The sequence below is a fragment of the Triticum aestivum genome, chromosome 6A, assembly GCF_018294505.1.
Source record: "Triticum aestivum cultivar Chinese Spring chromosome 6A, IWGSC CS RefSeq v2.1, whole genome shotgun sequence".
NCBI classification, from domain to species: Eukaryota; Viridiplantae; Streptophyta; class Magnoliopsida; order Poales; family Poaceae; genus Triticum; species Triticum aestivum.
In genome coordinates, this window is record NC_057809.1 from 162586399 (window position 1) to 162658487 (window position 72089).

At 43.9% G+C, this 72089-nt stretch overlaps 3 long non-coding RNA genes across 9 annotated transcripts; 1 reads left to right on the top strand and 2 right to left on the bottom strand.

Moving 5' to 3' along the window:
• Positions 1-13494: 13494 nt before the first annotated feature.
• LOC123130507 (uncharacterized) lies at positions 13495-16533 on the bottom strand. Of its 3 annotated transcripts, none has more exons than XR_006463851.1 (8): positions 16383-16533; positions 16223-16290; positions 16093-16144; positions 14824-15006; positions 14703-14739; positions 14544-14617; positions 14028-14089; positions 13495-13803 (listed from the first exon to the last, which is right to left on the bottom strand). It is a non-coding gene; the product is annotated as an uncharacterized lncRNA (long non-coding RNA). The 3 variants fall into 3 exon arrangements; XR_006463850.1 differs by having other exon boundaries at positions 14824-15009; XR_006463852.1 differs by having other exon boundaries at positions 13929-14089; positions 14824-15009.
• Positions 16534-19667: 3134 nt separating this feature from the next.
• On the bottom strand, positions 19668-22759 carry LOC123130508 (uncharacterized). Of its 2 annotated transcripts, XR_006463854.1 has the most exons (4): positions 21918-22759; positions 21560-21802; positions 20006-20255; positions 19668-19902 (listed from the first exon to the last, which is right to left on the bottom strand). It is a non-coding gene; the product is annotated as an uncharacterized lncRNA (long non-coding RNA). The 2 variants fall into 2 exon arrangements; XR_006463853.1 differs by having other exon boundaries at positions 21560-22683.
• Positions 22760-23778: 1019 nt separating this feature from the next.
• On the top strand, positions 23779-26466 carry LOC123132627 (uncharacterized). 4 transcript variants are annotated; one of them, XR_006464916.1, is made up of 3 exons: positions 23779-24203; positions 24333-26039; positions 26211-26466. It is a non-coding gene; the product is annotated as an uncharacterized lncRNA (long non-coding RNA). The 4 variants fall into 4 exon arrangements; XR_006464914.1 differs by having other exon boundaries at positions 24333-24370; positions 25045-26466; XR_006464917.1 differs by having other exon boundaries at positions 24284-26466.
• The last annotated feature ends 45623 nt before the right edge of the window (positions 26467-72089 follow it).

A 72089-nucleotide genomic window follows, 5' to 3' on the forward strand; every position in this document is an offset into this window, starting at 1 on the left:
ATTGCCGAAGTCTCCGGACTAAAGCAGAAACTGGCGGAGGCCGAGGAGGAGCTGGGCTAGGTGAATAGGCATCTCCAGGAAAAACAAGGTAAGTAATAAGCTGTTATGTATTCGAAAAAAAGGAAAATGACATGCAATGACCGAAATTCCATGATGTATATAGAGGCGACGACCGAGGTTTGGGCCCTAAAAAAGGCCCTACCCAAAGCCAAAGGGAAGGCTGTCAAGGAGCAGGCCGCTCAGAAGAAGCTCAAGGCCCGGGTCAACAAGGTTCAACAGGAGCTCCAAGACAGGGTGCGGAAGTGCGAGACCTTGGAGCGCGATGCTTCGGCTCAAGAAGCCGAACTTGCCAAGGCTTGTCAAAGTGCGGAGGCAGCCTGGACTGAGGCCTGGGCCGCCCTCCGGGAAATCCAAGAGGCCAGGAAGATCGCGCGGGTAAGGCATTCAATATGCAAAGCAAGAGTGTAAAGATGAAATATCATTTACTAACCCGGATTTGGAGTTCTCCAGGGGCTTTTGCAGATCTGCCACGTAGTGTGACCGGCGCCGCAGAGTTCTTTCGAGCCGAAGAAGGGAGCTCCACGGAGAAGTTGTTCTGGTCGCAATATCTTGCGCCCGAACATCCGGTGCCCTTCGGCGATCAGCTGAAACAGCTGGTCGAACTGCATAGGGTGGCCGAACTGGCCATGAAGGATATGATAATCCGGTTGTGGCCAGCCAAAGCTATACCCTGCAGTTATTTCAGCCTCGTGAAGAAGCTGGTGGATGCCTGTCCGTGGCTGGACATCATCAAGCGGTCCGTCTGCATCGAGGGCACGCGCCTGGCCCTCTCCTATTGCAAGGTTAGGTGGACGAAGCTAGACGTTGTCAAGTTAGCGACCGGGGGGCCGCCGGAGGGCAAGGAGCCCCGCACACCCGAGCGATACTTCGGCAATGTCTTGGAGGGGTCCCGCATTGTTGCACATCATTGTGTGAAAGACACTATTTTTGAATGAATGTGTTCGAACTCCCTCTACCTTGTATGATAAAACAAAGTGATTGTGCAATATAATGCTTGTTATGTTTTTAAATTTTTACTTCATGTGCGGCCGTGTTGTATGAAATCTGAGGGTTAACCAGTCATCGGCTTCTGCCCCGCGTAGGTAGTACGGGGGTGTTTCGAATGGAATCTAAACAATCTTGATCCAATTAGATGGTCCTTGAAGGAGTTGTTTAGCGCAACGAACCAGGCAACCAGACTATGCGGCTGTAACGCCCTCACTTAGCCATAGGAGTTCGACAATAAAAACATGGGCGCAACCCCTAGTATCTGAACTAGAGTACTATTAGCGTCTGATCGGGAAGTACCAATCCTTCGCGTAACGCGGAAGAAATCTCCAACGATTTGTAACCTCCGAACAGCTGACCGGCTCTCGCCGCATCATGACAGTCAGTTTTCGGCTTTCTCTACTGAGGTGCTCCTTCGGATAAACCAAGGCACAATCGCAGTAGTTCTCCCTTTACTACCTTAGACAATATAGCGGAACGTAAGGTAGCAAGCATAGGAGCCGAGCAACCCAACTATGGACCAAAGACATGATTCGGAGCCAATGCATATAATGCTAAATTCGGGGTGCCGAACTATACTTATAAAAAGTGTTCGGACTTTTGTTGCCGTAATGTGGGGTGCTATAAAGCCCCTGGCAAACATCAAACATACCAAAGTGTACGAGTGCTACCAGATAGGGTTATCTGCTACCTCTTGAGCACTGCGTTGGTTTTCCCTTGAAGAGGAAAGGGTGATGCAGTAAAGTAGCATAAGTATTTCCCTCAGTTTTTGAGAACCAAGGTATCAATCCATTAGGAGGCCACGCTCAAGTCCCACGCACCTACACAAACAAATAAGACCTCGCAACCAACGCGATAAAGGGGTTGTCAATCCCTTCACAGTCACTTAAGAGAGTGAGATCTGATAGATATGATATGATAATTTTTTTGGTACTTTTATGATAAAGACTAAAAGTAAAGAAAGTAAAATAAACGATAATTGAAATAGCTTGTTGACGGGAGATTAATATGATGGAAAATATATCCAGGGGCCATAGGTTTCACTAGTGGCTTCTCTCAAGATAGCATAAGTATTACGGTGGGTAAACGAATTACTGTCGAGCAAAGATAACCAATCATACATAAAAGAATTCAGAGGAGATCAAAATATTGTTCATAGATAATCTTCATCATAAACCCACAATTCATCGGATCATGACAAACACACCGAAAAAATAAGAGTTACATCGAATAGATCTCCAAGAGAATCGAGGAGAACTTTGTATTGAGATCCAAAGAGAGAGAAGAAGCCATCTAGCTAATAACTATGGACCCGAAGGTCTGAAGTAAACTACTCACACATCATCGGAGATGTTATGGTGTTGATGTAGAAGCCCTCCGTGATCGATGCCCCCTTCGGCGGAGCGCCGGAAAAGGACTTAAGATGGGATCTCATGGGTACAGAAGGTTGCGGCGGTGGAAATAGGGTTTTTGCTCCGTGTCTGATGGTTTGGGGGTACGTAGGTATATATAGAAGGAAGAAGTAGGTCGGTGGAGCTACGAGGGGCCCACGAGGGTGGAGGGCGCACCCCCCTGCCTCGTGACCTCCTCGTTCGTTTCTTGACATCCACTCCAATCCTCTGGATCACATTTCATCCAAAAATCACGTTCCCGGAGGTTTCATTCCATTTGGACTCCGTTTGATATTCCTTTTCCGCGAAACACTGAAATAGGCAAAAAACAGCAATTTGGGCTGGGCCTCCGGTTAATAAGTTAGTCCCAAAAATAATATAAAATGTATAATAAAGCCCATTAAACATCCAAAACAGAATATAATATAGCTTGGGATAATACAAAATTATAGATACGTTGGAGACGTGTCAAGCATCCTCAAGCTTAATTCCTGCTCGTCCTCGAGTAGGTAAATGATAAAAGCAGAATTTTTGATGTGGAATGCTACTTAGCATCATTTTCAATGTAATTATCTTATTTGTGGTAAGAATATTCAGATCCGAAAGATTCAAGACAAAAGTTTAATATTGACATAAAAGTAATAATACTTCAATCATACTAATAAAGCAATCATGCCTTCTCAAAATAACATGGCCAAAGAAAGTTATCCCTACAAAATCATGTAGTCTGGCTATGCTTTATCTTCACCACACAAAATATTTAAATCATGCACAACCCCGATGACAAGCCAAGCAATTGTTTCATACTTTTGGTGTTCTCAAACTTTTTCAATCTTCAAGCAATACATGAGCGTGGGCCATGGATATAGCACTATAGGTGGAATAGAATGGTGGTTGTGGAGAACACAAAAAAGGAGAAGATAGACTCACATCAACTAGGCGTATCAATGGGCTATGTAGATGCCCATTAATAGATATTAATGTGAGTGAGTAGAGATTGCCATGCAACAGATGCACTAGAGGTATAAGTGTATGAAAGCTCAATAATGAAAACTAAGTGGGTGTGCATCCAACTTGCTGGCTCACGAAGACCTAGGGAAATTTGAGGAAGCCCATCATTGGAATATACAAGCCAAGTTCTATAATGAAAATTCCCACTAGTATATGAAAGTGACAAATCAAGAGACTCTTTATCATAAAGATCATGGTGCTACTTTGAAGCACAAGTGTGGAAAAAGGATAGTAGCATTGTCCCTTCTCTCTTTTCTCTCTTTTTTAGTTGGGCCTTTTCTCTCTTTTTTTATGGCCCCTTTTTTCGTCCGAAGTCTCATCCCGACTTGTGCGGGAATAATAGTCTCCATCGTCCTTTCCTCACTTGGGACAATGCTCTAATAATGATGTTCATCACACTTTTATTTACTTACAACTCAAGTATTACAACTCAATACTTAGAACAAAATATGACTCTATATGAATGCCTACGGCGGTGTACCAGGATATGCAATGAATCAAGAGTGACATGTATGAAGATAATGAACGGTGGATTTGCCACAAATACGATGTCAACTACATGATCATGCAAAGCAATATGACAATGATGGAGCGTGTCATAGTAAACGGAACGGTGGTAAGTTGCATGGCAATATATCTCGGAATGGCTATGGAAATGCCATTATAAGTAGGTATGGTGGCTGTTTTGAGGAAGGTATATGGTGGGTGTATGATACCGGGGAAAAGGGCGCGGTATTAGAGAGGCTAGAAATGGTGGAAGGATGAGAGTGCGTATAATCCATGGACTCAACATTAGTCAAAGGAACTCATATACTTGTTGCAAAAATCTGTTAACTATCAAAACAAAGTATTACGTGCATGCTCCTAGGGGGATAGATTGGTAGGAAAACACCATCGCTCGTCCCTGACCGCCACTCATAAGGAAGACAATCAATAAATAAATCATGCTCCTACTTCATCACATAACGATTCACCATACATGCATGCTACGGGAATCACAAACTTTAACACAAGTATTTCTCAAATTCATAACCACTCAACTAGCATGACTCTAATATTATCATCTTCGTGTCTCAAAACAATTATCAAGCATCGAACTTCTCTTAGTATTCAACGCACTTATAAGAAAGTTTTTACAAATCTTGGATCCATATCACATTAGGACTAATTTCACAATTAAAGAAAATTACCATGCTGTTTTGTAGGACTCTCAAAATAATATAAGTGAAGCATGAGAGAGTGATAGTTTCTATAAAACAAACCACCGCCATGCTCTAAAAAGATAAAAGTGAAGTACTAGAGCAAAAACTATATAGCTCAAAAGATATAAGTGAAGCACATAGAGTATTCTAATAAATTCCGAATCATGTGTGTCTCTCTGAAAAGGTGTGTACATCGAGGATGATTGTGGTAAACTAAAAGCAAAGACTCAAATTATACAAGACGCTCCAAGCAAAACACATATCATGTGGTGAATAAAAATATAGCTCCAAGTAAAGTTACCGATGGACGAAGACGAAAGAGGGGATGCCTTCCGGGGCATCCCCAAGCTTTGGCTTTTTGGTGTCCTTATATTTACCTTGGGGTACCTTGGGCATCCCCAAGCTTAGGATCTTTCCACTCCTTGTTCCATAATCTATCAAATTCTTACCCAAAACTTGAAAACTTCACAACACAAAACTTAACAGAAAATCTCCTGAGCTTCGTTAGCGAAAGAAAACAAAACACCACTTCAAGGTACTGTAATGAACTCATTATTGATTTATATTGGTGTTAAAACTACCGTATTCCAACTTCTCTATGGTTTATAAACTCTTTTACTAGCCATAGATTCATCAAAATAAGCAAACAACACACGAAAAACAGAATCTGTCAAAAACAGAACAGTCTGTAGTAATATGTAGCTAACTCAAACTTCTGGAACCCAGAAAATTCTAAAATAAATTTCTGGACGTGAATAATTTATCTATTTGAAAATAATTTTCTACCCATGGTGGTAGATACACATGTCCCCAATTTGTATCTCTAATTAGTTTGATAAATTATTTTGGACCATGGAAAATAACTCTATAATGACAAGATTGTGACGTTGGACTAGTCCGGCAAGAAAAAAGGCACTTGTGCCAAAAAGGCAAGCAAAAAGACTAAGAGAAGTGCGAAAAGACCCTTTCTACACAACGAAAAGTCACTTGTGTCAAAATGGTAATAAAAAGATAACAATAAGTCATTTCTATACAACAAAAATGCACTTGTGCCAATGCCATAAGAGACCTGAAACCTCATATATATAAAACACACTTATGCCAAAGGGTGTGTAGCTGCCGCCATGCGTGCATAGCTACCACCATGCATAGAAAATTGCCTCTCTTTATCTATTAATCATCTTCAAAAATAATTAACTAAATATAACTCTGCAATAAAAAATGGCAGCAATTCTCGTGAGCGCTAAAGTTTCTGTTTTTTACAGCAAGATCAAAAAGACTTTCCCCAAGTCTTCCCAACGGTTCTACTTGGCACAAACACTAATTAAACACAAAAATCACAACCAAAACAAAGGCTAGATAAATTATTTATTACTAAACAGAATCAAAAATCAATTAACAAAGATAAAATTGGGTTGCCTCCCAACAAGCACTATCGTTTAACGCCCCTAGCTTGGCATAAGATTTCAACGATGCTCACATGAAAGACAAGAATTGAAGCACAAAGAGAGCATCATAAAACATGTGACAAACACATATAAGTCTAACATACTTCCTATGCATAGGCATATTATAGGCAAACAAATTATCAAGGCAAGCAAAAACTAGCATATGCAAGGAAGCGGAAAGAAACAATAGCAATCTCAACATAACGAGAGGTAATTTAGTAACCTGAAAATTTCTACAACCATATTTTCCTCTCTCATAATAATTACACGTAGGATCATAAGAAAATTCAACAATATAGCTATCACAAAACATATTCTTAACACGATCACATGCATGTAAAGTTGACACTCTTCCAAAATTGTGGGATTAACATTAACTAAAGTCATGACCTCTCCAAACCCACTTTTATCAAAAAATTCACGAGATTGAACATTCTCCAAATATGTGGGATCTAAAGTCGACACTCTTCGAAACCCACTTTCAATACTATTACCAACATTATTATCAATCTCATATTCATCATGCAGCTTAAATAAAATTTCAAGATCAAAAGAAGAATCACCCCAATCATGATCATTGCAACAAATAGTAGTCATAGCAAAACTAGCATACCCAAGCTGAGGTTTTTCATATCATTAACACAATTGACATTAAGAGAATTTATAATAACATCATTGCAATCATGCTTTTTATTCAAAGATCTATCGTGAATCACTTCATAAAGCACTTCATCACAATTTCTAGATTCACGAATTTCAAGCAAAACCTCATAAAGATAATCTAGTGCACTCAACTCACTAGCAATTGGTTCGTCATAATTGGATCTCTTAAAAAGATTGGCAAGCGGATGAGGATCCATACCAATAGATATTTAGCAAGCGAAGATGCAAGCTAATAGAAGGCACATGGTAACACGAGCAAACAGAAGGACGAACGGAAGATGGCGAATAAAATGGCAAAGGTGAAGTGGGGGAGAGGAAAACGAGAGGTAAATGGCAAATAATGTAATGTGAGGGATAAGAGTTTGTGATGGGCACTTGGTATGTCTTGACTTGTGCGTAGATCTCCCCAGCAACGGTGCCAGAAATCCTTCTTGCTACCTCTTGAGCACTGTGTTGGTTTTCCCTTGAAGAGGAAAGGGTGATGCAGTAAAGTAGCATAAGTATTTCCCTCAGTTTTTGAGAACCAAGGTATCAATCCAGTAGGAGGCCACGCTCAAGTCCCACGCACCTACACAAACAAATAAGAACCTCAAAACCAACGCGCTAAAGGGGTTGTCAATCTCTTCACGGTCACTTACGAGAGTGAGATCTGATAGATATGATAAGATAATATTTTTGGTATTTTTATGATAAAGACTAGAAGTAAAGAAAGCAAAATAAACGACAATTGAAATAGCTTGTTGACAGGAGATTAATATGATGGAAAATAGACCCAGGGCCATAGATTTCACTAGTGGCTTCTCTCAAGATAGCATAAGTATTACGGTGGGTAAACGAATTACTGTCGAGCAATTGATAGAATTGAGCATAGTTATGAGAATATCTAGGTATGATCATGTATATAGGCATCACGTTCGTGACAAGTAGATCGACTCCTGCCTGCATCTACTACTATTATTCCACACATTGACCGCTATCCAGCATGCATCTAGAGTATTAAGTTCATAAGAACAGAGTAACACCTTAAGCAAGATGACATGATGTAGAGGGATAAACTCATGCAATATGATATAAACCCCATGTTTTTATCCTCGATGGAAACAATACAATACGTGTCGTTTCTCTTACTGTCACTGGGATTGAGCACCGCAAGATTGAACCCAAAGCTAAGCACTTCTCCCATTGCAAAAAAGATCAATCTAGTAGGCCAAACCAAACTGATAATTCGAAGAGACTTGAAAAGATAACCAATCATACATAAAAGAATTCAGAGGAGATTCAAATATTGTTCATAGATAATCTTGATCATAAACCCACAATTCATCGGATCTTGACAAACACATCGCAAAAAGAAGAGTTACATCGAATAGATCTCCAAGAAAATGGAGGAGAACTTTGTATTGAGATCCAAAGAGAGAGAAGAAGCCATCTAGCTAATAACTATGGACCTGAAGGTCTGAAGTAAACTACTCACACATCATTGGAGAGGCTATGGTGTTGATGTAGAAGCCCTCCGTGATCGATGCCCCCTCCGGCAGAGCGCCGGAAAAGGCCCCAAGATGGGATCTCACGGGTATAGAAGGTTGCAGCGGTAGAAATAGGGTTTTTGCTCCATGTCTGATGGTTTGGGGTACATAGGTATATATAGGAGGAAGAAGTAGGTCGGTGGAACTACGAGGGGCCCACGAGGGTGGAGGGCGCAGCCAGGGGTAGGCGAGCCCCCTGCCTCGTGGCCTCCTCGTTCGTTTCTTGACGTCCACTCCAAGTCCTATGGATCACGTTTGTTCCAAAAATCACGTTCCCGAAAGTTTCATTCTGTTTGGACTCCGTTTGATATTCCTTTTCTGCAAAACACTGAAATAGGCAAAAAACATCAATTTAGGCTAGGCCTCCGGTTAATAGGTTAGTCCCAAAAATAATATAAAATTGTATGATAAAGCCCATTAAACATCCAAAATAGAATATAATATATCATGGAACAATCAAAAATTATAGATACATTGGAGATGTATCATTATCCACAGGGGAGCTGCGAGAAAAAAACAGAAAGAAAACAAGAAAGGTGCAAAGGTAAAAGGCTGGGGTCCTAAAGCTCCAGCCGCACACTGTTCTCATTGTAGTTTAATTAGCACGTCAAAGCGCGTTGATACAGGAAGTGCGATAAGCAACATGCTATTTAACATGTCGAAACCAAGGGAGAGCTGCATGTGGGTCCTGAAAAACAGGTAGAGTTATCATTAACGGAATCACCTAAAAAGTCCCCCATACTGCGTTTCTCGCCGTCTTGGTTTGTTTTATCCTTCAAGAGGACCGATGACCAGACCACCCGATGGGGCATGTGGGATTGAGACCTGAAAAGGAGACAAGTAAAAGTGAAAGTATGTGTGTATCCGATGTCGGTTGAGCCATACTATGGATCACAAGCTAGCCATGCCTCCGTTGACACCCATGGGATTTTGAGTGTGTAGTTATGTACGCGCGGCATGAATGCCACCACTTGATCAGGACTAAGATGAAGGCCGGATTGCTAGTCGAGCTCCTGACGAGCTGAGCTCTCCTGCTGTAGAGTAGTTTGGACCCTCTTAACGGTGTCCGTGGGCTCGACAGCCGAATTAAGGTTCTGCTTGAGAAGGCCGCTCTGTACTTCTGCTGCTAAGGCAGCTATGTGCTCTTTTGTACGGAGGGAGCGTTCCGTATTTCCATTGACCATTATGATGCCACGTGGACCGGGCATCTTGAGCTTAAGATAAGCATAGTGTGGTACTGCGTTGAATCGAGCAAACGCAGTTCGTCTGAGTAGTGCATGATAGCCGCTGCGGAAGGGGACGGCATCGAAGATTAACTCCTCGCTTCGGAAGTTGTCCGGAGATCCGAAGACAACCTCCAATGTAGTTGAGCCCGTACAATGGGCCTCTATGCCTGGTATGACTCCTTTAAAGGTAGTCTTTGTAGGCTTGATCCTTGATGGGTTAATGCCCATTTTTTGCGCTGTATCCGGATAGAGCAGATTAAGGCTGCTACTTCTATCCTTAAGGCCGCGAGTCAAGTGGAACCCATCAATTATTGGGTCTAAGACCAGTGTGGCTGAGCCACCGTGACGGATACTGGTCGGATGATCCCGGCGATCAAAAGTGATCGGGCATGATGACCGTGGATTAAATTTTTGGGCGACTGGCTCTATCGCGTAGACGTCACTGAGAGCACGCTTGCGCTCCCTCTTGGGGATGTGGGTATCATATATCATGTTCACCATTTTGAACTGAGGGGGAAACTTATTCTGTCCCCCAGTGTTCGGTTGTTGGGGCTCTTCGTCATCGTCCTCGCTTTGCGATCCCTTTTCCCTGTTCTCGGCGTTTAGTTTGGCGGCCTATTTAAAAACCCAGCAATCTCTATTTTTATGATTGGGTGGGTTGTCCGAGGTGCCATGAATCTGGCATGGATGATCAAGTATGCGGTCCAAGCTGGATGGGCCTGAATTGTTCTTTTGGAATGGCTTCTTCCGCTGATGGACTTACAGCCACTGAATCCGGCATTGACCGCCGTATCCTTGGTGTTTTCTCTGTTGTTTCGACGCTTGTATCTGTTGCGTCGAGACTTGACTTTGTTATTTTTAACTTCAGGGGTGCCGGCGTTGCTTGCATTGTTTTTGCTATGGGCCAACCAACTGTCCTCGCTCGCACAAAAGCGGGTCATGAGTGTCGTGAGGGCCTCCATGGATTTTGGCTTTTCTTGGCCGAGGTGGCGAGCGAGCCATTCGTTGTGGATGTTGTGCTTGAAGGCTGTTAGGGCTTCGGCATCCGGACAATCGATGATTTGATTCTTTTTAGTAAAGAACCTAGTCCAGAATTTCCTGGCAGACTCGCCGGGCTATTGCACTATATGGCTTAAGTCATCAGCGTGCGGAGGTCGAACATATGTACCTTGGAAGTTATCCAGGAAGGCCGCTTCCAAGTCCTCCCAACTGCCAATAGAATTTTCAGGCAAGCTACTTAGCCAATGCCGAGCTGGCCCCTTGAGTTCTAAAGGGAGGTATTTCATGGAGTGGATCTCATCGCCGCGGGCCATATGAATGTGAAGAATGAAGTCTTTGATCCACACCGCGGGGTCTGTGGTTCCATCGTATGATTCGATATTCGTGGGTTTGAACCCTTTTGGGAATTCATGATCCAGGACCTCATCAGTGAAGCAATGAGGGTGTGCGGCGCCTCTATATTGGGCCGTATCGCGACGTAGCTCTGATGGAGTCTGTCGGCGGTTTTCAGCCCTCGCATGATTAGGTTTGTCACGTCCAAATACGTGGGTGTTGTTGCTTGTCGAGCTGCGTCCTCGCGATCCTTAGATTGATCTGGTGTGTCTTGCTTTATTGTTCAGGTTTTGCAGGAGGTCACATGTATGGCCACGGGCTAATTTACCTCTACCTGTGCAATGAGGCGGGGCGAGCTGGTGTTATTCGTGAGTTGTCGTTTTGTCCCGACCATGTGGTGTTCAGTCAGCCGCATTGTACGATGGTGGTATGTATTCTGGCGCCTCCTCGTCAAACCGAGGTAGCAATTTGCGCTTTGGGTAGCTTTTGGTTGGGCGCTTGAGGCCGTATTCTTCGGCCGCTAGGACATCAGTCCATTTATCGTTGAGCAGATCTTGGTTAGCTTGAAGCTGCTGCTGCTTCTTTTTCAGGCTCCTTGCAATGGCTATTAGCTGGCGCTAGAAGCGCTCCTACTCAAGAGGTTCCTCAGGCACAATGAAATCCTCGGTGCCGAGGCTCACCTCTTCCTCGGAGAGCGGAAGGTAATTATCATCCTCCGAATCTTTGTGTGTGGCCTGTTTACCATGGCTAGCCTGCTCATCTTCCCGTTCACCTTGTTCATTAGCTGTATCAACGGGGTCCTTGTTGTCTTTGGCACCTTCTGGGGTGTTATCTTCTCCTGTGTCGGTGTTGTTTTCTTTACTACAGCGTGACTTAGAGCGGCGCCGTTGATGCCGGCGCTTGGACTGTATTTCGGAAGGTTTATCCTCAGCTGGATCTTCCTTGTCATCGCCGCTATTCTCCTTTGGTGCATCCACCATGTACATCATATGAGGAAGTGGACGTCCAGCGTCCGGTGAACGGCGGGTCCTGGGCCTCTTCTTCTCCGGCATCTTCGTCCATACCGTCGATGTCCTCGGAGTCATAATCAAGTGCTTCGGTCAAATCCTCGACCGTGTCCATGAAGTGGGTGGCGGGTAGGAAGCAAAATTCTCCACTGTCAGCTGCTAGTTCGAAACGGATACAGTTCGGCTATGAGTCCTCCACCAAGGACAGTTTCTTTAATGAGTTTAGCACATCACCCAAAGGCGAGTGCCGGAAGACGTCTGCGGCGCTGAATTCGAAGATCGATAAATGGTCAAGTTTGGCGTCCGCAGGCTCACGTGGTTCAGAACTTACGGCCGGAGACGAGTCCGGAGTTCAAGTGACAAAGACGTCGTGAGAGGTTAAGTCTATGTGCGGCTCCAACGCCGTAGAATCTGTGGCCTCCATGGTGGGGTTGATCCTCCTGTCCTTGGATGGCGCAGTCTGCTCCGGATATAAGGCCAGAGCGGCTACAGGAGCAATCTCCTGGATGCAGCCTGATGACGGATTTAGGTCATGATCATCAGGGTGACCAAGAGCGGCTACTGCAGTCTTGAATCCGGCAAAGATCAAGTCTCCACGGATGTCCACAACGTAGTTCAAGCTTCTAAATCTGACCTGATGGCCAGGGGCGTAGATTTGGATCTGCTCCATATGGCCAAACGAGTTGGCCCGTAGTGCGAAGCCGCCGAACATGAAGATTTGTCTGGGGAGGAAAGTTTCTCCTTGGACAACGTCATTATTGACGATTGAAGGGGCCATCAAACCTTTTGGTGACCTCATAGGGGAACTCTCAATGAAAGCATCAATGTCGGTGTCAAAACCGGCGGATCTTGGCTAGGGGGTCTCGAACTGTGCGTCTAGGGTCGATGGTAACAGGAGACAGGGGACACGATGATTATCCAGGTTTGGGCCCTCTCTATGGAGGTAATACCCTACTTCCTACTTGATTGATCTTGATGAATATCAATATTACAAGAGTTGATCTACCACGAGACCGTAATGGCTAAACCCTAGAAGTCTAGCATGTATGACTATGGTAATGAGTATATATGTTTCCGGACCAAGTCCGCCGGTTTATATAGACAACAGGAGGATCTACGGTAACACAAGGTCAGTTACAAAGAAAGGAATCTACATATTCCATCGCCAAGCTTGCCTTCCACGCCAAGGAGAGTCCCATCCGGACACGGGTGCAGTCTTCGGTCTTCGTATCTTCACAACCCATCAGTCACTACAACAGGACCCCCCCCCTACAGCAACACCTTTTTCCATATCTAAAACTGCATATATGCATTGTTGGTGTCTTTACCAATGGTTTGGGATGCGTTGCCTTATCCAGTGTTGCTAGCGCATAATGCAATGCTTATATTGGCATTGGTAAAAGGGACCGTTGCAAGACTACAACAGATAAAATGGACTTTTACAACACTATTATATGTTGGTGCTTAATGTACAGAAATCAAAATCCCATTGCTTGGCAACAAAGAATTTCCAACGCTTAAAGTGTTGGTTCATATATAATGTGCATATTATTATTATTGTTATATATTACTAGCAATTAAATTAATGCTCCACATAATGGTAATAATTATATATTTGAAATGAAGGAAAACAAGATAATATACTCGTAGAGGAAGAAATCATATATTAGATAGAACTGTTGGATTACAATAGTGGATATTACAGGAGGAACATCATCCAAATGTGATGCATAATCTGACTATTTTCTTGACAACAAAACTTACATTGAAAGCATCAATCAACTTCTCTACAACTTAACTAAAAATCAACGAGGAACAACATCCAATAGGCGCCATCCCTACAACTTAACTAAAACTGAAAGCATCCATCATCATCATGAATCTGAACATGAACATCATCATTGCAGTACACTTTCCACACACCATATAGTCATCCATTTTCTTTTGAATCTACAAAAAATATAACAAAATGAGTTGTTAATACACAAAGATTGCCATGATGCAAGTAGTAATAGAGGCAAGATATTAGCTTTTTATGCATTACCGAGAGTGTTGCAGTTTTTTCAACTACGTACCCAATTTTCAGTTTTGACAAGTGCCATATCGACATGCACTACGCAGAATCCATTTCTAATTTCAGCACCATCAAGTTTAAATTTAGGATCACAACTTACAATTGTACCAAGAGCTACGTCCCAGTTATGATTTTTCAGGCTGTTCAAGAATACTTTAGTTCCTGCATGTTAGAGAAAATCAAAGTTACCATTGGCAGAATCATCCTCATCACCCATGACAAGACAAACAAAATAGGGGAACATATGAAATGAATTTGAGCAGTCTTACAAGTAGTTCACTAGCACCCAACCAACTCAGCGAACCACTTTGAGCTCTCTTACTGGCTGCATTAGCAGCTTTTTGGTTTTGTTTTCGTCTGGACAACACTCTTATAGCAAAGAAGAGGTAATAAACAAATAAACAAGCTAGCACTATAGTTTGAGCAAAATTTGTATCTGATTACGAAAAGATACTAGCTTGTTCGCAGCAGAAGTTTTTTCTCCCACACGTACACTGACATTTTCAAGCAAAGTATCTTTGTTCTGAACAACATTCTAATAGTAACACGACCAGTAGATACATAAACATCGGAGCGATATATTTTGAACATATTGTATATGATAATGGAAATATACCTTGTGTGCAGCAGCATTTATTTTCTCTTGCCATGTACTGAAATTCTGATCAAAAGTTTCTTGGTTCTGGAAAACTTCACAAAGCAACATGTAAACACACATAAATATGTGAGCACTATTAGTTTGATCGTAATTTCGTATATCAGACTATGGATATACCTTGTGTGTAGCAGAACCTTTTTCTAGTTGCCGTGCACTGCCACACCATTATGAACCATGAATTATATGTTACTATGATGAATAATCATATATTGCAATCAACAGGAATGAGCAAACTTACCATCTTCATTTTAATCTGCATCAGTATCATCACAATCTGTGAAACCTTCTTTATCATTAGTAGTTATTTCCTAGACATCAGATGACTCGACATCTTTTTCAGCATAATTATGATGTTCGATTGGTTCTTCTGCCATATAGTCCTCATTGGATTCAACAACGTTAATTCTTGTCTCAGACACATCTGCTGCAACATGACAATGACCAAAAGTTTAAATAAATTGTGTAAAGTACAATGTAGGTTGTCTCAGAAACTAAAAAATATATAACACAATCTAAAAAACTATAATTCCCAAGCAACAATTTAGTAAATTTTGTTATTCTTACCGTGCATTTTGTTTATTATTCACAGTGTCACAAGAATGCAACTCTACTGCAGAGCTATAGTAATTCTCAACTTTAGTCCTAAATGGTTTATTTTTCCTAGTGTTTTTTGCTGAATTTTGTTTGCTGCTCCCAGTAGGTACTAAAGTACTTTATTTGGTATGTGTGCAGTGTATTCTACCACAAAGTTTTTAGTAATTGTGAACCCTAGCATGGGAGCTTGTTTGCTGCACCCAGTTTTTTTTAGTAAATGCATCTTCTGTATAATTTGTTAGTGTACAAAGATATGTAATTGTGCTGCAAAGTGTAATACGTTTTGAACCATTAGGCTCATAGTTGTTCTGTTGCTCCTTAAACTAATGTTGTTTTGTCCACAGTGCATCTACTGTATGATTTACAGTGTAACAAGGACTGTAATTCTACTGCATAGTTATAGTAAATTTGAACCAGAGCATCCAAGTGTGTTTTGCTGCTCCCATTCTGATACTAAAGTACTAATAATAGTGACATTTTGATTCATATTTACAGTGTGCTTTTACTATGATTCATCATTATTTGGCCAGAGTAATTGGTGGTGGTCTCAATTTACAATGGCATTGATATAATCTGATAAGTGTTTCATGTTTCTTCTTTTTCTGTCATTAGACTGTGAAGCAACTCAATGGAGAAACACTAGCGGGGCCGGTAGATAAAATTGACATCGACATACTGATGACAAGTACAAACAGGGACAAATGGTCAGGCACCAAGTGGCCGGAAAATCTGATTGAAAAGGTTTTCAGTCGACTGACAGTGAAAACTTTTGCAATGAGTAAACTGAACAATGAATCAACTTCAGATTAAACTAGAACCGTGATCTGATCTGGTGGGTGAAGAAAAAAAAAGCTGAGAACCAATACGGAGGGCATGAATTGCAGCAGTGAGGGATAGGGAGTAGGGCACTTACTAGATGAACACGCAGGATTGTTACCACCACGTACCAGCCGGATCTGGACAATCTACCACCACGTACCAGGGCACTTACTAGATGAACACCATGAATTGTAGCAATGAGGGATAGGGAGCGGGGCACTTACTAGATGAACACGCAGGATTTTACCAACACGTACCAGCCGGATCTGAACAATCTACCAGCCGGATTTGCCTTGCAAGAGAGACGTGAATTGATTAAGAGCACAGATCGGTGGAATAGGGAGCAAGAGAGGATAGTTGTGAGGGAGTAGGTCGGCAACTAACCTTGCTCAGCTTGTGGTGATGCCTCCGCCACCGGCCTCCGGGCGTGCGATGGATCCAGCGCGAGACGAGGAAGGGAACCGTGCACTGATATGGGGGGAGGTTTCCGATTTTATTTGCGCAGTTACCTCATCGCAATCTGTTTGACCGATGTTAGTCTCCGTCCTGGATGCCTATGAGATGTGGGGCCATGGTAATGAAGCACGCGTACTTAAATTTTTCTTTGGCAGATTAGTCGCTATTGGCGGGAGAGAACGGAGAGAAAGGAAAAAATGGAGCGAAACCAAAAAGAAATACGAGCGAGACTAATAATTTGGAGTGAAACAAATTATATTTTTTTGAGGAAATTATTATATATTTTGTTATTATTATCATCTGGCCCATGACAGGCACGTGCACATATATTTGCGCTAAACAGAATATGCTTCTTCTATGTTTGTACAATTTTAGTGCAACATGTATGGAAGTAAAAAATGAATTCTATTGCTCAAACAATAGAAAAAATTAATCCAAAACACAACAAATTTCTTAGCTTCCATGTTCTAACCTACTCCTTCTGTTCCTAAATACTCCCTCCGTCCCATAATATAAGAACGTTTTTGACACTAGTGTAGTGTCAAAAACGTCTCCGTCTCATAATATAAGAACGTTTTTGACACTGGTGTAGTGTCAAAAACGTTCTTATATTATGGAACGGACGGAGTACATGTCTTTTTAGAGATTCTCTTTTTTCTCGGTAGTTTTCGCTCCTAGAGATTGTAATAAAGTGGTGGACGCCCTAGCGGCATTTGGGATGAAGATGGTCACCGAACCCCAAGCCGTATGGCCGGGCGGTGCTCCTACCTTTGCCTAGGACTTGGTTGCCGATGACATTGTTCGGCAAACTGTTTAATGGAAGAGCTTTTCCATGTCAAAAAAAAAAACAAAGAACTTATATTTAGGAATGGAGGGAGTGCATATGAGGTCAAAGGGCATCTCCAACTAGATCCCTAAACCACTCACATCCATCCGGACCAAGCGGTCCGGACACATTTTGCCATCCAACACAGTACCCCATCAGTTTATGGAGGAGCCCTCCCCATGCAACTGCGGAGTCTAGATCGGGTGTCGCATGAAGGTGGAGCCGTCCTCGTCGTCGCACAACCATTATGCCTGGATCGACCTACCGGCATTGCCACAATGCCACAACTGGCGCGGGAAGTCCGTCAAGGAGGAGGTGCCGCTGGCGATTGCAAAGCCGCACGTCGCCTCCTCCATTACCTCAGTGGCCGCAGCGGAGCCGACTCCTCATCGCGGGCCATCACGTCGGCCGAGCAGAGGGCGACCGGGCAGGCAACATGACCGGAGTAGTGCAACGCGGCGGGCCGCTCCGTGTTTGCCAATTTCGACGAGGCATGTGCTTGGGTCCGCGAGGACCTAAACCTGGCAGAGGCTATGATCCGTGACTGCTCCTTCACCAACGCGAAGAAGGTCGAGGGGTGCCGCCGCCGCCGCCGCCTGGAATAGGTTGCTCGCTAGGATCAGCAAAGAGTGGTCGCTAAATGACACACGTTCGCTACCGCTCGAGAGCACCATGGTCGGGGCCCGCATTGGCCGTGGAGGCCCTCCGCGCGGTGCAAGAGGAAGCAGAGCGACTCCTCTGCGAGCGCCAGGCGGCAGCCGGGCAGGGCTATCGCACCCTAGCGCCCTTTTGCCGCTCAAAGGACAACACGGACGGCGACGGTAGTACGACCGGTCAAGGTAACCATACGTACAGGTCACTGCCCGCTACAAGTTAACCTAGTGTTTTTTTAGTTTTTAGTAAAATGGATGAAATATCCTAAGTTTTATGTAAACTACGAATGAACTTTAATGAATTGCGTCGTGTTTGGTGAAATTCGTCCGATTCGTTCTAATTTGTTTTCGAAATGGATGTGAATATGGTTGTATGGCCAGCTATCGCATCACTGTTTGTGGACCAGCTCGGATCAGTCTACGGATAAAGAGTGTATCCATTTTGGGGGTCAGCGCTAATGTGGACCCTCAAAATATCGCAAACGTCCAGATCAACGTACATGTCCTGACATAGTTTGCCATCCAGCATGGTATCCCATTGGTCCACGGAGCACTCAGGTAGTCCGAAATCTCGCAAACCAGATGCAAACAAATGGGTACCTTTGCGGGCGCCCGGACCGCCGCCACGTACGCATGGACAGTCCGAAACCGCCCAAAAACATCTCCCGCGTCGGCCCCTTTTCTGCGCAAACGCACATCCGCTCTGCACGCTACATCCATGCGGGCCCGGAGCGGACACGGGTTGTCATTGGGACAGGCATTGAAGCGGCGGGCTGGATGAGAGCGCTGCCCGCGCCGCATGCGGACTATACGCGTGTGACATTTGTCAGAGAGATGTGACTAGACGTGATGGACTGGGTCGTCGACCAGTCGAAGATCACACCGAAGATGAGAAAGCATCGTCTCCACCGCCTCAACAAGAAGATGCTGAAGTACGGCAAGCAGTGGTCTCCATGCGAGATCACCGTGCCGCCGCCTGTCTCTCCCTGCGCCCATGTCCCTGGTGGCCGCGGCCGAGCACGTGAACAGGATCATCCATGAGCTCCAGGCGGCGGTCGGGAATCCTTACCGTGACTCCGCTCTCTCTCTTCTGCCGCTGGAAGCCCGACTCCGACGACAACAACGGAGGTGCCACCGGCCAGGCGTATGAGATCACCATCAAGTATAGGGGAGGTTAAGTTTTTTAGAAGTTTTAATTGTCTGGGCAATATATAGTCCGGCTGTATGGAACGAATATTTAAGTTTCAATAAAAATTGTTCATTTTATTTTAATTTGCATCATCTTTTTTGTTAAATTCCATTCAAAATGTGACCAGACGTTTGCGGTATGCTTTGGAAATCAGGCTAGGATCGACTCACGGTATGGATCAACGATGAACTGAATTCAACTCACGCGAATCAGAGTGGCAAAGAACAGAGACGTGCACAACACAAGAAAGATTATTTGCGACGTGCTGAACAGGGTATTTGCCGTGCTAACTGAAGAAAAGCACAATTAACTAAATAAACGCTACAGCTAATTGAAGAAAAGCTGCAGCTACATTATTCTGGTGCAAAGAGATTAACACTAACACTCCATTGTTGTTCCCCTCCAAGTTAGAGATGCCCTCATGATATATTGGCAAGGAGACAACCAACACCAATGTATTGATCGATTTCATGGAACCAGCCAATTTAACACTTCTATGATGATTATGAGATATGCAACAACCCGGATGTAGGTACATATGAACATGTGTAAGAATGTTTTTTCTTTGACAGTAACATGTGTAAGAGTGTTTAGGAAACAGCACAACCAACACCAACGTATTTGAGATCTAGTATGGACACTTTAGGGCAGTCACACCTACAAATCTTCTTGTTCAAATTATAAAGTACATGGACATAAAATAAAAAATAACAGTAATGAATTCATCACTTCAACTAGGCTCCACATTTTCAGATCGGTGACTTGCTTTATCCATCAAACCTGCATGCAGAAGCACTAGAGTAGTAAGTTTCATGTCTAAGATGACATAGGTTGTGGCAATGATACTAAGAATGTAAATAACAGAATCACATTGGAAGCTGACCTTTATTGTGGTATTGTGTCCAGCGTCACAGTCTCACAGAATGAATGTAAATTTGTGAACACATAATACATCTAGGTAAAATTTGTGAACACATAGTACATCACAAGCAGTAAACAGTATAACTACCCTTCACCTCTTGTACGACAGCAGCTAGCATGTTCAAATAGTCAAATTCAATTGCTGATCGACTGAATTTCCATCATGATACAACACCAGCAGCAGCTGCCAAAGTTCAGCTATTCCCAAACACCTGGAACCATGTTGTACAAATTTGAATCCTTTGATCTAACAATTCACTAAAAGCAAAAATATTCTGAACATACGACATACGAAATATACACAAAAAGTCAAGGATTTCCTTTTTCTTTCTTGGTTGACTGAAACCGGCAACGAACTGAGCTGAGTTGAACACAACAAACACTCGAGCAAAAATAAAACAAAAGCATTGATCTTCAAGGAAACAGAGAGGCATTCACATGTTAAGGGAAACAAATGGAAGTTAACAAGAAGTTTAATCAAGGTGCATTATTTTCCACTTGTGTTTCAGAAAATACTCTGAAGTAGATATAATCTTCTTGTCAACAAATGACATAAGTGTATGTACTCCAACAAATTGGAGATAGGTCCAAGTATTACTCTTAACATATGAAAATATAGAGGTTCATGCCATCGTCTCTCATCTTGTCCTTCTTATGCAAATTTGGATAGAAAAACTGACAGTAGATTCAGAGTACTACTCGATATAGATTCCTAAAGTCGTCGTTAAGTTTAGCAGGCATCTGTTATAATTTTTGAAGACTCTTGTGTAAATTAAAACATATATTTTCCTATTATGTTACAGATTAGGGTCATTGTTCTGATATGCTCACTTGTGTTGACTTACTCCCATATATACATGTACTCTATACTAAAACTAGAACTTAAATGTTATTAGTTTCGCAATGGATATGACAGTGAGGGATCGCATTAGAAATAGAAGGGGGGAGGAATACATTCCCTGAATGTTAACTCACATTAGAAATAGAAATTAATTGTTAGTTTCAGAGATGAATGTTTACTCAGTGCAATGCTTGCACTACATTTTCTGAATATTTCAAACATTCCTGGTACAAACTGAATTCAGATATGAATGTTTACTTAGTGCAACGTTTAAACTGTATTCCTGTACAAATTTTGTTCAAGCCCTGACCAACCGAACAACAATGAAGTTGACAGGGATTAAGAGGGATATGGGTCAAACCCCAACAGAGATTAGAGTGATAAACAGAGGTTTCACACAAACCCCATGGTGATTAATTCCCTGTTGGGAACAAATCCCAAACAACTGAACATAGCCCTGATGGTAGAGTACATCTCTGAAACTATAATAACCCCGAAGCTCCTCTCTCAAATGATTTAATCACAAACAAAGGGGAATGGATCCATCTCTCCAATCTGACGATCCATCCCTTCATCATCTACCAAATCCCCCTACATCCCACGGCCATGTCTCGAGGTGCCCACAAGTAGGTGACTGGATGAGAGGAGATGGGAATAAGGGAGGAAGAGGGTTACCGCGGAGGTTAGTCTCGCCGTCGTACACGGTGAAGGAGAAGATGGGTAGCCGAAGGAGTAGAGCGCCGCCAGCGGGCAGGCTGGAGGGGCGGGCAGAGGAGTAGGGAATGCTAGCAGACGACTTGCAGCCTTCCTACCGCGGCCTTGCTGCTTCTCCCTTCTTCGCTGCACGCAAAGCCGCCGTTCCCCTGTCCGTCTCCGCCTTCCCGCCGCTACCTGGGTCGTCGCCGCCTTCCAGCCTTCCTGCTCAGCGAGGGGAGATTGGATGAGCGATTTGTGTCGTAGTAGACCTAGATCGATCCGGACTTGAAGGAGAATATCAATCTGGATCAGAGAATAAAAGTGGTGGACTTCGCACAATTTGGTTTTGCTCGGACGGTCAGCACGGATTTTCGCGTCACATCTATATCTTATCTTATCTTATCTTTCCCTACTAATAAAGCACGGAGTGCTTCTGGTCGTTCGTCGCGCATATTTACAGAAAACCCCCTATAGTTCCATAAAATCAACCCGCACTACAGGTTTTAGTCAATCAGAAAAATGTTTCAAATTTACAAACAGGACCCTATGTTTTCGTCTATTCAACCCGCGATCTGCAGAACGGCGGCGACGACTGGAGCTTGCAGCGAATGGATCCGTGCGTGGCACGGGTTGGGGAGGATTCAGAGGAGGACGGTGACCACGGAGGTCGCCGGTGACGATGATTAAAGCTGAAGCGCGACTTCCCGGTCGAATTCATGGCATCTAGGCTCCTGCCAGAAAGGAGACGGGGAGATGGGGGGAGGAGAAAACGGGAGAAAGGAGGGGAAACGAGGCGGCGGCTTGCTGCAGCAGACGGCAGCAGGAGCAGGAGGTGCGGCAGCGCCGTGCAGGGTGCACGCACGGCGGTGCTGTCCACAGGCGTCATCGGAACGGAGGCGAGCGGCTCGGACATGGTGGCACGATGCAACATGGGAGGAGGAGAGCTGAGGTGAGGAATAGCGAGGTCGAGGGTGGTGCAGCCTCGCCGGGGTCGGGCTGTACTGGCGGGTGCCGCGGATCGGGCGCGCGCATGGAGCGCCTCCCTGACGGCGTGAGGTGGAAGAGAGCGAGGGGATCGATCTATTTTTCTGAGGCAGGGGATCGATCTGCTAGCTAGGTTAAGGTACGCCTGGGCTGGGCCTTAGGCCAAATGGGCCAGCCGGTTTAGTTGTTGCTCTCTCTCTCTCTCTCTCTCTCTCTCCCCCAATTCTCCTATCTTTTTTCTAGATTACTAAAAAAATCATACCTTTTTCTATTTATTAAATATAAATAGAGAAATATTATAAAAGAGAGAGGGTTAGGAATTATCTTTTGGGAAGGTACTATTTTCCTGGACTCGAAAAAATGTGCTTGTTCCAAGAAAAATACAAATGGGCAATGCAAGGTTTAAACTCAAACTCATTTGAATTTTTGTGGAGGCTGGTAAAGTGATAAAAGAATTATTGGCAAAGTCTGGGGACCAAAATTGAAGTACAAAAAGGCATGGTATTTTTCCAAAGGCTCAAAAAGGAATTTTGAAAAGCAATTGTATAAAATAGAAGTAAGGCTCAAATGATCTTCTAAAAATGTTCATAGTTTTTAACTTGGTGTGAAGTATTTCTTTATCTTTACCTAATTTTATTTATTTATTCTTACCTTATATATTTATATTTTTATATTAAATATTAAAGGGAGGTGATATTCTTGGTTTGGTCCCGCTTTGTTTGGTCCCGCTTCAATTAATTTCACGTATGCTATTTGGTTTCGTTACTTGCCATCCATTTTGGTCCAACGGAGGAAGTCCACATGGCGGCGTACTGTGGCCCAGGTCCGGAGAGCTTGCCGATGGGAGGGTTCGATCTGGCGACGCACTGTAGCCCAGGTCGAAGAGCTGGCAAATAATAAAATTGCTGATGGGAGGGTTCGATCTGATAATTTGCCAACCGGACACGCATAGTTTGTCCAACTGACCAAGCTAGCGATATGAGAGGATTTTTCTCCCGTTGCAACGCACGGGTCTTTTTGCTAGTCTTACCTACTAATAAACCAGCGATCGCTTCTGGCCGTACGTCGTCGGCGTTTTTGCAAAAAAGTCCCTGATGTTTTAGTTATTCAACCCACAGTCCTTTTAAAACTGGCTAACTGAGATAACGATTCATTTTTGCAAAAATGTCCATGTCCTTTAGTATATTCAACCCGCAGTCCTTCAAACAAACACATCAGGGCAGATCCCCTTCCTCTTCCCCACGCACGAGCGGGCGCACCGCCGCCGCCGACGCCTTCCTCGCGGAGTTTGCAGCCGAAGGATCGGTTGGGGCGCACCGGGTCGGCCTTCGGTGGGGCGCAGTGCGAGCTCTCGGCTCGGGGCAGGAGGCGGCTCAATGAAGAGGAGCTGGGGCGCAGCGCTCCTCTCCTGGTGTGGCGCACGAGGGAAGGAGGAGGGGATCGATCCAAGACGGGAGCTGAGGCTGGCGGCGCCCTTCACACAAGCCTCACCGGCGGTGCCTTCTACACAAGCCTCACCGGCGGTGCGGCGGGAGAGCTCCGACCCGTCCATAGGTGCAGGGATGCAGATCCGCGTCGCCAGCCTGTACTAGGCCGAGGTTGATGCGCCGGCGCAGGGGTCGCCGTCCATCTTCGCCAGGTAAGCGCGGGCGTTCTTCTCTCTGTCATTGTTGTGGTGCTTGGGTCGCGAGGAGGCGATGCGTGTTTGCTTTGTTGTAGGTGCTTTGGCGCTGTAGATAACACTTCTGGTTCTCCTCCATGCTCGCAGGCCTCCAGAGTACTCCAGCAACAGCCACTGGACGGCAGGTAAGCATGCATTGTATGACCTTAGCTAATTGCGTACATACAAGTTTGGATGAATTCCAAGAGATGGAGCACTCTATCCAAATAGGAGAAGTGTTAGTTTAAAAGGGTACAATTTTACAATGATTTTCATGGGGAGCAAAGTAATCACCTGCGGCAAATTTAAGTTCTAGAATTGACATATATTCAGTTCCTTTTTTTTATAAAGAGAGCTCCCTCTCCGATTTTCATTAGAAGAAATCACCGTGCCTTGCATATATTCATATATGCAGTTCCTGGAAGAACAAAGAAGTTGCATGTCCTTTTATTTAGTCTGAAAATCACATTGATCCTTGGAGCATGATTGGGACAAATCGCACATATGTCCTGTACTGCACACACGTGAAGGCAAAGGATTTTTCTGAATGCCATTGTTGTCCGGTACACAGTGTTTATCAGTTAGTAATTTGTCCCTTCCGCAATGTGATGATACTGTCAATAAGGGAAGCAACATATACCATTGGTTTTGTTGATAGATTAAACCACAAACTGGTACAATGTTTGAGATATAATGTTTTCTATCTAAATGTTGTTTCACACAGTTAATCATTGGTTTTATTTGAGAGATAAATTAGTTTATGCACTGAACTAGAAATAACACAACTACATATTGATTTTCTGCTTAAATTTCACAATAGATATTTTGCCGGATGACCCACTGTATGAGCATGCCACATCCTTTCTTGCTCACCCAGCACACGGCATTCCTGTAAGCCTTCACCCTCCACGCACACCAGCTGCGGTGGAAGCCTAGCTCCTACAGCTCTGCAGTGAGGCACGCAGAGAGTGACGACAACTTCTGAAGCCATGGCTAGCCTGTGATTACCAGAGTGGCGATGAGTGTGATTTGGATACCTGTTTTGTTTGCTCCTTCTGTTTTGATTTGAGTTGATGGGGATGAGATGTGACCCTACTGCTGGGCGTCGCAAATGCCACGGCTCCATGTATGCCCCAGCTTTGGTGATGCACGGGCGAGGCTACTCGATCTGGTGTAGTCGCCCTCCTTCCAAGAAATCAAGTTCTTTCGTTCAGATTTTAGATCTCTTGAGTTTCAGCTTAGTTCAAGGATAGAAAAGCATGCTCCTTATGGATTCAATGAGGAAAACCATCAGCCACTTATTCAGAATTGGATGGTGTGGTGCACCTTCATCTTGCTATCCAACTTCTTAGCTTATTTGCTTTAACTTTACTACAGTTATATAGCAGGATAAGGATCGAATCTTGTGACGCCACTCCATTTCCATCGTCAAAAGTTGCGCATGAGTTGATTTAGACTTTCAGAGTTCAGAGAAGACCTAGCAGAGTTAATCAGCCTGAAGGTATATCAGATCCTAAGGAAAGAGGACCCGGTTCAGATTTGTCACTACTATGTGCTGTTGGATAGCCTTGGTATGTGTTAGTTTTAATTTACCGCAGAAGTTCGATTCTTGGGAGATAGGACAGGTGCATACATTAGTTTTCTTATGAATCTGTTCTCTTTTTGTGCACTATCTATCTATGAAATTTTTCAAAGAAATTGACGGCGGCGGCTCGGCGGCGGTGTGGCGAATGACGAAGCATCTAAAATGGACGGAAGAGAGGTGGTAGGGCGCGGCTGGGAGACGTACATATTTGAGGAAATACGATTCATAAGGTTTCATATTAATAACTTTATTCTGGGACAACTTTATTCTCCAATATGAATCTGTAAGAAAAGATATGGCATACATTTGTGTAAATTGATAATGTAAGCACATCTCGAAACTCTATTATTTTTTCAAGATTGATTTACTTGGTGGTGCTAACTTCCATTTTCTCAAAACAGGGCATGTGTGCTATTTCTGAAAAAAGAAGCTGGCATCCCTGGTGCTACACAGGAGTATGTAGGAAAAGAAATGGCATCTCATAATTCTTTGGATGTAGACCAGTAGGTTCAATTACAAATTGTTGGCTGTAAATGACTTTCAGTTTCTAGCTTTCATAAAATTTAGACATGTACTACTCTTTAACAGTATGATGTGGTTGATGGTGGTCCTATGTGCTGGTTCAAATTATCATGTTGGATAATATTGCTTTTACTAGCAGTTGCAGTGTTCTTACTATTTTATTTCCACAAATATCATCATGTTTTGCTATTGATGTAATGCTATATTTCTTGACTGAAATCAAACCCTTCAGTTGCTGCCGTGGTGCTCTTATATTCCTTCACAGAAAGCAAACCTTGTTCATGGCTAACTTATAGAATACATTTTTCAAAAAAAAAAACTTATAGAATAGCAGATACAGAGTTCAGAAACCATCAATCTTAGGAACACTTTGACCATGTGTTTGCTTCTGTTGAAGACCCAATATATGATGAGGTGTTGTAACTGCTAATGTTGAGCTATATAGACCCTATGAGTAGAACCACCATTGACAAACATACGGGTCAATAGAATTCAGAAAGTTACAGTTTATTTGCTCTGAAACTACTCTGTGGACGATAGTTTATGCTGCAGATCATTGCACGACCCTAATCAAACAGTCTGCTGCAGTTTAATTCTATACATGGATGGCAAAATTGTCTTATCGGTGTCGTGTGCATATATTCAATAATGGATTCAGTTTCAGTGTAAATCATTAATTGGACTTCCATGATTGCAGTGGTGTATTGTTCGGCAAAAAGTAGTATTGTCGCCTTTTAATATATACTGCTTGGGCGAAACAATTGGTTGTTACTTTTAATAAAAGTTAACGTCAAGTAATTTGTTTGGACCAAGCCCAAATAGCCAAAAAAAAGAATAAACTCTTTCCAACCAAACAACCACCTGTAGAAGTCAACAAAAATGCTCTAAAAAATAGTTGTAATTTTTTTTACACAGTAAAAATAGCTTCAAAATGTTCACACTATTTTTGTTTCAAACAATTATATTCACATTTTAAAAAATTGAAAATTCCCAAAAATGTTCCATTTTTACTAAAACAAAGTTCATTTAGAAACATAAAACAAAAAACATTAACAAAGTCCATTTAGAAACGTAAAACACAAAAAACATTCTTTTCATAAAAGACTTCTATTCAAAAAATGTACTTTTTCCGTAAAAATGTTCTTTTTTAGAGAAATGTTATTTTCATAAATGTGTTAAATATTCTTAAAAAGAGTTCCAATTTTGTGAAACGTTATCTTTTATTAAAAATAAGGATTTTCCATGTTTGACCTCATTATAGACGTTTATTAAAATTAGATATAAAAATAATGCACAATGACATATGTGCCTTTTTTATCGCCCGGTGCAAAGCACGGGCATTTGTACTAGTCTATATCTATATCTATATCTATATCTATACCTACTAATAAAGCAAAGTGCCTTTCGCCAATTTTTTCATCCATTCATCGTTGAAAATATTTTTTTTTATATTCAAGGTGGTACTAAATTTTTGTGGTCCACCTGCTAAAAAAGAAAACAAAAGAGTTTTGTCTAGAATTTTGTACGTGGGCTGCACGCGCTAAGGCCCAGAAAAGCCCCACATTTTTATATCCTGCGCATGCTGCTGGGGAACCTTATTTGTCGCACAGAGCCACATATAGTTGGAGCTTCCCATCTGTCACCCAATGTTGGGCCGGCCCATTTCCTTTTTTCTGTGTTTTTTTTCTATTTTTCAAATTTCCCTTCCAAGATATATTTTCCTTTCTCATAAATTTCGTTTCTTGTAATAATTTTCGTTAAATCTTAGAATTTCCAAAAAAAAATCAAATTTTCAAAATTATTTGGAACTTTAAATTTATATTTTGGTTAAAAATTTTCTCGAAATTAAAAAAATGTTCGCATTTTAAAAAAATCCAATTTTTTCGAGACTTACGAAATAAATTTCATTTTAAAATTAATAGTAATTCTAAAAATACTTTTCTGTAATGTTTACAATTTCAAAATAATGTTCGTGATAAAAAACACATTTTTCAAAATGGTTTTGAAAGTTCAAAACAAGTTTCCATTTAAAAAAATGTTTCACAAATTCGAAAAATATCCGTTTCTCCGCCTTAAAAATGGTCTTATTTTCAAAAAATATTTTGTGAATTTTAAAAAAATCTTCCTATTTCAAGTTTTTTTGCCTTTTCCAGAAATTAACGCTTTTTCCAAAAAAATGCTGATATGTTTTTAAAGAAATCGGGAGGTCACCATAACCTCGATAAGGAGGTGGACGTGAAGGGAAAAAAGGCATGAGTCGGGTAGTGGCCGTCACTCGGACCAACCCCACTACTATAAACATCTCGTGGACCAAACATGACCCACGAGAACACCACAATTCTCCGCTCTGTCGCGCCACTGTTGTGGAGAACGTTTTGATGGACACATCAATTATCTCTCCCGATGCTTCTTGCAAAAGAACTCTCCCGTTGCAATGCACGGACATATGTGTACGGGCATATCCCTAAAAGAAAGATTTCCGCGCCACATTCATTATGTGTACGGGCGTGTCTAATTAATTTCTTTTTGTGCTGAATTAATTTTTATTTTTAATAATGTATATTTGGAGTATTATAATAGATACAATTTGCAACAAATATCGCGCAACATACAAGATCTGTTGCACCATGAACAGGGCGACGAGCTGCAAGTCTGCAACGCATATCCTACACCGCTTATATGCGTATCTACTATGAATTTTGCAACGAATAATCAAAACGATGTAGAATATGTGTTGCTTTATAGGAGGTATCCTTGTAGTGAGTCTGGCCCATGGCTAACAGGCCGGACGCCCGAGGACCCCTTAGTCCAGGACTCCCTCATCCCCCACTTCCCCGCAATAACTGCGCATGTACGCGCGCAATAACTGCCACGAGAATGGCAACCGACTCGCAGACGCCGCAATAAATCCGCGCACGTGGGCCGTAGGCGCGTGGCCACGGGCCCCTGTGCATCGCCCTGTCCTATCGCGTGCGTGGCCTGTCAGGCCCCTTCGGCTCTCGGACGCCACATGGCACCCGCGCCAGGCCTGAAAGATTGTCTCCAAGATTCGGTGGACTCCTCGGTTTCCCACCACTATCAAGACGACGCGATCCGGCTTCCGGAAGCCGGCACACAGTGGGTGTTGCCGGACCCGACAGCCTCAAGATTCACCTCCTTCAAAGGGGAAACTGCGAAGGCCCTTCCATCCAAACACGGTGGACCTTCGCAGCTTCAGGGACTACTTTCGGGGGGATGGACCCCGGGCAGGCAACGGTACCCCGATCCTTTGGAAAAACAACGGGGCCGGCATCGCCGATCAAGACGGCTCGCGCTCGGCCGGGTCGCTCGACCCGGCCAAGCCCCCTCATCCCGGCCTAATCCTCAAGACTTCTCCAACAAGCCAGCCCAAGGCGGCCGAGCCGGCGAACCAAGACTTATCCAACAAGCCAACTCCCCCTGGGCGTGCACTCCAACCTGGCCAAGGGTCAGCAGCCGTCCCATCCCAGCCGTACGATGGGACGAGTCACCACCAACTGATGACCGAAGCCAAGTGCCCCGCCCATGCCTTTGGTCAGCCGGATGAGGCAACAGTGTCCCCCACCTAGCCGCTGACCAGGCTCGGCATGGCAACAGTGCACCCGTCATCAGCCATGACGCTAGCAAGCGGCGACCTGACAGAGCACCACTACAGCCGACTCAACTCAGCCACGCCCTGACGATTGACAAGACGACAAACATTGCCCCCGTACCCGATGGGTCCCGTGCCCGGGGAACCTGGCGGGTCCCAGCACCGAGTTCCCAGACGCTGACAACCTGGCCCCATGACCTTGTAACATTACCATTGTACCCCTGTGGGGTTGACCTATAAAACCCCCAGGAGCCCTCATGCATATGGGCCACACACACCTAGCTAGCTACACCTAATAAGGAGGGACTACCTAAGCCTTGGCCAGCCTCCCTTCTTCCTCAATACAGCTCTAGGAGCAACCCTGTACTAGAACATATAAACCACACTCGGCAGGACTAGGGGTATTATCTCTCCGGAGAGCCCCGAACCTGGGTATGTCTTGCGCCCCGCACTCGCTCATGCCGACCTCGCCTCTGGATCCCACAAGTGCCCTCGAGCCTCCTCCTCTCTTTAGCCATCCCATGGCTTCTTCTGTGCACCCATCACGACAAGTAGCTAGATGGCATCTTCTTTCTCTTTGATCTTCAATACAGTGTTCTCCTTGATGTTCTTGGAGATCTATTCGATGTAATGACTTTTTGCAGTGTGTTTGTTGGGATCTGATGAATTGTGAGTTTGTGATCAAATCTATCCATGAATATTATTTGAGTTTTCTCTGAACTATTTTATGCATGATTACTATAGCTTCATATTTCTCTCCTATCTATTGATTCAGTTTGGCCAACTAGATTGATTTTTCTTGCAATGGGAGAGGTTCTTTGTAATGGGTTCAATCTTGCGGTGCTCAATCCCAATGACAGAAGGGGACATGATACATATGTGTCATTGCTATTAAGGGTAAAAATATGGAGTTTATTCATGTGAGTTTATCTTGTCTACAACATGTCATCTTGCTTAAGGTGTTACTCTAACTTTCATGAACTTAATACACTAGATGCATGCTAGACAGCGGTCGATGTGTGGAGTAATAGTAGTAGACGCAGAATCATTTTGGTCTACTTGTCTCTGACATGATGCCTATATATGATAATTGCCTTGGATATCATAATAATTATTTGCTCTTCTATCAATTACCCAATAGTAATTTGTTTACCCTCCGTATGTTATTTTCAAGAGAGAAGCCTCTAGGGAAAACTATGGCCCCCAGGTCTATCTTTTATCATATGTTAAAACCAAAAATACCTTGTTGTATTTTTATTTTATTTATTTTATTTTGTATTTTTGTCTGATCTATCTATCAAAAATTATACAATTTAATCTTGCTGGTAACCTTCAAGGGATTGACAACCCCTTGTTCGCGTTAGGTTGCAAGGATTCGTTGTTTGTGTGCAGGTGCTGCTAACGAGTTGTTGCTTGGTTATCCTACTGGATTGATAACCTTGGTTCCTAACTGAGGCAAATACTTATCTCTAATGTACCGCATCGTCCTCTCCTCTTCGGGGAAATCCCAACGCAGTTCACAAGTAGCATACCTCTGTAGCACCCCTTGACCTAATTACAACCCTATAATTTCCAAAATATTCCCAAAACACCAGAGAGCCACCCGAAACACTTTTTCCGCCACCACAAGCTTGTGTTATTCCACGATCCAATCTGGAGACCTTTTTTGTACTCTATCGAAAGGGGAATTGATCACCGAGGGCTTCTACATCATCCTTGCTGCCTTCCGATGATACGTGAGTAGTTCACCATAGACCTACAGGTCCATAGCTAGTAGCTAGATTGATTTTTCTTGCTCTTTGATCTCCAATACCATGTGCTCCAGGATCTTCTTGGAATTCTATCCGATGTAATCTTCTTTTGCGGCATGTTTGTTGGGATCTGATGAATTGTGGATTTATGATCAGATTATTCATTGAAAGTAATTGTGTCTTTTCTGAACTTTATTATGCATGATTGATATAGTTTTGTATCTCTCCGATCTATCTGTTTGGTTTGACCAACTAGAATGATTTATCTTTAGTGTGAGAGGTGCTTTGTGATGGGTTCAATCTAGCAGTGCTCTATATCCAAGTGACAGAAGGGGACATGACATGTATTTGTATTATTGCCACCAAGGGTAAAACGACGTGGTTTATTCATATTAATTTGCTTTACTTTGTCTACATCATGTCATCTTTCTTAAGGCGTTACTCCATTTGTCATGGACTTAATACCATAGATGCATGCCGGATAGCGGTCGATTGGTGGAGTAATAGTAGTAAAGGCAGGCAAGAGTCGTTCTAATTGTCTCGGACATGATTCCTATATACATGATCATTGTCATGAATAATGTCATAACTATGCACTTTTCTATCAATTACCCAACAGTAATTTGTTCACCCATTGTATGCTATGTGTTCAAGAGAGAAGCCTCTGGTAAAAACTATGCCCCCGGGTCTACTTTAATCATATTATAAAATCCAAAAATACTTTACTGCAATTTATTTACTTTTATTTTAGTTTGCAATTTACCCATCTACCTATACAAGATTTGATCGTTGCAAGTAACGAGTTCAAGGGGATTGCCAACCCTATTGCCCGTGTTGGGTGCAAGTATTTGCTTTTGTGTGTGCAGGTGTTGAAGACAGGAATTTGCGTGGTTCTCCTATTGGTTCGATAAACATTGGTTCTCACTGAGGGAAATATTTATCTCTACTGTACTACATCTCTCCTCATCTTCAGGGAAAATCCCAACGCAGGTCACAAGTAGCAGTACATTTGAGACGTATCAACATCCCCAAGATTAATTCCTACTAATTTTTTAGTAGGCATATGCTAAAGAAAGATATTTTTTAATGTTGAATGCTACCCATCATAATCTTGATCAAATTATGTAATATTGTGTGATGTCAAGACAAAAATGATTCAAAGCAATAATCTATGTTTGATAACAAGAAAGTAATATCAAAATGTGTAAACAAGAATAACTATTGCTATTTCATGAATTAGTGTTTTCATGCAATACAAATCAATACTCATGTGTCATATTCATGTCCCAATCACTCAAGCAGTACAAAAAATACACTTCCGTGATGATACATGTTTGTCACAGTAGGTCACATTTCTGTCATGCATGTACATCCATGACAATTTTATGACAGAATCAAGATAGTCATACATGTGCTGTCGTAGAAGTGTTCCATGACATTACCAAAATTATCATCACAGAAGTGTCCACTTCCATGACGATAAATGGTGCATCATGGAAGTGCTTTCGTCAAGGGTGACCGACACGTGACATCCACCGTAACGGGCCGCCTTTAAGCTATCGGGTCCGGTTTTGGATCCGATAACCCGCTAACAGCCCAGACCAATAAGGATTTTCCACGTGTAAAATTCTCATTGGCCGAAGGAAACACGTGTTGGCTCACCGTCGGGACAGATGTCATCCATTAATTGGACAGGAGGCGCATATGATACGTCGACACGTGCCATGACCCAACAAAGGCTCATTCTGGTGAAAAGGCCGACCCATTTGACTTGGTCAAAAGGTAACGGGCCGGCCCACGGAAGGCCTGTTAATGGCCAGTTCGTATATAGCCCATTTACGGCCCGCTAACTCACGTCCCGTTACCGCCTATCGGAATTAAGTCCAGTAGCTTCAGCTGGGACGTCCAATATGATTCTAGCCCATTGTAACTTCTGGCCCATTTATGGCCCATGATGTATTTTGGCCCATACGAGGCCATTTGTAACTCTTGGCCGGTTAACGACCCGTGGTGAATCTGGCCCACAATGAATAGTGTACCACTTTATACCCATTAACGACCCATTATTCCATTGGGCCATTTCCAACCCGTGTTATCTTTCGACCTTCTCAGGGCCCATTTATTCTTGGGCTCACTTCCAACATTCGGTTACTTACGGCCTGTTACTGGCCTTCTCTGCTTGTGGGACAAATTTAGCCCGTGGTTACAATCGGCCCGTTTGCGGCCCGTTAATCCGTTGGTCCATTCTCATAGCGTCATCAAATACAGACGATTAACGATGGCCTACTATTGTCCGCCCATGAATGGATGATTCCAAATCTAGCCCACTTACGACCCATAATGCGGTCTATTATTGGCCCATGTTTGCCCAATCGATCATACGGCCCGTAGAAGGCCCATTGATGCTACAACCCGTAGAAGGCCCATTGTTTCTACTGCCCGTAGAAGGCCCATTGATGCTACAGCCCGTAGAAGGCCCATTGTTTCTATGTCCCGTAGAAGGCCCATTATTTTTACGGCCCGTAGGAGGCCCATGGTAACTACTGCAAATATGTAGCCCATGGTTATTGTGGCCTAGTTTTAAAAAATAGGTTATTGCGGCCACTAGCAAACCGGGGAAAAAGAACTACACTGACTACAAGCAAACAAATAAACAAGACAACAAGGAAATAAATAAGCACGCAACTTACGCTAGGCTATCACATCTATTACACATGTCAAATCCACTGGTCATCAAAGTTCGCCACCAGTGCAAATATAGGGAACAAAGCAGCATATCATACACACTAGTTGTCAAAGTTGGCGACAAGTGCAAATAAACGCTGCAGCAAAACAAGTCTAGAACTAAAACCAATTCAGAAGAGCTCAAGAAACAATATCCTGGGTACCCATAATGCTGTCAAGACTTTTAGCAAGCTTATTAACTTTCTCTTGTTTGGCGCTTAAATCCTCCAGCACTTGCAGTTGCACCAGAAAGTATGCATCTGAATTCTACAGGGACTTCCTTAGTCCTTCGGCTTTCTGTCGCATAATATCTGATCGATGTCTTTCAACTTGAAGTTGAGACTCAAGAAGCCGAACTGATTCACGCAGCGAGTTCGAAGAGCTGGTGCCAACAATAGTAGCCAGTAACTCGAACATTACATCAAGATATGACTTTGAGGTTGTCTCGGTGTCTTCAATATAGTTTTTATCAGCTTTCTTAGAGACCAACAAGGATGTCCCACTATCTTGAACCTTATATGCATTACTTCCTTTACCATTGCAAAACGGGGTTGTAACATCCCAAAATTCTAAATTTTGGAATGTTATATTAAATAAATAGTTGATTGCTTGATTGTGGTGTGGTTGCTTGTGTGAAATTGAGTGAAACTTGAAACTTGTGAAAGTTAAATGAGCGGGAATAAAATGACTTCCCAAACTTTCACTTTGCTTTCTGATCTCCATGAACTCAAATTTATTTCATCACAAAAACATAGAGATAAGATGACATGAATTCTTCCATTTAAATAAATGAAAAGGGTTATTGAAAAGATTTGAATTTCATTTGGAAATATTTCAAATTCAGAAACTTTATGCAACTCAATGATTTTCATGAGAGAAGATAAAATGACTTCTTCAAATAGTATGAAATATAAGTTGGGAGTTTAAAATAATCAAATTTAAAGTCCCTTTGAAATTATTTTCAATTTGGAGTTATTTGGTTTTTATTCAAATTATTTTTCTCCAAAAATAAAATATATGGAAAATAGGGTAAAACGATTCCCTACATCAGAAAATTGGAGAAAAATGAATTTGAAATTATTTTGGTATTTTAAAATATTTCTATTTAATTTTTAAATGAACCAGAAGCACTGTTTGCTTTATTTAAATTTCTCTGGATTTTATTTGATGCTAGAAAAATATTCCTATTATAGAAATTTTTCTGAAAATTTCAATATATAATATGCCTATATTACATTTTTATTATTTCCTTTTTTATTCTTTTGTCTGCCTGGTTTAAAAAAAAGGAGTTAGGACCGACCGGACCGGGCCGGCCTAGTTCGCCAAGTCGCGGCCCAGCCGGCCCATTGCCGCACCACCGCCCCCATCTTCGGCTCGGGACAGAGTCCCGAGCGAAGCCGCTGCCGCCGGCGACCCGTGCCGCCGCGGAACACTCCCCGCCGCCTAGCCCCTTCCCCATGCCACCTCGCCCCCCTCCTATAAATACTCTGCCCCGGGCCCTGCTCCTCTTCCAACCCACAACCCTCGAGCCGCCGCCGCTCCGACGAGATCCACCACTGCCGCCCGCTCCACTTCGTCGCCCTCAACCGCTACCGTCACCATCGCCGTCACCGCCGCATCGCGTTGTGCCTCCCCGTGCCTCCGCCTGATCCCGCCGACCACCGGGGCAGCTGCCCCGCTCGCACTCGAGCCGCCCGCCGCCATCTTCTCCGACGCTGACGACCGTCGCCGCCGCGGTAAGCCCCGGCCTCCCCTCGTCCGTTAGATCGAACACCAACGACTCAGGTTAGATCTTGGTTTTTTTCTTTTCAAACCGTTTTCTTCTAATTTGTGAACGTTCGCTCAATAAGCTCTATAACGAATAGTTTCAGGCAGTAAAAGTTTGACACGTGTCCAGGGACCTATAGCTATTTTTATTTTTAGTTTAGAACCTGGTTTTCAACCGATCACAACTTTTACACCGTTTATCAAAATCCAACGAAACCAACACCAATTTCTTTGTTATGATCCCCTCTGTCTAGATAACAAACTAAAACATATTTTAGAAAGTGTAAAATTTGATTTCAAACACATTTGAATTTGAACTTCTTTTGTTCATAACTCGAGTTTTATAACTCCGATTTAACGGATTCTTTTTGCTAATTGAAGATCTTGACCTAAACTTTCTGATAAGACCAAATCCACCCAATTTTTGTACTGGTAGAAATTATTTTCTATTGCAAGAGTTAATTGCTTGTTTTGAAGTTTTCCGAGATCTTTTCTTCGATTCTTTTGCATGAGTGCTTATGTATGCAATTGCTTGCCTATGATAGATTGATCGGAGTGTGACGAGTAGAACTATGAGGAGTTATGAGTGCGTAAAATCTTCATCAACAATACAAGGCAAGTTCACACTTTGATCATATCCCTTTATTATCCAGTTTGTATGCATTAGTCTCAACCCTCAAACATTGCATGGGTAGGATTGTGAACATGTGGGTATTTGGGTAGTAGTTGATGTGGTAGGAATCTATTGCCTTACATTTAAATCTTGGGTGTTACTACCTTATGCTTATACTACTTTTCTATGCTCGTAGACGTGGTTTGGTTTGAGAGAATTCATGAAAGTTGCAAGAGTAATATTATCTACGGGAAACATAAGGTGGCTAGTTTAGCACACATCTGGGTGGATTGGTTGGTGAAAGTGCAACTATCCCTAGGTGATTTTGGTAATTCCTAACAACATATAGCTCATTGAGCTAATGCTATTCCAAGATTAATATTTCAGGAAAAGCTCAATGAATGGCATGGCATGGATGAGGAAAGTGGACCCCTCAAAATACTAAGGACAAAAAGATTGGCTCAATCTCAAAGCTCAAGACTCTACATTTTATATTTTAGTGATCCAAGATCACATTGAGTCTATAGGAAAAGCCAATACTATCAAGGAGGGATGATGTGTTGCTTAATGGCTTGCTTGCTTCATAGTGCTTAGTGATATGCTCCAAAACCCTCAATTACCTTCCCACATCCACATATGACCTAAACCAAAAGTCAAACTCAGCCCCACCGATTCTTTCTATCCGGCGCCACCGAGTTCAGATGTCATAGCCACTGCCACAAACCCGAGGCAAATCTGTCTGACCGATAGGGATTTCGGTCACACCGAGATGGGGTTGTAATCTCTCTGTTTCCCTTCGTAACGTTTCAGTCCTACCGAGATGAGTGATCGGTCCCACCGAGATTGCAATGTAAACTCTCTGTTTCCCTTTTGTAACATTTCGGTCCCACCGAAATGAGCGATCGGTCCCACCGAGTTTACTTGACCAACTCTCTGGTTAGCTTATTACCAAAATCGGTTCCACCAAGTTTGTGTAATCGGTCACACCGAGATTACGTTATGCCCTAACCCTAACCATATCGCTCCTACCGAGTTGCATCTCAGTCCCACCGAAAACCCTAACGGTCACTAGGTTTGCTAAATCGGTCTGACCGAGTTTCTCACTTCAGTCTCACCGAGATTGTAAATTGTGTGTAACGGTTAGTTTTTGTGTGGAGGCTATATATACCCCTCCACCCACTCTTCATTCATGGAGAGAGCCATCAGAACATACCTACACTTCCAATACACATTTTCTGAGAGAGAACCACCTACTCATGTGTTGAGGCCAAGATATTCCATTCCTACCATAGGAATCTTGATCTCTAGTGTTCCCCAAGTTGCTTTCCACTCAAATCTTCTTTCCACCAAATCCAAATCATGTGAGAGAGAGTTGAGTGTTGGGGAGACTATCATTTAAAGCACAAGACCAAGGAGTTCATCATCAACACACCATTTGTTACTTCTTGGAGAGTGGTGTCTCCTAGATTGGCTAGGTGTCAGTTGGGAGTCTCTGACAAAGATTGTGGAGTTGAACCAAGGAGTTTGTAAGGGCAAGGAGATCGCCTACTTTGTGAAGATCTACCGCTAGTGAGGCAAGTCCTTCGTGGGCGATGGCCATGATGGGATAGACAAGGTTGCTTCTTCGTGGACCCTTCATGGGTGGAGCCCTCCATGGACTCACGCAACCGTTATCGTCCGTGGGCTGAAGTCTCCATCAACATGGATGTACGATAGCACCACCTATCGGAGCCATGACAAAAACATCTGTGTCTCCAATTGCGTTTGAATTTTCAAAACCCTTCCCTTTACATTCTTGCAAGTTGCATGCTTTACTTTCCACTGCTCATAGACTCTTTGCATGCTTGCTTGAATTGTGTTAAGATTGCTAGACTTGTGCTAAGTTAGCTAAAATTTGCAAAAGACTAAAATGGGGAAAAAGATAGATTTTTATTTGGTCAAGTAGTCTAATCACCCCCCTCTAGATATACTTTCGATCCTACAAGTGGTATCAGAGCTTTGGTCTCCATTTGCTTTGATTTCCATAGCTTTTGGTGGTCATAGCCTTGGTTTCACAACCTAGGAGAGTATGGCGTCTAGCGAGGGAAATTACCACCGTAGAGGTCCTTACTTTGATGGTACTAATTTTGCTAGTTGGAAGCATAAGATGAAAATGCATATTCTTGGACATAACCCCGCCATTTGGGCTATTGTGTGTGTTGGCTTGCAAGGTGAATTCTTTGATGGGAGAGAACCGAATCGTGAAGCCACCGCGGAAGAGTTGAAGATGCTACAATACAATGCTCAAGCTTGTGATATCCTCTTCAACGGATTGTGCCCCGAAGAATTCAACAAAATCTGCCGTCTTGAGAATGCAAAGGAAATTTGGGATACTTTGATTGATATGCATGAAGGTACCGACTCCGTCAAGGAATCCAAGTTGGATGTGCTTCAAAGTCAACTTGACAAGTTCAAAATGAAGGATGGTGAAGGTGTCGCTAAAATGTACTCTAGGCTTGCTCTTATCACAAATGAGATTGCCGGCTTAGGAAGTGAAGAGATGACCGACAAATTCATCATCAAGAAGATCCTAAGATCCTTGGATGGAAAATATGATACCGTGTGCACATTGATTCAAATGATGCCAATTACAAAGATCTCAAGCCAACAGAAGTCATTGGAAGAACTTTTACTCATGAGATGTCACTCAAGGATAAGGAGGAACTTCACAAGAAATCAAGAGGTGCTTACAAAGCCTCATGCGAAGCCCCCACATCATCAAGTGAGAAACAAACCTTCAATGAAGAATTGAGCTTAATGGTGAAGAACTTCAACAAATTCTACAAGAATAGAAGCAAAGAGAGAAGTTCCAAGTCAAGGTCCTACAATGACAAAAGATCTTCTAGTCGAGAGCGAAACTGCTACAATTGTGGAAGACCCAGACACTATTCCAATGAGTGTACGGCTCCCCACAAGAGAAGAGAAGATTCTCCCAAAAGAAGAAGTAGAAGAGAAGAATCACCATCAAGGGAGAGAAGGAGTAGGGATGATCGATATGAACGAAGACCCTCTCCGAGAAGCAAGGATTCGGAAAGGAAGGACAAGTCATCAAGGAGCTACACAAAACGAAGACATCAAGCTCATGTTGGTGAATGGGTATCCGGCTCCGACTCTGACAATCACTCCGAGAGAAGCTATCACTCCGACTCCGAATATACTCAAGATGAAGGTGTTGCCGGTCCAGCACTTGTGTCAACCAACTCCTGCGACATATTTGATTCACCAAATGAGAGAATTGGAAGATGCTTCATGGCCAAAGGTCCAAAGGTATCACACCCCGAGTATGTTGATTTTAATAGTGATGAAGATGACTTGTTAGGTGATGATAATTTATTTGTTGACAACTATAGTGATGAATACTATGATGAAGCAAATGACAATGATAAGGAGAAGATTGAGTCTCTAACTAAAGAACTAAACACTCTTAAGTTAGCTCATGAAACTATCTTAGGAGATCATCGAGAACTTTTAAGGACTCATGAGAAATTATGTTTTGAAAAGCTCAACCTTGAGCAAGAGCATGAGTTCTTGAAGGCAATCAATGATGATCTTCGCTAGAAAAGTTCTTCTTACATTGCCAAGCGTTTACTCTTATCCACTTACATGCCTCAAGTCAAGTCTAGTAACAAGAACAAGAAAGATTCTTCTTCTAGTAGTAACAATAATCATGCTAAATCCAATGTTGTTGCTTCTAGTAGTTCTCTTGATTCCACTAATGATTCTCTTAGCCAAGTTACACTTGAGCAAGAAAATAGCTTATTGAAGGGAATTATAGAGAAAGTTGTTTACAAGAGCCTTGCCGGGAGTAAGAAATTCGAGGAAATTGTAAGCAAGCAAGGAAGGCAGGGTATTGGTTTTGAACGAAAGTTCAATGCCAATGGAGTTGAGTGGGAAGAAGATCAATACCCCAAGACGAAGTTTGTTCCTCAACAAGAGAAGTATGATCCTACTTCTTCCAAAGGGACAAAAGCACAAGATGATCTTCCACCACAAGACCACAAGCAAAAAGGCAAGGACAAGCTTCAAGAGGAAATTGATGCATTTGAAGAAGCTCCTAAGGCCTTGGTCAAGTGGGTTCCCAAGACTACATCAAGTTCCACTTCATCGGGTACAGCTACAACTCCGAGGATTCCCATCAAGATGGTGTGGATCCCAAAGAATAAGAACTAGAGATTTCTTGAGGGTGAATCCACCAACATACTTCACTCTTATCATTTTGGCAAGAACGAGCGCAATCAACTTCCACATCTTGCACTAGTTCAAGGAGTCACAAACCCTCTTGTTGGTAAGACAAGGGACAAGGTAACCTAAAGCTTTCATAGACATCATCTTGTGTGTGCATCACTCTATGTCTATGGATATCCTTGTTTGTTCCTTGTGGGACTAACCCGTGTAGGTATTGAAAGTGCAACTCGTTCCAAAGGATAGCTCCAAATGATCTACATCAACTTAGAGCATCCACATCTTCAACACCTACATGAAGTCATCATTGACAAAACCCAAGGTTAGTTCATCCCTCTTAGGGGGGATCTCACATCTAGGGGGAGCTTTACTCTAACAATTGAGTTAAAGCAACTCTAATGGTGTGAACACAACAATGCTTTATGTAAAAGTGGTAACCCCACTTGTGCTTAAACGATGAGTATGACCTATGATCAAATGTTCTCATTTGACTCCTAAGTCAATATACTCATATAGAGATGACCTAGTCATCGCCAATTGCTTGATAGATGCTAGAATTGTTTGTGCATGCTTTGCCACATATTTCATTCATCATTTTATTGTGTGAGCATGTTGGTTGCATAATTTACTCATTCGAGGACATCCACTTGTTGTTTTGATTGTTTGGTTTTCTTTTCTTTTGGCCAAGTGGATGGACAAGAATGCCTAAGAACCTTCTCTAGCTATCTATGCTTTTCTCGTCTCAAACTCTATTCATGCTGCATCACAAAATTTGATCAAGCTAGATTCCAACCACTCTGTGTGAGGAGCACTCAGAGTCCCTGATTCGTCATAGACTTAAACTTCCAAAAATTCTTTGTGCGCTTCGGTCTGACCAATTCATCCATTTCGGTCATACCGAGATCACTAAGTCGATCTAGGTTTTCAATCTCGGTGCAACCGATTCGAACTTTTCGGTCACACCGAGTTTCAGTAACTGCTTGCAGTTACGAATCTCGGTGCCACCGAGTTGTTCCACTCGGTCACACCGACAGGGTCGGGCTATATATATCAACGGGTCAAATTTTGGAAACTTTCCGAACCTCCTCGCCTGCGCTTAGCCCGCTCTGCCTCCCTGGGTCTCCGGATCGTCCTCCTCGTCGCCAGCCGCCTCCCGTCGCTGGTCTCTGCCGCCGTTAACGGGAATCATCCCCGCCGTTGCAGCCGTAGCGAGTTCATCGCCGAATTAGGGTATGAACTCGATCACTGTGCTATCCTTATCTGATTCCTAGCACATTTTGTTCGCCATGTATCTTGCCACGATTGAGATCATTCTATCCATCGAAAACACTCAATAGTTTAGTCGTGAATTGAAAATTTAGGGTTAGGTTTCTGCCGAAACCATCTCGGACCCACCGAGTTGTGGAACTCGGTACCACCGATTCGGCTCAGGCCATTGCACATGTGATTCTTGGTCTGACCGGGAATTGCAAATCGGTGTGACCAAGTTCAGGACTTTGTGAAACCCTACCAGTCTCGGTGCCACCGAACTGTGACTCGGTCTGACCGAGTTCACTAGTTTAGGTTCCAACAGCTGCTTCGGTATCACCGAGTTTGCAAATCGGTTGATCCGAAATGCTTTCTGTGGAAAACTAAAACTAAGTTTTTGACTCATTCTTTTGCAAAAACCTCTGCATTTTGTGATGATCATCCACTCTACCTCATCTATAATCTATTCACAGGGTCTGCTGTCAGTGTTTGCATTATGTCTGATCAAAGTGATAGTCAGAACAAGTCAGAGGAGCAGGTTCACTTGAGTGAGGGAACTAGTCCCTCTAGCAGCTCAGATGATGGCAGCAGGAGCACACCAAGCAATCTGCCAAAGTCTGCCACCAGGGCTAGCAATAAAAGAACCTCAGAGTCAGAGGATGAGGACTATGTGGCTGAGGAAGAAGAAACCACCTCAACGAGGAAAGTCCTGAAGAAGGAATATGGCACAGCTGCTGCCACCAAGCCAGGCATGAAGCAAAAGATTCCTGCCAAGAGAGCTCCAATGTCTAAGTCTAGAGCGTCTACTCAAGAGACTTTGGGATCTGCACCCAAAGAGCAGGTTGTGGCAGAGAAGAAGAGGAAATATAGGGTCAAATAGACCACTGCTAGAGTGCTTGGGAGATCCTCAATCATGAGAGACTCTGAAGAGGAAGAGGAAGAAGATGCTGCACTAGCACCCAAAGCTCAGAAGCTTATGGGTGATGCCATCATGGCAGGGGCTATTCCATCTAAGCCTAAGACTGCTCCTAAGGCTGTTGCTCCAGCTCCAAAGCCAAAACCAAAGAGGAGCACCAGGAACATACCTGCTGAGGAAAAGAACAAGGCCCCAGTGCCTGAAGCTGAAATGGAAGAAGAAGATGATGAGTCACATGTCTTGAGGAAGTTGAAGCCAAAGATTCCAAATCACAATGATGCTCATCCAGTAGCTGAGAACATGAAGATAAGGAAGGATTCAGGATTGAGGCTATGGAGGGAGTCAGATCCATATGCCACCAGAAGCAGAACTGCTGTGGACTACATGTTCCATACAAAGGAACAACAGGATTTCTATGAGACAATGTTGCTCGACAAGAAGCCCATAGTGTGTGACATGAGATGGGTCGACTGGGAGTACATCAAGGAAAATGAGGATCACTTCCCTAGTGTATATGACAGCTTCAAGGCATGTGGAGTCAATGAGTTTGTGGCTCAGAAGCTCACAAAGTGGAATGATGAGCTCATCATGCAGTTCTACTCCACAGCTCACTTCTACCCAGTTGGAAGGATTGTCTGGATGTCTGAAGGCACTAGGTACCAGTCAACGGTTGCTGAATGGGAGAAATTGATCAATGCTCCAGAAGAGAGTGAAGATGACTTCGATGTCTATGCCAAGAAGAAGAAGGATCACAACACCATGGAACACATGTACAAGGAGATCCCAGATGCTGCTCTTGAGACACATAAGTTTGGATCTGTACATTACTTTCTGTCAGGCTTGCGAACTATCAACTGGATCCTCAGGCACACTCTCTTGCCAAAGTCAGGTGATCACAAGATGATCAGAGGTCACTCCATCAACTTGCTGCACATTTTTGATGTTCCACACAAGTTCAAAGTCATGAGTCTTATAGCTGAAACTATCAAGAGGACAGCTGCAGATCAGAAGAGGAGTTGTGGATATGCCCCACAGATCCAGGAGCTGATCAACTCCAAGATGAGCACTGGCACATATCTGCTGGACAAGGAGCACCTGCCCAACTACCTAGACTTTGAGGACAACACTGTGGTGATGGATGAAGATGAACCATCTTCTGTGCACGCACAAGCCAAGAAGGAGAAGCCAAAGGCTGAAAAGGCTGCAAGGATGCCAACTACTAAAGAAGCATCTCAGTATCTTCTGAAGAGCAAGCAAGATCAACTTGGCTACCTGATTGCATCCACTCTAAGGATTGAGAAAGGGTTGGCCACCCTGACTCAAAACCAGGAGAGCTTGGAAAGGATCGTGGAGCAGAAGTTCTATGACTTGGATGTGAAGGTAACTGAGATCCAGTCTGTTGTGGAGCAACTTCAGGATGATATGCAGGAGCGGAAGGGCAAGACAACCACTGATGCATTTGCCAGAGTGCCTAGAGCTCAGAGGTCAGCTGCACTGCCAGTTCCAGACACCAGAGCCACTTCATCTGTACCAGCTACAACTTCAGTGCCACCAGCTCCAGCACCTACTCCATCAGCTCCATCTACATCGACTGAAGCCTTCGTTCTTGGAGTTATCCGGACACCACCACCTGAAGACCAAGCCTGAGAGACGATTTAGTGCGATGCATTTTCTAGGAACTTTTTGGTAACTTGTTGCCAAAGGGGGAGAAAAATGTATAGATCATAGGCTTTGAGAGAGAGCGTTGCTTTTTATTCTCTCTTGCTTTGGTGGTTGAACTTTATTTGCTTGTTTGCGATACTTTTCGTCCGCGTGATACTTGGATGATCATGTGTGTTTGATCATATGCTACATTAATGCTTGTTGGATGACATTATCATGTTATCCCTATATGATCATTCACTTTGCTTGGTGATGAGTGCATGTATTTAATTATTATCATTTTGAGCGCTCCACCAAGATGTATGTGACATGGAAGAGTAACCCATGAGCCTAACTCTTATTATCATTCGTCGAAGCTTTGATCTATATGTTGTCATCAATTACCAAAAAGGGGGAGATTGAAAGTGCAACTATCCCTAGGTGGTTTTGGTAATTCCTAACAACATATAGCTCATTGAGCTAATGCTATTCCAAGATTAATATTTCAGGAAAAGCTCAATGAATGGCATGGCATGGATGAGGAAAGTGGACCCCTCAAAATACTAAGGACAAAAAGATTGGCTCAAGCTCAAAGCTCAAGACTCTACATTTTATATTTTAGTGATCCAAGATCACATTGAGTCTATAGGAAAAGCCAATACCATCAAGGAGGGATGAGGTGTTGCTTAATGGCTTGATTGCTTCATAGTGCTTAGTGATATGCTCCAAAACCCTCAACTACCTTCCCACATCCACATATGACCTAAACCAAAAGTCAAACTCGGCCCCACCGATTCTATCTATCCGGCACCACCGAGTTCAGATGTCATAGCCACTGCCACAAACCCTAGGCAAAACGGTCTCACCGATAGGGATTTCGGTCACACCGAGATGGGGTTGTAATCTCTCTGTTTCCCTTCGTAATGTTTCGGTCCTACCGAGATGAGCAATCGGTCCCACCGAGATTGCAATGTAAACTCTCTGTTTCCCTTTTGTAACATTTCGTTCCCACCGAAATGAGCGATCGGTCCCACCGAGTTTACCTGACCAACTCTCTGGTTAGCTTATTACCAAAATCGGTTCCACCGAGTTTGTGTAATCGGTCACACCGAGATTATGTTATGCCCCAACCCTAACCATATCTGTTCTACCGAGTTGCATCTCAGTCCCACCGAAAACCCTAACGGTCACTAGGTTTGCTAAATTGGTCCGACCGAGTTTCTCACTTTGGTCTCACCGAGATTGGTAAATTGTGTGTAACGGTTAGTTTTTGTGTGGAGGCTATATATACCCCTCCACCCACTCTTCATTCGTGGAGAGAGCCATCAGAACATACCTACACTTCCAATACACATTTTCTGAGAGAGAACCACCTACTCATGTGTTGAGGCCAAGATATTCCATTCCTACCATACGAATCTTGATCTCTAGTGTTCCCCAAGTTGCTTTCCACTCAAATCTTCTTTCCACCAAATCCAAATCCTGTGAGAGAGAGTTGAGTGATGGGGAGACTATCATTTGAAGAACAAGAGCAAGGAGTTCATCATCAACACACCATTTATTACTTCTTGGAGAGTGGTGTCTCCTAGATTGTCTAGGTGTCACTTGGGAGCCTCCGACAAAGATTGTGGAGTTGAACCAAGGAGTTTGTAAGGGCAAGGAGATCGCCTACTTTGTGAAGATCTACCGCTAGTGAGGCAAGTCCTTCGTGGGCGATGGCCATGATGGGATAGACAAGGTTGCTTCTTCGTGGACCCTTCGTGTGTGGAGCCCTCTGTGGACTCGTGCAACCGTTACCCTCCGTGGGTTGAAGTCTCCATCAACGTGGATGTACGATAACACCACCTATCGGAACCATGACAAAAACATCTGTGTCTCCAATTGCATTTGAATTTTCCAAACCCTTCCCTTTAAATTCTTGCAAGTTGCATGCTTTACTTTCCGCTGCTCATAGACTCTTTGCATGCTTGCTTGAATTGTGTTAAGATTTCTTGACTTGTGCTAAGTTAGTTAAAATCTGCCAAAGACTAAAATTGGGAAAAGGATAGATTTTTAATTGGTCAAGTAGTCTAATCACCCCCCTCTAGACATACTTTCGATCCTACAGTTGGGGCACCCTGGGGATATACCAGTGGTTTGCCAGGACACCTGGGATATACCGTTGTTGTCTAGGAGATCCCGGGGTACCCGTGTGATCATCCTATTGGAATGCCACCCAAGCTCAAAGGGATCATAAGATTATTCATGCTAGAAACTTCCGTGTGCATCCACAAGCCATTATGGGCTCTGGCATAGTTGAGTATGTTGTGTGACATCTTTCAGTGGTAGGCTAGCAGATGTAGGGGGAAGTAGGTGGTACTGTCTACCCAAAGTAAAGAGTTACTGCTTTGGAAAGACCGTGTCTCGATCATCCGTTTCTCAAACATCATGTAGTGCGAGAAATTTAACGGAGGAGATCAAGTCTTGTGGGGAGAAGTTTGCACACCTCTGCATAGTGTACAAAAAAATCATGATTTGTTGTGTCCCCGGTTATGGACATTTTGAGTATCAGGTACTTGGATTATTGGTTGATCTCATCACTATATTTAATGAAATTGTTGGGTTATTAATGATTTTGGGATTGAGTTGGGGTTACCTTCTCAATATTGGCATCAACTTTGTAGTTAAAATAAAAATTTATTCCTTTTTTGTAGGGAAAATTAGCTTTATGCAAACTTTAAACATAGAGCCTCCACTAGCCAAATATGCACGTAGTGATAGCCATTATTCAGCATTGCTCTATAGTGTGAAATTGCCAATACATTCAATGTACTAACCTACATGGCTGCAACGTCTCATGTTGCAGGAGTCTTACGATGAGTAAGTGATACGTTAGGGTTACGATGTCTACACTCAACTTTTGCCATTGGTGTTGATGGGAATCCACAACCTTGTTGTTACTTCCGCTATATGGATTGAGGTAATAGTATTTACATTACTTTATACATGTGATTTACCTCTATTATAAATCCTCGAGTACTGTGTGTGTCAGCATACCGATCCAGGGATGACCCTTAAGCATAGAGACTTGATCCATTTGGGTCGGGTCGCTACAGGGGAACTCTTCTCCAATATTTTATCCATGTTCTAAAGAGAAACAAACAGACACATCACATATTTACCATGTTAATGAAACTCATTTTGGTAAACCAGTTCAGTAGTAAGCTGGACAGGATAACAGCATGAAACAAACGTATATCTATGTAGTATGGTCATTGTATGGTCTATATCATAATAGTTTATGTTGCAAAATAAAGATAGAGACAGTTTGAATCATATCTATTTAAGACAAAGCATCAGAGACAGAATATAAGTGTGGGAAACTACACAGCAATAACAACACTTGAAATGTGCATGGCATGAGAACATAACTATTTATTCAATTGAAACTGAAATCAACATAGAGCAAGTTACAACAGCAAACACGTTAAAGAAACATGTTTAAAACATACCTGTTGCACCATTGGAGTTTCAATTGCATCCTCAAATTTGAAATTAGTTGGTATGAGTAAATACAGTGATGCAAGAGCAAAGTAGTATGAACCATAGCTACGGAACCTAACCTGCGAACAATTCTTCTTCTGCTTTATACGTTGACTTGGGGTTCGGAGTGGTGGTCCTCGTTCTTTGGGCACTGTAGTTGCCTTACTAACTTCTCGTGTCTGGGTGATCTATGGTGGAGATGGTGCTGTGTTAATTGGAACTGGGTTACTATTTGTTGGGGTTGGGGTTAGAAGGTGTGTAGCTGGTTCTCTGTCCAACTGGGTAGGAGTACAAGCTGCGTGAGTCTTGGTTATGTGTGGTCGGGCTGGTTCTTGGGCAAGTACAAACATGGTTCTATCTGCATCAACAGGTAGCACGTTCTTTTCTGAAGACCGTGTTTTACTCCCACAGATACTGCCATCACCCCCTCCAATTGAAATGGCTGATAAACAAGAAAAGTAAGTGAATGTACATACATTATAAGATAGACATGTGCAATGGATAGTAGGGAAGAAAACAAGGCATGAAGTAATTCACATTTATGTTGTCTAACCAAACCGAATAGCAGGACATAATTTCACATATATGATGGCTAATTAAACAAGATAGCATGACATAATTTCACATGTATGATGTCTAACTAAATAGGATAGAATGACATACTTCAAAATATGATGACTATGCAAACAGGATGACATGATATAACTATATGATGTGTCTATTAAAGTGGTTGCCATGCCACAAATCACAAACATGCCGTCGATGGAAACATGATGGCATGATATAATTCACGGATAGAATGACATAATTCAAAATATGATGACTATTTAAACATGATGGATTGATATAACTATATTATGTCTTTAGAAAATGGGTTGGCATGCCATAATTCAGATACATGCTGTCTATGTAAACATCATGGCATGATATAATTCAAATATATGATTTATATACTAAGCAAGTGAGCAGAGGGCAATCACATATATGATGTGTCAACTAAGGAGATGGCATTCAATATTGTGTATATGATGTAAAAACTAAGCATTGCAATACAACATATACATGATATGAGTAATATAACCCTGCCAAGTTTGAGCATACACCTCAGGGGGATAATACGACCGGCCATCTGCCTCTGAATCCTCCTCTGAAGAGCTATCTGTAACCAGCAAGATATTTGCTTTAGCAGGTAGCATTGTCTTCTCTGAAGACCTTGTTTTCACTCCAGATTTCTTCATCACCAATTCAAATGGCTGATGCACAGGAAGAGCAGTTGAATATACAAATGTTGTAGACCAATTCAACGAGAAATACAAAAAAGGACGGCATAATTCACATATATAATGCCTTGCAACAAGATAGCATTACATAATTCACGTATATAATGTCTTGCAATAAGATGGCATTGCATAATTCACATATATGGTAATTAGACACTAAACAGGTGGCATTCACACAAAGCATGTCTAAACTAATCAAATGACATCGCAATGCAAGATACCATACACATGATATGAGCAACATAACCCTGCCAAGTTAGAGCATGCACCTCGGGGTGGAAATAGGACTGCTCATCTGTCTCTGAATCCTCCTCTGAGGAGCCATCCGTAACCACCAAGACATGCGCTTCGTCAGATAGCATTGTCTGCTCTGAATACATTGTTTCCATTCCAGATTTTTCCGTGACCATGCTGGATGGCTTATGCACAGAAAGAGTAATTGAATGTACTAGAATTATTGACAAATTTAACACGTAATAAAAAATGATGGCATGATATAATTCACATATAAGATTACTGGCTAACCAGGGTGGCATTGCAAAATTCACATATATGATGCCTGGCTAAACAAGATGGCGTTGCATGATTCACATATGGCATTCACACAAAGCATGTCTAAACTAAGCAGATGACATATTTGATGTATAAAGTAAGCAATGCAAGGAACCATATGCATGATATTACTAACATCAGCATGCCAAGTTAGAGTGAAGACCTCAGAGGGTAAATAGGAGTGGTCTTCTCCTTCTGAATCCCCCTCAGAACAGTTATCTTCCTCTTGATTACAATCCGAAATGGGTGGAGGGGGGCTGCCTTTGCGCCCACCATGGAGCGACGTCTGCATGAAATTTTATTGCCACACAAGGCTCGTCTCTTTTGCTCTACATGTTCAGTTCCATTGTTTACAATAACTGACATGCATAGGAATAAAACATAGTGAGATTATGTAAGGAGTGCATGCACAAATCTAGAGTGATAGTAACAAACTATGGATAGACCCAAAACCAATGATAGCAGGAAGATAATAGCTTTAGTTAAAAAATACTGATAATGGATCCTTTAATGTTTGTTTGCACCCAAAATGAAACTCATAGTAGACACCCGAGATTAACCAGATAGTAGACAGATAGTGCAGATTGCTACCCCAAATGTACCCCACAACCATTTAAAACTCAAGTTTCAGCATTAGTTTGGACCTGACTCAGAGTCTAATAGGTGAACATGATGATAAAGTAGCATGTCATCATATTAAGCCATGCATAACGTAAGCAGACATGGAAGAGTGCGACCTCTCTTGCAGACCCATGCAGTCCTCAAGCTCATCTGCTCAGTTGATGATGGTAATGCAGTTGTCGTGGCTACCGGCGGCGGGGAAGAAGATCCGAGGCGGCGAAAGATAGTCTAGAGACCGGATCCCTGCCGTGGTGAACCCTTCCGTCATTGGAGCAGCTGAGCTCGGGTGGAACACATTGCACCAGGAGCAGGACAAACACACAAGGTTTTCTTTGACACATATCTGTAAGAGAAGTAATTGTGCAAGGGGTTGTTTGAATTTTAGGATTCTAACCATGCAGGGATAGGAAATAGATAGGAATAGGATATGAATGCACGAGCAAAACAGAGAATTGAAAATCACAGGATTTCTGCCAATATGGGTGTTTGGTTCACAAGAATTGGAAGATCGCACGATGCAAAGAAGCATGGTGAGATTAAGTCAAACCACAAGAAAATGTACGGTTATAATGCTATTATGCTACTATCACTACAAAAAAAGACACATCCGTGACATTTTGGGCCGAACGAATTTTTTCTATCATCCTTATGACACTTCTATGATGATAATTGTGACAAAAACCGGTATCATCATAGATGTGGTGGGCTCCTACTTCTATGGAAAAAAAACCATGACAGAAAATGGGCTTTTCGTCCTGGGCGGGTCGGAGACGCAACTGCATGACATTCTTTGGGCCATCCATGATGGAAAAAACCATGGTAGAAGCGAGGGCGAGGAAAATATGGGGGGAGGTCCCGGTTACGGTGGGTGGTCGGGGGCCAAGCGATGCGCGTTTCTCTCGTACGTACACGCGTGTGTGCGATGCGTTGCGCTCTAACTGAACCCGAGCGAGGCGTTGGGCTCTAACTGAACCCGAGCGATTGCACTAGCTACATTACTGAACCCGAGCGATCGATCCCTTGCTGTTAACTGAAACCGAGTAATTCCTTCGGCTGCTAACTGAAGCCGATCGATGCTGCCTCTGGACGAATAGTGAGCATTGTTGGGGGGTTTGTATGAACAGTTCCCGGTGGGGGGTTGGATGAACAGGACCCCGTGGTAGTAGAGGCCATTGCCACTGGATGAACAGGACCCCGATCGAGCCGGTTTGGGGTGGATGAACAGGACCCCGTGAAGGGCTGGATGAACAGGACCCCGTGGAGGGCTGGTTGAACAGTAGCCGGTGGAGGACTGGATGAAAAGTAGCCCGTGGAGGGATGGTTGAATAGGAACCCATGAAGAGAGCTGGTTGAACAGTAGCCGTTGGGGGAGCGGTGGAGGCTGGATGAACAGGATCCCGTGGAAGAACAGTCGTAGGTGGAGGCTGGAGGAGGTCGACGGTGGATGAACAGTAGCCCATGGAGGCTGGAGGAGGTCGACGGTGGAGATTAATAGTATCCCGTGGAGTCCCATTTTGTGGTACGCCACACCCCGCCCGATGAACATGACCCCCGTTTTGACCGTAGCGCTCCAACACAAGTCCGTTTCCTCCGTTTTGCGGTATGCCACACCCCTCCCGATCAATAGGACCCCGTTTCGACCGTAGGAGGTCCAAGAGAAGTCTGTTTCCTCCGTTTTGCGGTACACCAGACCCCTCCCGATGAATTTTGACCGTGGCCGGTCGAACACAAGGCCATTTCCTTGCTGTATGCTAGGCCTCGTTTCCATCGGCTGTTCGGTCCAAGCCAGTTGGCTCTCGATGAACACCATATATTCCATTGCCTCCCCATGAACACGATGTTGTTTCTCCGTTCCGACCCTGCTGGTTCTCTGCTCGATGTACAGGACACCATTGCTCATGTACGTTGCTTCTCCATGTACACAAGCCCTGGTCATCTGTATATATATGCGCGAGTACGCGCTCGAGACCCCGCCTGTATGTATGTACGTGGCCGTATTTTTTGCCCTGTGGCTGTACGTACGTGTACAGGACTTAGACGGGACCGCGTGAAGTGCTAAGTCGGGTGCTCTACAACGACACGTGCCGCTACTTACTCGGCCATAGTTCATACTTGTAGAGAGACCGATTGACCAGTATGTACGTACACATTCACGACCAGAATGACAACGCTACGCACGCTTCGACCAGGTGGGTCCCGACTGTCAGGCACTTCCTTGCGTGCGAAGATGTAGCTAGTGGGTCCCAACAGTCAGGGGGAAACATTTTTTTCACAAAATACGGTGGCCCGTATGGTGGGTCCCTGCTGTCAGGTGGAGGAATCATTATTTTCCATGTAATAAGGAGGCACTTCCTTGCTACTACCGTGGACCCAACTCTCAGCTTCTCCACATACAGTACTCTTCCAATGGAAGTCATTCGTTGACCACATTGACCATGCAGCGCCGAGAGCACCAAGGCGATGGACGACGACGAGGCCTAGGAAGGGGACGACACGGAGTCGGGGAAGACGCAGAGCCGGGTATGAGGGTTCACTGGTTCGGTTGCGGTGTGAGGCTGCCGTCGCCGCAAGGCCTGACCAGCGATGGAAGTAGTATGGCGTGGTGAGGCCTCTGCGGCAGCTCAACCGGCCAGGAGAGGCGGGAGCAGGCGGCACGACCGGCGCTTCTTTGGGCGGCTGGAGCAAGAAGACCAGAGGTTGAAGAAGTACTATGGCCGTTGGATGGACATCGTACGGTCACTAGAGCTAGAATCGTTCATATTGACTAACACTACACCACAACACTGATGTAAGGACAGTGAAACTGCCGGGAGAAGGCTCTTTAAAGGGCAGACAAACTGCCGGGACAATGGTTCTCCCGGCAGATAGAACTGCCACGAGAACGGCTGCCGGGGATTACTTCTCCCGGCAGATAAACAGTTCCCGGCAGTTTGTCTGCCGTGGCCAGTGTATTTGCCGGCAGTTTGTTTTTTCCTGGCATGTTATTCACATAGTAGGAACTACATCTTACCGGCAGTTTGACTGCCTATGCAAAGACATTTACCCGACAATTTTCCTGCCGTGACTAGTGTATTTTGCCATCACACATGTTGCTTCACAAGCAGTGCAACATATCCCTGATTTTAATACACAATCAGTATGTTGAGGCAAATCAGTACATATCACAAAAGCTATACATGCAAGGTCTCATTCAATAACATTAATGAATCAAATACATAACATTGTGCCACAATGCAAAGTACATCCGTTTCTAGGAAAAGAAATTGTGGCACAATCAAAATGAGCATTCCCTGGCTTATTGCCAAAATAACCACCAAAATGGCAAAGTGAAACTTAACAACATCTCCAGGCTCAACAAATAAGGCATATTACATACTCCCTCTGTCCCAAATTGTTTGTCTAGATACGGATGTATCTAGACACGTTATAGTCTAAGACAAGTAATTTGGGATGAAGGTAATATATATTATCACTCCACCAACTTGTTAGATCGTCCAAACATCCAGCAACTTGTAGATCTTCGAACCTCCAGCAACTTGTGTATATTTGTGTATAAGTTGATAAAGCCCTTCGTCCCCACCAACTTAGTAGGCCCACATGTCAGCCTCCCACTATCCTGGGTCCCAGCTAGCAGGGGGAGTATTCATTTTTGTGTGCGTAATAAGGAGGCACTTCCTTGCGTGCGAAGATATAGCTGGTGGGACCGACCTGTCAACGGGGGGAATTTTTTCACGAAATACAGAGGCCCTTCTGGTGGGTCCCAGATGTCAGGTGGAGGATTCATTATTTTGCGTGTAATAAGGAGGCATTTCCTTGTGTGCAGCCGTGGACCCAGCTGTCAGCCTCTCCATGTACACTCCACGTCTGATGGATGTCGTTCGTTGACCATGTTGACCAGGGCGTGCTGAGAGCACCAGGGCGGTGGACGTCGGTGAGGCCTAGGAAGGGAACGACATGGAGCCAGGGAAGACTCGGCAGTGGTTGCCCACGCGGTGGGGAGTACGAGGGTTTAATGGTCCGGCTGTCATCGCCGGAAAATAACAGGAGGTGTGGGTGAGTAGAGGAATGGCTTGGCCAGCAATGGAGTAGGGTGGGGCGGTGCGACCTGTGCGACAGCATAGCCGGCCACAGGAGGCGGGAGGAGGCAGTCCCACCGATGCTGGTTTGGGCGGCTGGAGGAAGAAGATCAGATATTGAAGAAGCAGCACAACCGTTGGATGTCCAACAGTCACTGCTGCTAGAATCGGTTGTGGGCTAAGTTGAAAAAGCCTTTCGTACACGTCAACCTAGTAGACCCACAAGTCAGCCTCCAAATCTGTCCCAAACAGCATACAGACCGAAATTTCTAGCCATATTCAAATTAATTTGAAAAGTAAACATACCTTAATTTAAATCCAATGAAATTTTACCCGCACAAAAACAATGAAATTTAAAATATCAAAATCTGAAAGAAAAAGTATTTTGGAACCAATTGCCTGTTTGCTTTATTTTTTCATTTTACAGCCCATTTAATATTACTTATAGCCCATTTCTTATTACTTATAGCCCATTTTCTGGGCAAAATGCATCCCTCCTCGTCTTGAATGATTTTTAGCCCAACAGGGCGTAGAAAAGCACGTAGGCCTACATTGGTTATTCTGCAAAAAACAAAATAGCTGGGCTAGCCATTTTCAGAAAGGAAAAAAACAAACTGGGCTGGTCATGTGCTAAACATATGAAATAAAAGCCTGGGCTAAATGGGCCACGGCTCCCGAACAACCTAGTTGATACCCTTCTCCGTCCCCAAAAAACAAAATTACTACGCGCGCTGCTGGGTCCCTACTATCATCCTCACCATGTACAGTCATCTCCTTATTCCTCTTAGTTGTTGACCATGTTGACAACACTGGAGGGCGGTGCCGCGGTGAGCGAACCAAGGCGAAGGGCGATGATGAGGCCTTAGACAGGAACGAACATGATCTATGGAAGATGTGCAGAGTTTTAGGGTGCGATGTTGCCACGATGCGTGCGTGGAAACATAGCCAGCTGTGGGAGGCGGGAGCAGGCGGTCCCGCCGGCGCTGGTTTGGCTTTGGCGGTTGGAGGAAGAAGAGACTGAAGAAACACGACAGACATTGAATGTCAATCCAACGATCAAGGTTGGCACAATTGTTTGTTGACTAAGCTGACACCAAGTAGCATACTTTTTTATATATAGGAAGAAAAGAAAAACTGGGCTCGTTCGCCTGAGAACATTCCCAAAACTGCGATCGTTCGATCTTGCGTCACAACTAAAACTGCAAGGAAAATGCGTTCGTCTGCCGTCCTCCTCCCACGGAACGTTCGCCACATAAGTGACTAGCACCCTTGGTTTTCAACCGAGCGGTCTAGGGTTTGAGTCCCAGGAACTCTCAATTTTGTCCTCCTTCCTTCCTCGCAAAAAAGAAAGAAAATCAAAGACTTGAGAAGGCATACAGAACAAGCTAGTGTACCAGTAAAGAGACGTTGCTGAGTTTTAGAAAAAAGAGAGACGTGCTCCTGTAGCTGGTTCGAATCCAAACCTAGACTATGACTATATATGGTGCTATGCTACTTTGCAAGTAATGAAACTGACATATCCAACATTCGCTTCTCCTCTTCTCTACTTACTCTGCCTAACAGCAGAAGCTCTGGCCGCAGCAACCATGTCCGCTGGCTGCTCGTCCACCTGCTCTTCAGCAGGCAACAACCAGATATGGGCCAAGTCGCCACCCGTACCATTGTCTGTGGGTCTCATCACACCCTCGCCAGCATACGCACCATAGCCGGTTGCTCATCGCAACCTGCTGCCATTGGTGTGGTGCCACTGGTGCAAATCACGCAGAGTCATCCATCGCGTCTCAACCACAATCCTCAACCCTGGCCGAGTCTTCTAAAAATGCCCGAATCATGGGGTAATAATATGTATAAGTGTTGTTCTGCTTCTTTCAGTTGCTATTTTTTTTAATAATTTGGTTGATGATCTTCCAATTTGATTCGTGCAGAAAAGGGAAGATTCGTGTGATTTGTATTTCTGGAAGTTGCTGATGTGGGGGAATGCAACTATGCTGATTTTTTGGTTAGCCGAGGAATCCCAATACCAGTAGATTGGGGTGTTGGACAAGTAACTGAAGGAATGACAGAAGAGGGAGATGCAGAGCGGAAGGCTAAAGATGCAGTTCCTCTGATCATGGCCAAGCAACTGCTGTTGAACGTCCTTGACATCAATGAGGAGATGAAAGAGCTTGTGAAGATAATGGGAAAAATTGATGTGCTATGTAGGATGATTGTCTCTTTATTTGCACTGTATGTAGCACTCGTGATGTATTCAGTGGCTATGACATGAGCACTTTGCTGAAACTAGTAATGAATGAAACCTCTATAGCAGGCTGGGCATAGTGTTGTGAACATCTAATGATTTCTATGAACGGGAATCGGGGGGTATCCCCTTTTTCTCATAAATAAATAAATAGCAGAGGACCTTGTCTTAATAAATAAATAAATTAGCAGAGGCCCTGTCGGGTCAGCTGTGTTCCCATTCGAAGACGTCGAGCAAATTGTAGTCCCACAACAAACTACGTCATCAAATTCAAGTTTCACAGCCAAATATGAGTACAACTAAACAACAATGTCATCTTGTTTTAGTCGTCATACAATCACCAAACACAAATGAACATACATAACAAGTGATGATCTCATAGAAAAATACTAAACAACACGTTTATCAGGTTTCAATTGTCATAGCGAACACAATTTCACATAGTAGATAAAAAACGACTTTTGACAGGCAAATACGACAAAAGCAATCTATTCATCATCCGCAGCAGCATCATCAACATCTTCGCCATGTGTATCAGTCTGAATCGTAATTCCCCAGAGTGTCATCTTCTTCTTCATCTTCAATGTCCTCGAACGTTGGCTTCTTCTTGATCAACTCTTGTATGTCCACAGCCCAACATGCAATCTTTTTGCCAGCGTCATTGACATGATGGTTGTCAAAGATATTAGGAACATCTGTGGAATCTTGTACATCAGGAGCAGTGTAAGCATTATCTTGTTGTGCTCAAACCTTTGTAATACTCTCCAGTCATCGCTACGTGGAAATGTGTCTTCCAAGAAAAATATATGTGTTGCTTGATTTGCCAAAATAAAAGGCTCGTAGGTATGGTACGCTGCCTTCACATTGATGGATTTGGAATAATCATCAGCTTTGGGTTTTGCGATCCTGGAAAACAGGTTATACCAATGACAGCACAACAGAACCACACAATGATGATCCTCGAAACTAGAGATATACTGCAACTGAACAATGTCTATTATGTTAGCATACATTTCAGTTGTCTCTCTGTCATACGTATCCATGCTCATGATGGCACTGTTTTGTGTCTTCCGGCCTCCGTTGAGTTCAAGGGTGTTGTAGCGCACATCTCCAACAACGCAAGATTCATAATATCTTAATCGAGTATCAGGACCCATTGCTAGTGCCTAAAGGGCATCATCAACTGCCTGCCCATCCTCCCGCATATTCTTAACCTATGGTTAGAAAATAGACAAGTTGATCATCTTATGTACTCAATATCATAAAAAACTGACAATGCAATTCAAAAGCTTACATGGCTCTTGAACCATTTTGCAAATCCTGCCATAACCAGTTTGTCAATGTTTCTTGGATTTTGCGACAGTAACTCCTTTTTATAGATGCTGCACAACATAGTGATTACGATGTATAAGCTGCAGTACATAGCACTTACTTGATATAAGGTAGTATCTCAGGATAGTTATTCAACACATACCAAACCATTTTGTCCAAATCTTTAGGTTTGTCCTCTTGTCGACTCTTCCTTGTAACTCAAACAGAATAATCGAAAACATTGAGCCCACGATTGTCCTCATCCACCTCTTTGCTAAGCTGATTAGCTATTTCAATGTATTTTGAGCAGAATGTCAACGCTTCTGTAGCAATGTAGGCCTCTGTAATGGAACCCTCGGGTCTAGCTCTGTTCCTAACATAGCCCTTGAAAGTGCCTAGCCGCCTTTCAATATGGTACATCTAGCCATACTGTACCGGACCTCTAAGTAGTGCCTCATCAGGTAGATGAACAGCCAAATGCACCATCACATCAAAGAAGGCTGGAGGATATATCTTCTTAAGGTCGCATGTGATAGTTGGTATCTTGTCTCTAAGACACTCCAAAGCATCTACCCTGATATTTATACTGCAGAGTTCCCTGAAGAATTGTCCCAACTCTGCAACTGCTCTGTATAAGTCAGGGCAGTCCAGTCCTCTAAGGATAACAGGTAAAACCCTTTGAAGTAGGACATGGCAGTCATGAGTTTTCAACCCTTGTACCTTGTTTCCATCTGCACTGACTCTCCTTTCAGGGTTGGAAGCAAATCCATGTGGGAATCTCACACGTGACAGGACCTCACAAAATTCATTTTACCTTGTCCAAGAGGTACACAACCGGTGCCATATCCCGTGGTTTACCTTCATCTTGCACTTGCAAATCCTATCTGATACCTAGGTGTGTCAAATCAATCCTAGATTTTAAGGTATCTTTCGTCTTGCCTTCAATATTAAGAAGTGTGCCGATAATCCTGTCACATATATTTTTATCGATGTGCACCACATCAAGATTATGCCGCAGATCTAAATCTTTCCAATACTCCAAGTCCCACAAAGTGGACCTGCGGGTAAATAATAACATCTCTTCTGCCCTGCCATGCTTCCTTTTCCTGCTACCATTACCAGGATGGTTTCCTGGTGTAATATGCCTGACCTTCTCTAATTCCACTTGCAACTCATCGGCGGTGAGCCTCTTTGGCGCATCACAGTTTTCATGCTTAGCATTGAACACATGTCTTCGGTATTTTGTAGGATGCGGCTTGTCCTTGGCAAGGAAACGATGGTGTCCAATGTAACAGATCTTGCTAAGTATTGCGTATGACAGCGGATTCCTATCACAGCGAACACATGCATTGTAACCATGTGTCGTTTGCCCTGACATAGTGCCCAAAGCCAGATAATCATGGATGCACCAAATTATAACAACACGCAAAAAGAAATCAGCCGGTGGGCTACTATATAGGTCTCGAGTGAGAACACCCCTCCATAGATGTTGAAGTTCCTCCACAAGAGGCTCCATGAATAAATCAAAATCCTTTCCAGGACTTTCTGGACCTGGGATGAGCAAGGCCATCATGTAGTTTGATTCTTTGGTGCAGACATTTGGAGGCATGTTGTAAGGGATAACAAGCACTGGCCACATGCTATATGTGGCGCTCTGGTGGCCAAATGGGTTAAATCCATCTGAAGCTAAGCCAAGTCTAATGTTTCTCGGGTCAGCAGCAAACTTTTGTGTTTCTGAATGAAGCTTTTCCACTCACTACCATGAGATGGATGGCTCATTACATTCTGATCTCTATGCTCCTAGTTCCTAGAATGCCATAGTACATCCTCTCTTGTTTCAGCATCATGAAACAACCTCTGCAATCTTTGTATAATTGGAAAATGTCTTAGAACATTATGAGGAATCCTCTTCACAACATCTCCATCTTTCCATCTTGATGATTTGCATTTCGGGCATTCACTTAAGTTGGCATAAGCCTTCCGGAATAGAACATAATTATTCTTAAAACATGGATCGTATCATATCCAATTCCAACTGCACGAAGGAAATTCTTCATTTTATTGTAGGTGTGTGGCAGCTCAGACGCATCTGGGAAACCTTTGCGGAAAGCAACCAACATCGCATCGAATGATTTGTTGGTCATCCGCTCAGATGTCTTCACCTGAAGAAAGGTGACCATAGCTGAGACTACTGACAGCTTATTTCCCGGGGTGACAGCCACGTTGCACTAGTCCAACACGCGGGCCCACCATTTTTCTTCTGCAGGTGAAAGTTCACGAAATGCACGAGCATTTCGTAGCATTGTTTTAATGTTGGTAAAACTCACTAGCTCTGCCACCACCTCCTCCTCCTCCTCTTCCACCTGAGCATCAGGCATATCAAGATGGTGATCTGTTGCTTCCACATAGTCAATAACATTGACGTTCACAGCTTCACCATGATGAACCCACCTAGTATATGTGACTGACATCCGATACAAGTGTAGATGATTTTGCACAGTTGGCTGCGCTCTTGTAACTGAATTCATACAACTGCTACACGGGCAAAGCACATCTGATTTCGGACCACCATACTCAGCTCTGACAAAGTTCATGAAGTTTTCAACCCCCTTGACATATGCAGCGGAGAATCTTCGAGTAAAAGTTATCCAAGTCTATGAGAGCGAACTGTGGGAGTGAGAGGATCGCCATGCGTCCCCTCGACAAACTGCGGCGCCGATGTATCGGCGTGGCAGGGAGGGCGACTTTGGTGGAGCGAATGGAGTGGAGGGCGGCTTTGGTGGGGCGAATGGAGTGGAGCAGTGGGGAATATTATTGGCTAGTTGGCCGAAGGGCGGTTGAATTTGGGATTTGGGGGGAATTTTTTTGGGGGGGGGGGATTTCACACGGTGGGCAGGGGGAGTTTGGCGCATGGTCGGTTTCTCCAAGTGCAGTCCCACATGTCAGTGAAGAGGCAAGCCGTGGCGCGTTCCATTTGCGTGAGCCATGTGCAGGACCGAACATGTGTGGGGTGCAGTGCGACCACGACAGGGGTTTTGTGAGTGTACCACCTTTTTCCCTTTTAAACTAGGTGCTTCGCCCGCTCAAAAAAACTTGGTGCTTTGCGTGATCCATCGATACTACTACTAGTAATCCGGTAATCCTGACTAAAACGGCGCGGCCGGGTCTTTTACCGCGTGATATGCTGGGAGGTTGGCTTAGTTAGGAAGAGTAATGCTACACCTACGTAATCCTAGTTATGTAATTAACGTGATGTGGAACATGTGAGCTGTTGATTTTATAATGGGGGGAGGGAGGGGCCCACCACCATGAAAATCATGGAGGAGAGAGAGAGGCAATTTACGTTAACCCTTTCGTAGGTTCCCGTAGATCTAGAAACATGTGAAATGCGTGAATGCGTACTGGACATGCTATTGGAGTGCCTGAGATAAATTGTGTATGTAGACCCTATGTGTTTATTTACTTTGCATGTTAGCTTTGTCTCGGTTCAATAAAAAGCAAAGTTGGTGACGATGGTGTGCCTGCCATCCTGCAATATAGGCCGCCCGATCTATATCTAACGGATAGGAAGGAAACTATGACAATTTACCCGCACTCATCTCCACATTTGCAGATAAGGCCTTCGCTCGTTCATCCTTTTCTCCCACAAGATCTTGATGTTCTGTGCAACGCACAGGCATCTTGCTAGTACTCCTACAATATACTATATTATTGTGAAAGTTCATATACACCGACTGAGATTAATGAAAACATGATAGATTTTCATTACATTTTGAACTTTTATAGGATAGAAAAATAAAAAAACCCGTCACTAAACCTATTGTATGGCGGCGACCGACGTCCTCCATCTGCGAACTACATGTACGGGGGCGGGGTTCAAGACGAAGGTGCGATCTCTGGTGAGGAAGAGTAGAACACGGGAGACGGACCGGCCAGTTGGCACACCATGCACTGCCACCTCCCATGCCCTACTCATTGTCGGAGGAGTCCCCAACCTCGGCGGTGCCGGACGTTGGACGGTGGCAAGTAGGACGCGTGGCTGATGGTGCTCTCGTCGTCGGCCGCCAGCATGGCCACTGCTCGTGCAGTCACGTCCGCGTCCAGCTACACCGCTATTGCGTCGCGAGCGGTGATTTGAGCGAGGGAGGCGACCTCTAGCTTCATCCTTGAAGACAAGCTCTCCCGCAGAGCGTTCGCGCTCGCGGTCATGGCTGATGTGGTGCCAGGTAGCAGGATAATGCGCTACGATGTGGAGCTTAGCTGGGCATTGCCGCTTTAAGTAGCACATTCTGGTGAGGCCAAAGCGTCCGGGCGCGTCATTAAGTCACCGGAGTTGGTTCCTTGGATACCGAGCCTCTTAACGACACCATACGGATGGACGACATGAATGTGGGCAGGTGGCGTCGGCTGAGAATGCACCATGCAATGGTGCGAGGGACGAGGATTTTTGGTGTGCCAGGGTAGTCAGCTGAGGTCGTGGCAACGTTGGATATGCCCTTTGCTCACATGAGACCCCACATGTCATTGAAAAAGCAAGACAACCTGGCATGGTCTCAGGTCCTGGGGATGCAGTTGGCCGTGCTACACCACTGCACGGACGTGTTGCAGCGCGCGCGCACTTCGGCGCTCCGTGCATCCTCGACGAGCCAGGTGTTGATCTACTGGTCGTGCCACAACGCTAACGCCACCCTCGACACACTGAAACCGACCGTTTCCAGCGACGATGAGTGTGTCGCTCACCGTGGTCGCCCTATCCAGAGGCGGTGCTGCAGCTGTGCCACATTGCTGGCCCCCATGACCCACATGAACGGTTGCCGGTGGTGAGGAGGTTGTGCACCAGCTCCTCCATTGGACTATTCTGCGCCATGTCATCTCGACAGGTGTGCCCCACATGGCGGTTTCCCTGTTTTCTTGGCCATATTTGAGCGTCAGTGCTCCGCGTTGCGCATTAGGCGCAGAACAGGTGGTTTTTGTGCCCTGGTTCAAATGTGGTACAGTACCAACTTGTTACCCTAGCCCCAAGTGTGGTGGTTTTGGGTACGGTACCACCCTTTTCATTTTCAAGTAGTGAAGCGTAACACTTGATTAAGTAGTAGGATGGTGTGCTAAATGTAGGTGTCCAACTGTTCGAAAGAATAATTGAGGTGTGCCCGGTCAGTGCCTGCATTTAGGGGTCCAACTTACCATGTTCCGGCAGTAGTAACTATACTAGTCCTTGCGTACTCCCTCTGTTTTTATTTACTCCGCATTTTAGCTTTGCTCAAAGTCAAACTTTCTAAATTTTGACAAACTTTATAGAAAGAAATAATAACACATACAATAACAAATCAATACCATTAGATTCATTATTGAATATACTTTCACATCATATATATTTGCGATTGTAAATGTTCATATTTCTACTCTTACTAGCAAGATGGTCGTGTGTTGCACGTAACATCAAGATGCATTTGTATGACTAGTTTATCTTGTGAGAGAAAAGGATGAATGAGGGAAGGCCTTATTTGCAAATGTGGAGAGGTGTGTGGTACCTTTTTCCAAAATTGCCATAGTTTCCTTCCTATCCGTCAGATATAAATCGGGTGGCCTATATTGCAGGATGGCAGGCGCACCATCATCACCAACTCTGTTTTTTATAAGAGTCCATCCGATTTATATCTGACGTATAGGAAGGAAACTATGGCAATTTTGAAAAACGATACCCACACCCCTCTCCACATTTGCAAATAAGGTCTTCCCTCATTCATCCTTTTGTCCCACAAGAGCAAGATGCCCATGCGTTGCACGGAACATCAAGATGCATTTGTATGAGTAGTTTATCTTGTGGGGGAAAAGAATGAATGAGGGAAGGCCTTATTTGAAAGGTGGAGAGGGGCGCGGGTATCTTTTTGAAAAATTGCCATAGTTTCCTTCCTATCCGTCAGATATAAATTGGACGGCCTATATTGCAGGATGGCAGGCACACCATCAACACCAACTCTGTTTTTTTATAAGAGTGGATAAAAGTAGAGTTGGTGATGATGGTGTGCCTCCATCCTGCAATATAGGCCGTCTGATCTATATCTAACGGATAGGAAGGAAACTATGACACTTTACCCGCACTCCTCTCCACATTTGCAGATAAGGCCTTCCTTTGTTCATCCTTTTATCCCACAAGATCTTGATGTTCCGTGGAAGGCATGGGCATCTTACTAGTTTTCTATAAATTTGGTCAAATTTTATGAAGTTTGACTTTAGTCAAACCTAATATGCAGAGTAAATAAAAACAGAGGGACTATCTTACTCTGTGACCAAGACGAAAGGGAAAACGAGACAACTTATTGTTTATTTGAGTCGTCCAAGTATAATCATGTGGAGTTGCTTATTTCTCATTCCTCTCCAACCCTCTTCCCCATCGATCAAGCCGCCCTCTGGTCGAGGCCATCCTCCTGCATGCCTCATTTGAACATTCTGTCGAGTATCATTCGCATGTGGGCCTAGAACATGCTTGTATTTCCAATGTTGTAATTTGTCCGACATGCATACAAACAAATGGTTCGTTTAAAGTTTCACTTTTCCTCCACTACGTGTCGCTTCTCGTTTTAGTTTTGACATCTTATTCGGTTCATGCCCTGACACATCTTGATGAGATCGATTGATGTTGAGAGATCAATTGCGTGTCATGCAAGGAGATAAAGGTTTGGTCTATTTCTATGATAGAAATGACCAGCGCGGGGGGGAGGGGGGGGTCTATGGGGATCAGAGGGAGTATATTGTATGTTAATATGCGAAACGAACGTATTGTACCCACCCTAGTCCTCTTTCAATCGATCTCTGGACCCCGAGATGAAATCGAGAGAAAACGAGTGGGTGCATGTGTGATAGCTAAGGTGGATACAAAATTTGAACTGGTGATCATAGCATCCACAAATCATATATAAAGGGTATTCAATGTTCCTTTCTCTTTTGACCATACAATATACTCCCTCCGACCCTTCCTAGTTTACATACGTATAAGTTTTATGTGTAGTCAAAGTATCTATATTTTGATCAAACTTACAAAAAAGTATCAATATTGAACAATGCCCAATCAATATTGTTAGATTCGTACGTACTCCTACATTTGTATTCAAATTGAGATGGCTCCAATTTGTTTTCAACCACATGAATGTGCTTGTTCTTGCACATGCTCTTCCTACTAGGATTTCGCCACGTATAGCCAGTCCAATAGTAACTTTTTTAAGCTCCCTGTCCAATAGTACTAGTGGAGTACTTACAACATCTGTAGTAGAGTATGCAGTGCTCATAGTACTCCCTCCTCCCATTTATATAGGGCCTAAGAGTAAGTCTAATAAGGCCTAGTCAGCAGGATATAAGACTTGTCATGTCATTAAAATCCTACTTCCAGGATTGAGAAGAGAGGAGAGAGCGTGAAGCGGGCTCTTATTCTATAGCTCGGCTATAACACATAGATCAAGAAAAGATAGTACGAGTGCAACTCTCTTGCCATCATATACCTTGCTCATGCAAATATTAAATGCTTAGAGCCAACCTAATAGCCATTGTAAGAGCCAACTTACATGGCACTTTTTCCTATGTGGAGGAGAGAGATGTGAAAAAGTAAGGGGAGTGACCTCTCATGCAAGAGCCTAGCTATATACCCATTCCTAGGTAAATACAGTAAATATGAAGAAAGCGATAGAGAGGAGATGGAAAAAAGTACTAATACAATAGCCAACCTTATTTTCTTGCGGGAAATAGCCAACCTTATAGCCCACACTATTGTATGAGTGCATATAGATGATGGCTATAGATGACATGGCAGTTTCTTTTAGCCATCGGCTGGCTATATTATTAACCAGGCTCTAATACATTTTTCAAAACCAGCTTTGACTATTGACAAGATTAATAGTACATGAGATGTAGAATGTGAAAATTATATCATTGGAAGCTCCTTTCACATATGAATTTGACCGTATGCTTTGTGTAAGTTGCATGTCATATATTATTACTCTAACATTTGGTCAAAGTTAGCCTCGACAAACGCATTAGGCCCTGTATGGTAGATGGAAGGAGGGAGTAATAGTGGAAGTGGATCCTCTGAGGTAGGTATCCCTACCTTACCCTCCCTTTTGGTCACTTACTGGTCGACCCCATGCTTTCTAGGCCCCGCATGTCAGTTACTCAATGGGTTCGACCACGTCAGGGGATCCTCGTCCGTAGTATACTCCCTCTGTTTTTATTTACTCCGCATAAAACGGAGGGAGTGGTAGTATAAATGACGCGAGCAGGGGAAGGGGAGGGACGTCGGTTTGCTCGCAACTGCGGTCCCACAAGCGGGCGAAAACGGAAGACGAAGCGTGTTCCTTCCGGTGAGCGACATGGAGGGTCCAGCGTGCTAGGGTGCAACACGAACGCGACAAGAGCGATGTACAGTCAAAACTGATTAACCGGTCATCACTGGAACCACTATTCACACCAGAACCTTCGCTGCTCGGCCTATGCCAGCAACTGCCCCAAAACCACACCTCCTCTCCAGCCCATTCCCCCACCTTTCGATCTCCTAGCCCGCATCAAGCGTCCCCTAGTTCGCCGAAAATCCCTAGTGTGCCACAAGATCGCGTACTACTAGATGTTGACGCCGGAGCACCGCACAGAAATCGCGGCGGCGGTCGGTGCCACAGACCTCCGTTCCCCAGCTCGCTTTGCGGCGGACCAATCCTCGAGTTCTCTGGAGCCAAGCTACAAGGAGGAGGAAGCCGATCCAATGTTCATGGCGGAGGTCGCGGCGCAGAAGGCTCCCGATGGGTGTGAGACGATGGATGTCGACTTCGTGTGGCGTCCAGGTCCCCCATGGTGCAGGCGGACCACACTACTAGGGAAAGGCCTACTAATGGCGCACCAGTTTTGCCTACTAATGGCGCATCACTGGTGCGCCATTAGTATCACGCCACTAGTATTTATTACTAATGGTGCACCACTGGTGCACCATTAGTATCTGGTATACTAATGGTGCACCACCCAGTGCGCCATTAGTATATAACACCATGCGCCATTATTATGCCTCCCAGGGGCCATATTTAACCATGTGCTTTGGCACACTAATGGCGCACCGTAGATGGATGTGCCATTAGTATACTTGGCATACTAATGGCGCACTCCTTGGTGATGCGCCATTAGTATACTTTGGCATACTAATGGCGCACTCTGTAGTGATGCGCCATTAGTATGAATATTAGGTTTTACTTTTTTTTACTTTTCTGATTTTTGCACAGGTTACAAAATATATTATTTGGCAGAATATAGACAGTAGCACACAGCAACAGCAGATTCATTGAATACAATAGAAGATTAGTCTCCGAATACAATTCATCATATTAGTCTCTGAATTCAAAAGACCGAACAAAGATAAAACATTACAAGTCTCGAGACCGCGAGTATCGAGTTTGTCTTCACATTACAAGTCGATATCGATCATCTAAACTACCATCACATAGAAGAGAGCTGCGGTCATCACGATGAGCATCATTGCGATGAAACTGGTCTTCATCCGGTTCCTCCAACGCTCCCTCCTCTCTCCCACTAGATAGCGGGCGTATCTAGATTCCGCCTCCGCCCTAGTGGTGTACCCTTTGTAACTGTTACCGTTGAAACGGTGAACCTGTCTCCGACACTCCTCCCAGTCGTCGTAGACTCCGGGAACCTTACCCTTGTACACGACATACGACAACATCTCTATGCACAAGCCAAACAACAGACAATACATACATAAGCAATATATAAGTATGCAACAAAAGGATTGGAAGAGAAAAGCAAGACATTAACAGCACGATTCATGGTCCTACTAATAAATAGCATCGATTACATCTAAGTTGAACGACTGCCCAAACCAAAGAGACATACAATTCATTAAAGTTTAATTACAACATGAGCCAATCAATGTTTTAGAACTACACATCACTACTTTCGACTCGACTCATGGACAGGAGCGTGGATGAAGCCGCCGTCTGTCGTGATGGTCATGAAATCGCGGGCGTTGTCATCCTGCATTTGTAGCATTTCGTCTATCTCAATGTTGGATGGTTGATATCTGAGGAAGAACTGCCCCGAGGTATGAAGGAGGACCTGGAGGCCCGAGGTATGAACTGCCCCGAGGCCAGCGGTTCAACCTGGCAATACTAAAGGAGGACCGGAAGGCAGAGGCTCAACTCGACGCGGAGCACGCGCATGTCGGTGCCATCCAGGCTCTCCTGCATGCGGAATCGGATGTTCGTGGATGTGAACCAGGCGGTGGAGGCTCAACTTGACGCGGAGCGCGCGGATGCCGCTGCCATCGAGGCCCTCCTACAGGCGGAACTAGATGTTCTAGACTTGAATCGGGTGGCGGAGGTTCAAGTCGACGCGGAGCGCGTGGATGCCGCTGCCATCGAGGCCCTCCTGCAGGCGGAACCGGGCGTCCTAGACTTGAACCGGACGGTGCTCTCGTGCGTGCAGAGCGCCCGCATGCTCCGTGTGAACGAGTAGCTGGAGGCTGAGGACAACCGCAGTGCAGAGACACACGTTGGCAGCTATGGCTGGTTCACGCCGGCAGCCAAAGATGATGAGGCCCTCTCGTTCCACGAGCAGTGATAGTTTTTCTTTATGTTGTTGTTTTTAGGGATCTTTTGCTATGTAAAAACATATATTGTTATTATGCAAGTTGCCTGACTTTCATCATTTGGGTCAGTCTACCATTTCAGTCAGTTGGATGAATATCCTATGTCTCATAACCCTTCTTCCTCACCTCTTCTTCTTCCCCAACAGACCAACGCATGGGCCGTACGGATCCTCCCCAACATGCGATTGGATAAACATACAGTATGAATGAAAATTATGTGTCATCGGTAGGATGGCTGAGTTTGGTTTGTTCACATGTGGTAGCATGTGTCGGTGAGGGTGCGTTCCCTTGGTTGGGGTTGCGGTGTGCAGGAGCGACTGTGTAAGGGTGCGGTGCAACCACAACGTGCAGGAGCGACTATGTGAGGGCGCGGTGCGACCGCGACAGTCGTGCGCAAGTGTACCTCCTTTTCATTTTGAAAACATTAGGCAAGCTTGGCAAACATGTGTGGCGAAGTATGGCAATGCAATTCATTTTGGAAACATTAGGCAAGCTTGGCAAACATGTGTGGCGAAGTATGGCAATGCAAGGCCTAGACCCAAATAGGATACAAGTACATATGTACTAGGAGTACTAGTGTTAAAAAAGAAAGGCAGGGTTTTCCTTCGCGGGATTAATCGATACAAATCCTCATTTGACGTGTCAATTACTGCGTATTTTTTACTCCAAAGCCCAAAGAGCTAACCATCTCACTCCTCATCACTTGATTAATGCAGCACCATGCGAACCAACCTTCTCACTTCCGCATGCATGTAAGGGTATATTAATGTCCTTGCTTGCTAGTATGAGGCAAACCCCATCAATTTTTCCTCGATTAGTGTTAGTGGCCTTTTGCAAATTGTAATTTTGATATATTGACCTTGTGTACAAAAAAATGGATGTAGTAACTATTTGACTTCCTTCCCCATTGCGGTGACATCGATGATATCTCAAACGTTGTGGTTTGGCGAAGTGCGTTCGACGGAGAACACCATCGAGGGATACCACGGTAAGTCGTTCGCAAGTGCCGCCTGCAAGCCGAGACAACCACCTTATTCGCATCCAGGAAGTCCGTTCAACCAAAGGACGCGTAGATGAACTAGTACTACTAGTACACAACGTCGTCCGTCCAGCTTAGTGTGGTGAGGTGGCTTGTCGAAGAAGACAATGGAGAAGCGGAGTCAGCAAAGAGTGAAATGATGGTTGCTTCATCCGTGCTTTGTGATTTGATGTCCCACTGCTTTGTGATTTGTGATAGAAGGTACAGGGAGTAGACTCTGTGCTCTATACTGTACATGCATCCAAGCACTGGAGAAAGAGGAGAGACGTTGCATTTTTATATTCCTTCAATCAATCAATCAATCAATCAGGGAGCTTCGGTTCCATCTTTTTGGCTTTGGCAGCACCGTCCATAATGGTTCGCATCGATGCCAAAAGCTATTTTCACATTTGGCTATACATTGTGGATGCCCTTAACCATACCACTTGGTTTTGCTCCTGTGTGCTATCTATACAAATCTCAATTATATTGATCTAAAAAATTATAGAACAAAGATTAGTAAAAAGGAGGTGATTTTGCTGCGCGGATGGCAGGGGAGGTTTCTTATTTTTAGAGGACGTTGGCCTGGCAGTTTGCTAACATGCAGTCCTACGTCCCGGTGCTTTACCAAGCCGATCCGCGTCCCACATGAGGCAGAACAACGACAGAAACAACACGTGGTTAAGAGATGAGGGAGAAGCGGATTCAGCAACGAGTGAAATGATGGTTGCTTTGTCCCTCCAACTTCTTTTTTAGCATTATTACTTCATCCCTCCAACTTAACTGCAGGAAAGGTGCAACTTTGTGATTTGATGCCTCATTGCTCATTACTACGCCAGTGCCATGATTGGGGTGCTTCACCCGTGCTACTCTGCACTATATTACGGTATGGCATGTGGACCTGGTAGCTTGATGTCCCACATGTTGGCGAAAGGGACTAGAACATTTATGAAAGCGAGCGCTCCACTCTTACGACGAAGGAGGACACGACACGGCGGCCCAGTGAACTGTTACTTGTATTGTATATAGTACTATAGTACTACTATAGTTTTGCTGTTTCGCACGATCCATCGATACAAACCCAATTAAACAGGAAAGGGCGGGATTTTTCCCGCGCGGTAGATGATACTGGCCGTACATTTCAAAGGCAATTTTAATGTATGCAAACTGAATAATTAAGTAACAATATGAGATCTAGTAAAACTAAAAACACATACGATTTATTGTGTTAGAGTGTAGTAGTAGTGCTGTATTGCATAGTTGTTAGATGTAACATGCGAGAACATGTAGAGATTTAGTTTTGGAGGGCCTACAGAGAGAAAAGCGTAATACGTTCACCGGACTTCAGAATACGCTCATTACGGTCACTTTATACATTTTGCAGTGATTATATGGTCACTTGCTCACCGTTCAGCATCGGATTGTACTCTGTTGACCGGCCAAATAGTCTGCGTGGCACCATGTTCCTTGTGGGTCCCACCTGTCAGTTCGCATAGGAAAAAGGTCAGATAAACACAAATTTACGCACGCGCGACAAGACCCATGCGCGGGAACCACCTGGTTGTGTATGTGTCTGTCGGGGCCTGATTTGTGTGCATGCATGTGTAGGTTGAGCACTTGAGCATGAGAGTGTGTGTTAGTCGTGTGGTGTGTGCATGCATGCATGCGTGTGTGCGTGTGAGTGTTGCGTGCGTGCGTGGCTACGTGTGTACGTGTGAGTGTTGCGTGCGTGCGTGGCTGCATGTGTTCATGTGAGTGTTGTGTGCATACAGTTCGTGTGCATGTGTGCGTGTGTGTATAATCACCACACCAGCTCCTGTGTGTTAAAACAGACGGCTCAGCATAACAATACAAGGCCACCTTGTCCATTGTGCCCGCGGTCATGACTCTGAACCACCGTCCAATATTTTTTTGTCGTTTGCTTTCATTCTTACTAGCAAGATGCATGCGTTGCATGTAACACCAAAATGCATTTGTATGACTAGTTTATCTTGTGAGAGAAAACGATGAAC